Source organism: Quercus suber, unplaced genomic scaffold (genome assembly GCF_002906115.3).
Source record: "Quercus suber isolate HL8 unplaced genomic scaffold, Cork oak 2.0 scaffold_16, whole genome shotgun sequence".
NCBI classification, from domain to species: Eukaryota; Viridiplantae; Streptophyta; class Magnoliopsida; order Fagales; family Fagaceae; genus Quercus; species Quercus suber.
In genome coordinates this window covers 1,963,443-2,022,714 of record NW_027069481.1, presented here as the reverse complement: position 1 = coordinate 2,022,714, position 59,272 = coordinate 1,963,443, and the positions used below count along the sequence as shown (strand labels likewise).

General features: G+C 32.8%; 2 protein-coding genes across 2 annotated transcripts; one reads left to right on the top strand and one right to left on the bottom strand.

Annotated features, from left to right (window-relative positions):
* Positions 1-32,978: 32,978 nt before the first annotated feature.
* On the top strand, positions 32,979-35,183 carry LOC112015365 (protein RICE SALT SENSITIVE 3). Its single transcript, XM_024047765.2, has 7 exons — positions 32,979-33,208; positions 33,325-33,375; positions 33,466-33,642; positions 33,765-33,870; positions 34,006-34,047; positions 34,130-34,186; positions 34,492-35,183. The coding sequence occupies exons 1-7, from the start codon at positions 33,072-33,074 to the stop codon at positions 34,993-34,995; spliced, it is 1,074 nt and encodes a 357-aa protein (XP_023903533.1). The 5' UTR covers positions 32,979-33,071; the 3' UTR covers positions 34,996-35,183.
* A 9,687-nt stretch (positions 35,184-44,870) lies between these two features.
* On the bottom strand, positions 44,871-53,190 carry LOC136071391 (chloride channel protein CLC-d-like). The gene is made up of 9 exons (XM_065782612.1): positions 53,030-53,190; positions 51,160-51,238; positions 51,013-51,068; positions 50,452-50,538; positions 50,299-50,368; positions 46,612-46,788; positions 46,411-46,512; positions 46,281-46,327; positions 44,871-45,472 (listed from the first exon to the last, which is right to left on the bottom strand). Exons 1-9 carry the CDS (start codon positions 53,065-53,067, stop codon positions 45,376-45,378), a joined length of 753 nt encoding a protein of 250 aa, XP_065638684.1. The 5' UTR covers positions 53,068-53,190; the 3' UTR covers positions 44,871-45,375.
* Positions 53,191-59,272: the final 6,082 nt, after the last annotated feature.

Sequence of the window (59,272 nt, the reverse complement as noted above, 5' to 3'; positions counted from 1 at the left end):
TTTTTTTTTATACAAGATAGAATTTCTACTCTAGCCTAATCTAACTATATATGTGTATGAAACTCCCCCCCTGGAGACTTAAACCTCGGCCCTTGTCCCCCCACAAGCATTTATACTTGTGGAGTAACCACCACAACAAGGGTGCACGGTGGTAATTAAAAATTTAATTAAAATCAAGACACATTGTATTTTCTTTAAATAATAACCCCTTTGTCCCAAACTATTAGACATTTATTTCATTTTGAGATGTCCCAAAATTAAGTCATCTTTGAAAAGTGAATAAATAAATTTCCTAATATACTCTTCACTTTATTTAAAAAGTCAATACACATTTTTCACTAAAATTTCAATTAAGGATGGTAGTTTTGGAAATGTGTACCTATTTTTGCAATAGAACATGAAATGATATTCACTTGAAAATTGGATTTTCTAAAATGCCTAACAAATTGGGACAAATGGAGTAGAGTAAGTATAATTTTATGGGTAAATTAGGTACAATACTTAGGTATTGTTCATTAGGTTTCCTTTTTAAAATTCAGCCATATGGCTGTACTTAACTAAAAATTAATACACTTCCTTCCATGAAAAAAAAAAAAAAAAAATCACATAGCTGAATTTTAAAAGGAAAACTTAAGGAATAGCACATAAGATATTGTACTTAAGTTTTGTCAAAATTTTATATATACAAATAACCCATAATAAATACCTATTAATGATTATCATAATTATATATTTAATAATTTAGTAGAAAAGCACAATCATAACAAATATCTATTAATGATTACCATAATTATATATTTAAGAGTTCAATATTAAAAAAATCATAATTAATACCTATTAATGACTATTCTAAATATCATTTTTAATATTTCATACACAAACAAAATTATAGTAAATGTCTATTAATAATTATCATAATTATAAAAGAGAAAGCTTTTATTAAACTTTTCGATGCATTGCACGTATTGAGGTCTCAAAAATTCACGTCATTATTCTAATATATAGATGTAAGGACCAAATAATTTGTAGCCCAAGCTCACTTAGAATAGTGGGTTGTGCCTTTCAAACTTGGCCCAAATCAATAAAATTTGTAAGAGGAGGGAAAGAATAACAATAGAGGGCTCTCTCCGAAGACAGCTACAAGGAAAAATAAGGTTTGTATTCCGAAGCAAATGAGTATCAACCTTACAAAAGTGCTCCCGAGGAGACTAAGTTTCTATCAAAAGTAATACCATTCACTCTCTCCTCTCTCAATGTTCTTCCTTCTGTTCCTTTTCTCTTTTTTCGATCTCTTTTCCAATGCTCTCCCCTTTCCTTATATACCTCTACCTCGATCACATCCTCACCATCCATTTTTACCTAACCTCCCTCCTTTTTTGACACTTGTTACATTTCACATCTGAAGAAGATGGTGGAAAGAATCTGCTTAGCTGTGGCTTACACTGCTCAAATCACTTCTTCATCAATGCAACTGATAAAGCTGTTGTCTATCATTTAATGCGGATGCCACAAGCTACACCAGACCAGAAGCTTCCCTACTGTCCACTGATTTCCACGCTCTTCAAACTCCAATTCCCACTTAGAATACCACAGAGTCCCATAATTCATTTCTTCTGTTCCTTGGGCGGCTTCCTTCCTCAAGCTCGTGGCTTACAACATTCCCACGTCAATGTTGTGACCTTTTAACTTCATCCTCAATCCTCGGGCCAATGCCGCGACCCTTCAACTTCATTCTCGATCCTCGGGTACTCACAATAGATATATATTAATTAGTGAGTTATAATTAATTGAACTAGTAAAGTTTTTTTTTTTTTTTTTTTTTTTGAATAAAAGATATCTATCAAGAAATATATTTTAATTAAGTTTAAATTATATTCTATATTTAAACTCTTTATTAGATAATGAATCCGGTTAATGTATGCCCTTAGACATTTGACATCTATTTTAGGAAACTATTTATAGAAATTTGAAAAAACTGCTAAAAAGTTAGTCACTTTTCTATTTTCTCATAAAAAGTTATCTAAAATGGTTTTGTATGCCCTTAGGACACACATTTACCATCCATTTTAGGAACAGATTATGGGAATTTGAAAAGGTAGTCAAAAAATTTAGTCACTTTTTCATTTTCCCTTAAAAAATTTCCTAAAATGATTTCCTAATGTATCCATAAGGGCATACGTTAGTAAAATCCTTAGATAATTGCCATGGTTAAAATAAAAGACCATTAATAAATATCATAATTACCTATTAATAACTACATACTAAATTTCATATATAAGAAAAATAAAAGATTACCACCGCACATCTTTGGTGCGATGGTCACTCTACAAGTATAAGTGCTTGTAGAGTGTGGGGGGTAAAGGTCGAAGTTCAAGTTTCCAAGAGAAAACTTCACACACATATACACTTAGATTAGGCTAGACTAGAATTCTATCTTGTATCAAAAAATAAAATAAAATAAAATAAAAGATTGTTAATAACTATAATAATTATCATATTTCATATTTTTTTACCCAAAAAAAAAAAATCAAATGAGAGAAAAATTCATTTTAAAATTTTTCCTTATATTATACGAATTACTAACTAAGTGATATACAAGTAGTATATACAAGTTAATTATAAGTAATTAAACTTTTTTTTTATACAGTTTCAATTATATTTATGGCTTCAACTTCTAATAATTGCGCTCTTTATTATTAAACCAAAACATCAATTAGTTTTTGGAGTAGGTATGGATTGAACCTCAGATTTCTTATTTAAGCATAATAAATTTTAATAATTAAGCTAACTGGAACTTAGATAAGTAATTAAACTTAAATCAACTTGACTAGTCAGATCTAAAAATTCAAGTGCCATATTTTTAGTCATTTTAATTCAAAAAATTCTTAAATTATGTTTGGATAAAGTTTTTGAACAATATTATTTATCAATTTTAATCTTTAGTATATAATAGGATTTGAATTTATAGCATTCACTTCATAATATTTACCTTTTTTTTTCTAATATGATAGAATTTCAAGATTTTGAATCTCAAATCTCTTATTTGACTATATGAGACTTTACTAGTTGAGTTCAGTTAATTTGAACCCACAAGTAGAGGTTCATGATGTTTACTCTTTATCAAGATAGAAATTGATATTTTGTGTCCGCTTAATTCGAACCTAAGTCCCTTATTGAACATCAAAGATTTTATCAGTTAAATTAATTGGAACTGATTACTATATATACACTTTATGTGAAATTTAAAACCTACTAATTATGTTTGTTTCAACATTAATTATTTTTTAAAATGTCAATTTGTTTACTATTTAGCAAAAACAGAATTTTTTTTTTTTTTTTATAAAACAAGTATTATAAAAAAATGTTTTATAATTTTTTTATAATTTTTAATTTTTTTTAAATAAAGACCATGTGGTATCCTATGTGATATGCAATCAACATCAACATCAAAATCATTATTTTTATTTTATCATTAGCCACATGAGTTTTCTATCCACTACTTAACGACATAAATTATTTTGACACAATATCAAAAAATTAAGAACTAAACTAACACATTTAAAATATTATGAATCATTTTGACATACTGGACAAAAATTAGGGACCAGTATGGTAATTACACTACATGTTAAGTTGTACATATTTTATTTGGAAACAATATAAATGCTCCTCACAGTTATGATAAGAAATTTAACTTGCGATTATCCTTTCTTTATTTGCACTAGTGATAGGCCCGTGCATTGCATGGTTTAAAAAATAAATGTGTAACATATTATTGCTCTATCATTAAAAATATTTACAATGATTTATATATTTTTGAAACCACAATAATTTATATATTTATAATAAAATATAAAAATAATATCTATATATTATTGTTTTAAATTATTAACCAATCCCTATTTAAATTATGAAAAGATTATCCCTATATGAACATTTTCCCTATTAAAAACACTTCTATTCTCATAAAAACTAGCCTCACGCGCTTCGCGCATGCGATGAGATTTTTTTTTAGCATAAAAAAAACTGTGTTTTTATTTTATATATATAATTTTTATTTTGATAATCTAATTTATAAGTGGATAATGTAATTTGAAAATTAACAGGAGAGTGGTCCTATCTTTTAGGCAATGTTTTAGTAGAAGTTAGAGTTGTATTTTTATCGGATTGTCCTTTAGTTTTATCTCTACTTAAACATAGGGGTGTAAGGATATTTTTGAACTAAAAAAATAAGGAATCTAAATAGAGAAAGCCTCTTAAATAGTAGTATAGATAATCCCAGCACTTTTATTTTTTGTGCAACACTTATATTCCAAACTATATACTTCTAAATTTAATTTTCAAATGGATAGAAAAAAGTATTAGGTTGTGGATTATAAATGTGGAAATAAATATGCATAACACACACACACACAAACTACATGCTAACCTTTACAAAAACTCAATGACATAGTGAAATTGATATCTAACTGAAACTAAAGTGTGTGTTTGTGTCTGTATGTCTTATGCGCGTGTATTAGAAGTAGAGGTAATTTACACAAATTTTAAGAGCAACAATCATAGAGACAATAAGCAACATGACTTTATGGTAATTTAGAGTGATCATTTCCTAAACCATGTTTCTCATCCCAAACTTCCTAAGCTTATATCAATGAGGCATCATAAGAACCTTGGTAGATCCTACAAGAAATACATATAAAAAAAAATACTTGAAATATTACTACATGCCATATAAAAATAATGCATACCAAATACAAATTTTATACCTAAGACACAAAATAGTACAAATAAATTGATTCTTATAAAACTATTTTTTGCTTAGAATTGTACAAATTTAAACTGAATAACCTTACTGGATGTTATATAATAATCTCCATGAAATATTAATTTATCCAATATACACCCATCAAAATTTGATACTAACCTCAAAATAATGACAATCATTCTCAAGCTCAAAGAAACAATCAATCTTTGGCCACATACTCGTTCAACCTAAAATTCTTAATACATAAAAGAAATATGTGAGCTGAAAACATGAAAATATATCAAAGAAATATTTAAGCTGAGAAAATGAAATATATCGAAAAATAAGGTTAAAGATAAATCAAGAATTATAGAGAAGAGTCGTTGACAGTGGAGATAAAAAATGGAAAACGCTTAGGAATTGTAATTTTCCCATTACAATTCCTAAGCATCATTGAGATAATGCAAATCTTATAAATATAGAGAGTTGAGTTTACATATTTTGTTGAGGAATGGGAATAGTTGTAAAAGAGTAGGAGTTTCATACGTTTTGGTAATAATCATATTAAAAAATGAAAGGTTGGGATAAACCTATAAACGTAAAGGTTGTTTTTTTTTTTTTTCCTTTCTTTTTTGAAGGGTTAATTGAGTCTAAGAAAATTAACATCAGCTCCCCCATCATAATGGAAAATAAAAAATAATAAAAAAGCAATTGTCAACCCATATGGTAATTAAGAAGGAGAAAGAGATGTAGAGAGATTTGTTCAATTTCTACCGTTGATGGAGATGAATAGGGTAATAGGAAAATGAAGTAAGTATGAGGTGAGATAGTATAGGTATTGAGATTTAAGTAAGGGAAAAAATCATAAGGGTACGTTTGGTAGACTGTAATAGACACTGTAATGTAATAGATATTCATATGGCATAACTATTCAGTTGTCTGGTTATATTATGAATAGCTATTCTTCAAAATGAGGAATAATTATTCCTTATCATAAGTACTGAATATCTAGTCCTTCACCTTATGTAATAACTTTTTAAAAAAATTTCCTAAAAAGCCATTAGTTGTCACATCTTTAAAAGGAAAGAAAATAAAATTTTCTTTTTGTTAATTATTAGCTCTATTTTGAACACCCTAAAATAAGTATATTTTAGGAAATTTGACTTAAAAATTATTTAATAACACCTTCTTTTTATACTCTACTAAATTGTGGATATATATTCAGGATTCTATTCCTAAATGATCACCAAACTAATGAATAGTAATACTTATTACATTCCAACTTAATGTATTCCTTGTAATACTTATTCTTATTCCCATGTAATAATCATTACAGTGTATCAAACGTGCCTTAAATGTTTTTTTTTTTTTTTTTCCTTTATGAGGAATCAACATATTTAGGAAAATGATGAAGACAATGAAGATGAGAGGAAATTTGAAAGATACATAATTACAAAAAATTAACATAAATAACCACAACAAATGTGAAGTAAATTGGCTTAAAAGTCATTACTTAAAAAATTAAATTTAGAAGAGATGATATGTGTCATTATTACATGCTTTAAGAAAGGGACATGTGTCATCGTTACATGCATTCTCCAGTTTGAGAATTCAACTTTTATAATTGTAGCTACTAGTTACTAGTTATTGGCCTGTGCTTCCCACAATTTTTTTTTTCAACTTATTATAATTTATAAATATTATAAGTAAATATGTTATTAAAAAATTAAAAAGAACTATTTATTTGAGAGAAAATGTTATTATTATTATATATTGAGGCTCTTTTTTTTTTGTTATTTTACATGGTCTTCTCTAAATTTGTGTTTGAATTTGATTAGAATGTTTTGTTTATATATATATATATATATATACTAGTTAAAGGCTCGTGCGTTGCACGTTTTATCATAAATTTATAGAATATACATTTTATTTGATAAACAATAATTTCTCAAATAGTTATTATAATAAAAAAAGGAAAATTTTTTGGGTATAATAATTATCAAATATAAAATGATAACACCTAATAAAATTATTATTTTGTAAACTACCAATTGTGCTCTAATGAGAATTTTGTATTTTTGGGAGATTGTTGAATACTTCTTTGTACACTATATCCTTGTTCTTGTTTGTCATTGTTCTTTATTATAAAATTTTACAATTGATAAAAAATCATGTCAAACCATATTTAATGATTGATAAAAATAAAAACTAAATGGATAGATTGACTTCTTTTATAGATCAAAGTGTACAACTCTAATAGGTAGCCAAAGCTGTTTCAATCAGGAAAAAAAAAATTGTTATGAACAATTTACAATCAAATTTATATCAAAACATGCTTAATTGTAAGCTAAAAAGAAGATTTTTCTCTAAATCAAAATTGAGAGGATGAAAGAAACATATCACCATTAGAATCCATTTCATAAAACAAAAAATAATTTAAAAAATCGTGCCGAAGCATATTTAATGATTAATTCTCAAACCATAATCATATAAATTGTATAAATCATAAGCAAATTAGGTTAAACAAAAAACAAAAATATACACAAAACCTATTCGATTTAATGAAAAAAAATTAGAGCAAACAAATACATACCTAAAAGGTTGTAGGTAGAAGAAGAGAAGTATAAAGAAAAAAAAAACCGTATAGTACATATTCATTATAAATTATTTAGTATATATAGACTCCACATTGAAGAAATTGATATGAATAAAAAGTCTAATGTTAGTCTAATTTGTGGGAGTGTAAAGCTAAAGTCTAAATCTTAAAAAAAGTGGCAAGAGGAAATTCAAAGAATTTAGTGTTTTATTTAAATACTAAGAGTAGTTGTTGTTTTTTTTTTTTTTACATGTACTACCTTGCTGATTTTTTAAAGTGTACAGTGTACAACGTTTTTTTTATATTTTTATTTTTATTTTTTACGTATAGTAATATAATTTAAATTAAAAGATAAGTTGAAGATTTTGGATTGTAATCAAATTGATATTATTTATCAATGAAAGACCCCACCAAGTTGTATCTGAACTGGAAATTGGATATAGCTTAGGAGGCGTCGGGGAAGGTAGCCAATATCTTTTGAGGCCATCACCTCCACATTAAATGCTTTCCAGCTAACAGTCTGGCCGCATTAATGTGGAGGTGATACCTGAACAGTAACTAAGCAGCTTTATGGCCACTAAGCTGAAGGTTCTGGTAGGTACTGGATGGGACAGAAAGGAGCTCCCAGGATAAGAACTACACGTGTACGATGGAAACAGGGGAAGAACGGAGTATATAACATAGGAATGAAGAAAACAGGAGGGGGGGAGACAAAAAAGGAAAAAGAAAAGGAAAAAAAGAAAAAGAAAGAGAGAGACCAATTGAAAGAGAGCCGAGGATAATTTTCCTCAGAGAGCGAATCGAAAGTATCCCTTATTGATTGATGAGTAGAACCCTTCCTGAAAAACAGTACTAGTTCTTGGACCCATACTCTAAAAATGTATTGTTTGGGCTTTTTGGGCTGAAAACCCATCACTCAGGGTCAAGCCAAACTGGGTCCCTACAGGAACTTAAGAAAGAGCACCTAAGTACTGTATCTAAGTTTTGCCCATAAAAAATTATGTCACTTGTCATCGTTGTGTACATTCACCAGTTGTGGGATCTAACTTTTATAATATACTAGTAAGTTGTCCATGCAATGCACGGATAATTTTATGATATTTTATATAAGACGTTTTGGAGAATGTTGTACATATATATTATAATGAAAAGGTAAACTAAATTAGAATAAAGAAACATATATATTTTGAAATATTAAAAATTAGTTTAATAGTTTCACTGCTCATTTCTAGCCTTCTCAAGGTAAAATTATTATTATTATTATTATTATTATTATGAAACCAAAAATAAATACAAAAGAGTGATAGACCATGAAAATTAACTAATCTGTGGTGTGTTCATATATTGCATACTATGAAATAAAAGTACACCTAACTCTTTCACTGCCTTCCACTCAGCAATAGTGCAAGATTAAGAAATGGTGTGAGCATGTGTCTTATAAATGATTTAAAACAATAGTAGGAAAAAAAAATTACCCATAGGGGTTTCGGTGGCTTAATGGTGGTAGGTGGCCAATATGATGGAGGTAGCCCTTCATATTCTTCTCTCTCTCTTACAAATGTTTTGTAAATCTTATGTCTTTTATTTTGATAATAGTGAAATAGTGTGTTTCATTTAACAGTCCACAACATTTTCATGTCTCTCTATTTCTCCCTAGCACCTTATCTGGTCAATTATTATTTTTCAAGCATGCCTAATTCATTTTTTTCTTTTTTCTTTTAATACTAAAATAGTGGGTATGCTAAAAGACATGAAAAATAGAGAAATGTGTGGTATAACCTTAGACAATTAATGAGAGATTAATGAAATAACAGTAAAAATAAGTTAATGTAAACTTTTGGGTAACAGTAAAAAAAACTTAATGAAAAAAAGGTTTTTAAAAAAAATGTTAAATGTAAAATTAGAGCACCACATGGTAGGACCTCATGCACTCTCGCATGAGGTCTTTACTTTTATATATATATATATATATATATATTTATTGATTGATTAATTGAATATAGATACTAGTCTCAAATAAAAAAAATGTTAAATGTAAAATTAGAGCACCACATGGTAGGACCTCATGCACTCTCGCATGAGGTCTTTACTTTTATATATATATATATATATATATATTGATTGATTAATTGAATATAGATACTAGTCTCAAATCCACGCAATGCATGGGATTAAATAATTATTTTGTATTGTAATATAATATATAATTTATTCTCTAAAATTTTTTGAAGAGAATTTGTTCTGCCTAAAAATGAAACGATTTCTATTCGGTCCAATTAGATCTACTTTGGTCCAGTTTTGTCCACTCAGTCCAATTCGGTCCACTTGATCAATTTCGGTCCTTCTTTAGTCCATGTTAAATTAATTGGGCCTTAAATTGATTCTTTTTTTTTTTTCTTTTTTTTTCTTTTTTTTTCGGGTTGAAAAGCATGAAATTTTATTATTAATTACCCAAACCTAAGCCTAAATCAAATCAAACGTTTAAAGCAATATTTAAAAAAAAATACCTATAATGGTTTCAAGCAATCTGACCAGAAGATGTGAGATTTCTCTCTTTCCAACTCTTTTCACACACCTTTACCAACACTCTCTCCGAATAGCTCACATTTTGTTTTGTTTCTCTGTCTTTGCCCTCACTGGACCTAAATTATATTTGACCCAAATTTAAAGAAATAAAAAATAGAGGCCACACCGGTGGAGGTAGGGGGTCTGATGAGGGTAGAGCCTGGATATCTTACTGCTTATCGCAGTTGGAGCGTTTGAAGTATATATTAATCATATAGATTTATCACTGGAACCTATTTTTATTTTTTACTGTCCTTTTTAGGGTGTCAGACTGTCAATCATGTTCAGCCAAGTAAGCATTAATCTTTCCAATTTTTTTATTTATATATATATATATATATAACTATATAAGCACGCATTAATTTATAAACCACACAAAACACATGTATTTCTTTAGCTTTCGTACAACCAATTTTACAATATAAAATACAATCAAACATGGTCTACCACTCATCTTGTGTTTTACTGTTTTAGAGGCCTGAGAATCTGGCTTTATGAATTATGATCTTGCTTTGTTTGCAAAAGACATTTTCCTGGTTAGAAGTTTTTCTCTTGCTCCAAGCATCTTACCGATCTTGTTGTATAGTAATATATTTTTCCTAAGTAGTAATATTTTCTTCTATTTTAAAATAATAATAAAAAATGGCCTACCACCTGATTAGAGAACTTTACACAATTAACTCAATTAAGGGACAATTTTCTATTATTATTATTGTTATTATTATTTGTTCTCACTGTCAAAATGTGTGGATATTGGGTATTATTTTGAAAAATAACCACTGAGTTTGAGTGACAAACAATTGGGATGAGCAGGCCTTTGTATAATGTCACAAATAATGGTCCTATAATAGATACCATAGAGCCAATAAACTTGGCGAGACTGCTATGGTATCTCAAGTCCAGACTCATCCCACCAAGGGCTCAATCTGATTGTGATGGAAAGCCCTTGTACAAAGTCACAGCTAATAATGCACCTATAATAGATACCACAACCATACTGCCAATGCACTTCGCGGGAGACTGTTGTGGGCTCTCAAGTCCAGCTTTGAGTCAAGCCTTTAACATTCTCATCTTTTGGAACAATGGTGAATTATGTCCGCAGAGAATATAATGAGTTTTAAAGTTTTTACTAGTTCATCTTGATCCATCCTAGCATAACTTGAGGATGAAAAGAAAAATGAAAGAATAGGAAATATTGAGTTTACTATTTTTCTCTATTTGATAGCTAAAGAAGAAAACTCAACCCAGAAAAAGAGGGGTGGAGTATTTTCATCACAGGCCTATTAAATTTTTGCTTTTCGAAACGGAGAGAAAACATATGGGAGAAAATAGGAAAAGAATGCAAAGTTACATTTTTACCTCATATCTCTCTAATGTGTTTGCAGGGCCGGCCCTAGGCCTAGGCCATTTAGGCTATAGCCTAAGCCCCCTAACATAGAAAGGCCCCCAAATAAATATGGGGCAGTAAAGGGTTTTTTTTTTTTTAATTAAAAAAAGAGTGATTTACTTGCACATTTTTTTTTTATCTCATAGGTTTTATAAATTGATATGTCACCAATCACAATAAGTAATTCAATACTCATTTATTCTTTTATTGAAATGCCACATCAATTTGTAAGTTTTTTATAATAACATTTGTATTAACTTTAACATCTTTTTCACACACACAAAAAAAAAAAATTATGAATTAATAGAAATACAACACAATCACCAATTAACCATTAAGTGAATGAAAAATGTTAAAACTAATACAAATTTCAAAACAAAATTTAATAAACTGATATGGCAGGAATATGATTAATGCCACTCAAACATTATATTAAATTGAATGTTTTGAATAACTTTTTTTTATTGGTGACACGTCAATTTGTAAAACATACATAATAAGTATCACTAGCTCACTCACAGTGATTTAGTCTTATTAATTAGTAAGAATTAATAATAGATTTGAAATTAAAAAATATATATTATAAAAAATAAACTAATTATTATTTAAGTGATATTTATATATAAAAATGCTCCTTTAAAATTTTCGCCTTAGGCCTCAAACTATCTTGGGCCGGTCCTGTGTGTTTGTAAGTTATGCTTTCTTTTTTCTCCATTTTTTTTTTCAAGCCTCGCACCTAGCCTCTTTTTTCTTTTTCAAAAAAAAAAAAAACCTCTATTTTCTACCTTGAGGGTGGAACGGATTGATCCTTCTTTATTTGATTTATTTTTATTTTTATTTTTATTTTTATATGACCTCCCCTAATATATTTCTCTTTTATATGTTAAGCTTCATTTATAAATAATAATAAATAAATAAACAAAAAGAAAAAAGAAAAAAGAATTCCAATTATCAATGTTTTTTTAAAAGTTCAAAAGTTATAAGAGGAAACAAGGTTGAAGAAAAAAATCAAGCAATAATTTTAATATATATAATGTAAGGGCCGTTTTTGTAACCCAAAAAATATGGGTTCCCAAGGCCCAACGAACCCAGAACAATGAATTTGTAGAGAGTGGATCGAAAGTTTAGGCGCTCACCGGCCTTCACCAGGCATGAACTCCTTTTTTTATTGAAAGATACTAAAACCAATTTACAATTGGGGGATGCTCTTCGGCCCGTGGTCGAGGAGCTACGGCGCCAATTGTAAGGTCCATTTTTGTAACCCAAAAAATATGGGTTCCCAAGGCCCAACGAACCCAGAACAATGAATTTGTAGAGAGTGGATCGAAGGCTTAGGCGCTCGCCGGCCTTCACCAGGCATGAACTCCTTTTTTTATTGAAAGATACTAAAACCAATTTACAACTGGGGGATGCTCCTCGGCCCGTGGCCGAGGAGCTTGTTCTTCCCCCCCTTTTCCCCCCTCTCTCTTTAATTTACTCGCTCCTCTTATATAGTCTTCATCGTCCTATACGGGCCGAGGAGCTTGTTCTTCCCCCCCTTTTCCCCCCTCTCTCTTTAATTTACTCGCTTCTCTTATATAGTCTTCATCGTCCTATCTTGTTCTTTCATCTGTTGATCATCCATTTGCCTTCCTTCTGATCGTCCGTCCCATCAGAGGCCTTATCAGCACTCAAGTGATTCACCCTGATCAACGTCGCCCTGCTAAGGGGTTACATCCCCATTAATGCGGCTAGAGGAGTTAGGTGAATGCATTAAGTGTGGAGGTGACAACTTGCTCTGGGCTTGTCCCCACCTAAAATTATCCTCAGTATGCCGAGGACGAAGAAGCCCTCGGCGTGGATCCAAAAAAGAGTCTCTCCCTAAATTAGCCTCGGATGGTCATCCTTCCTCAGCGTGGGCCTTGGGCCTACTACAAGATGGGCTGAGGTTATCAGGCCCACGGGCCCCACATCATGCAATTTTCAATTTGTACACACACACACACACACACACACACACACACACATATATATATATATTTATATATATATATATATAATATAATATGATCAAATCACTACACTATTCTTAGTGTATTTTTATTTTGTCTATATATAAAATAACTAAAGATTACAATTTTTTACAATGAAATTTATTGAAATATCTTTTTTACATCTCGATAGTTAGGGTGGGGACCTAAATCTTGAATGCTTCTATTCGAAATTGAGATGTCAATTAGTTAAGTTACAAGATTTTTAGTAAAACTTATCAAAATATTAGAGAAAATTAATAATAAGTTACATCGTACATCGTGCAGGAACTCAACTAGTCTTTTTTTTTTTAGAGAGAGAGAGAGAGAAGTCAAGTAGTTAATATAATGGATAGTGTAAGGTCCGTTTTTGTAACCCAAAAAATATGGGTTCCCAAGGCCCAACGAATCCAGAACAATGAATTTGTAGAAAGTGGATCGAAAGTTTAGGTGCTCGCCGGCCTTCACCAGGCATGAACTCTTTTTTTTATTGAAAGATACTAAGACCAATTTACAACTGGGGGATGCTCCTCAGCCCATGGCCGAGGAGCTTGTTCTTCCCCCCACTTTCCCCCTCTCTCTTTACTTTACTCGCTCCTCTTATATAGTCTTCATCATCCTATCTTGTTCTTCTATCTGTTGATCATCCATTTGTCTTCCTTCTGACCGTCCGTCCCATCAGAGGCCTTATCAGCACTCAAGTGGTTCACCCTGATCAACGTCGCCCTGCTAAGGGGTTACATCCCCATTAATGCAGCCAGAGGAGTTAGGTGAATGCATTAAGTGTGGAGGTGACAACTTGCTCTGGGCTTGTCCCCACCTAAAATTATCCTCAGTATGCCGAGGACGAAGAGGTCCTCGGCGTGGATCCAAAAAAGAGTCTCTCCCTAAATTAGCCTCGGATGGTCATCCTTCCTCGGCGTGAGCCTTGGGCCTACTACAAGATGGGCTGAGGTTATCAGGCCCACGGGCCCCACATATAATCTTATCTTTGTGATAAAAAAAAATTCAAATTTCAAATTCTTAATGTAATAAATTATTCTTCTATACAACAATTTTTTTATAAGTAAAAAAATAGGCATAATTATGTATTAAACTCCAAAATTCACTATTGTTTTTAAGTTGAACTCTAAAATATCAAGTGCCTATTTGTTCACAATATAGTTTTATAAATGTTTCATTTTGATTATTTTATGAGTTTATACCAAATATCAAAATTCACGAGTTGTACTTGAAGTTTGTCTAGCTACTAAACATTATTACATGTGAATCAAAAATAAGATTTTGAAATTAAAAATGAAAATTCTCAAAACGACTTACTCATGTGTAAAATAAATAGAAGATAAACATAAATAATGAATTTGCTTTCAAATTTCTTGGATTAAAAAACAATTTGTATTCACATGAATGGTTTTTTTATCGATCTAATTGATCTTAAGTACTAACATGCGTGCATTTATGTGTCACTTATAAATTTTGCCCTTTAATTTCAAATCTACTCCACCACTATTGTTGACTAAGATATTAGTTCAAGGCCATTTATATAATATTTAAAAGCTAAAGCATACATTTATTATTTTCACACTCTTATTTAGCCATATCAGCATAGCATTTTGGTATATTCTATCCAGTTCAGTCCATTTCAATCCACTTAGGTCCATTCAGTCCATTTTGGTACATTTCGGCCTATTTGGTCAATTCAGTCCATTTTCATTCATTTGATCCATTTTCATCCACTCGATCCATTTCAGTCCAGTATGGTCCATTCCATCCATTTCGACCCCTTTACTCCATTTCGGTCCATTTCAATCCACTTCGATGTGCTTTGGTCCATTTGGTCCACTTCCGTCCATTTCTGTCCTAGTAGGTCCATGCATTCCATTTCAATTCATTCCATCTAGTTCAGTCCATTTTGGTCCACTTTAGTCCATTCAATCCACTTTGATGATGCTTTGGGAGGAGAGGTTTGTGTAAAAGAGGAGTTACTTCATTGACAATTATTTCACATCCTCAACATAATGTCAGTTGATTCTTGATAAAATTATATTTTTTTATGTTATTAAAGTCTCGTATTTTTTTCTCATATAAAAGTAATGGATTTACTTATATCTACTTCTTGTTTAGATCATTCAATTCGTATAGAGGATAAATCATTTGTAAGGAGCACGAGAAACAAATTCTAACCACACATTACATTATTTAGAAAATATTTCGCTTTATACAATAATTGAATGTAAAATGAATTATGTTTCCTTAAAAAAAATACTAAATTAAAACAATTTCAAATAACAAACATAGATAGGTTAATTTTGAAAATCTAATATATTGTATCAACTATATGTTGTTAGAAAATAATCATATAATTTTAAGGGTTTGAGATTAACACTTATAAATCTCATCTATTAATTTCATTTTTCACTTAACAAGAAAAACAAAGTTGTCAAATTTTTTAGCGCATCGTGTAGGTCTGCGCCTAGTGACTAAAATAGATAACTATGCAGGTCTGCGCCTAGGGCAATTGGTTATGTTTTTATCACTTATGTATCTTTGAATTTTAATGAGAGATGAACTTGTTGGGGCCAGGGTACCATTTTGTTTGCTCATATTTCTTTCCTAGAAACCTAACCTCTTGGACTTACTTTACCTATCCCTGGATATATTCCTTGTTTTGCACAAAACCAGTAGACAAATTTCTTTAAGATGGATCCATTTCAACGTGCAATATAAAGAGTTAGAAAATATATTATGGGACATCTTGACTAAGCAGCTGGGAAGAGTGATATGTCAAAATAGTCATGGCGTTTAGGAATTTGTTTAATCTTCTTATTATTCTGCTTTGGAATTCAGGCAGTGACAACCACATTTATCTTGAACAATCATGGATTCATAATTGTATGTTTCATATTTTAGGAAATCTAATGAGTTTGCCACAACCTAAGAAGTACTGACACTTTATTAAGGGTGATGTATTGGTGTCGTACGTATGTCGTACTGATGTCGTACTGGCCTTTTCATGTTATAATTTTTTTTAAATTGTTCATGTCACCGTGTCCATGCTTCCTAGCCACAGCTGTTCTATTCTCAGTCTTTGAGACAGCTCATCTATCCATAGATTTGGAAGATGTTTGCTCTATTATCCAAGCCTTTCTCCACCTAGCCCAAGAAAAAAAAGGCCTTTGTCCAACTGATTGTTTAAAAGTCTTAAAATCATAAACCTTTTCCACACTGTGATCTTCATCTTCTGGAAGGCACTCTTTCTGGTGAGTCCAATCATATGTTTCATGTAGGTTTGGTGACATCAAATTCTTGTAAGACTTCTAGAAATAAATCATGTAAGACTACTGGAGGGCAGGTTAATTCAGAGACCAGAACCGCATGCCCCATTTTACTTTAATGTGTAGAATTTTTTGAGCTGACATCCTTAATGTCTATTTGGGAACAGTTTATGTAGTTTTTAGCTAAGAAAGATTCGTTAAAAGTATGCTAAAGTATAATTGTACTTTGGAAATTTTAAAAAAAGTGAGAAAATGCTGAAAAAGTGAAGTTTTAAAAAATTGTACATATAAGTTAAAAGTTAAAAGCTAAACTTATAAGCTGACACACTCTTAATATGTACCTCATCAATAAGGTAGGCTGGTCCCATCAAGCATCAATTAGGTTGTTCTTAAGCAACTTGACAATAACATTGGCCTGAAATAAGAGAACCAAAATGTTTGTATTTCCTTGACTTTGTTATTATCTATCAGGAGAATGGAAATGTGAATAGACAGGATGATTAGCGATTGATGAACGAGTAGATGGCAATGAGCTGAGCCACATAGAGCACCAAGCTTTCCAAAAAATCAATTTTTTCCCTTTTATTTAGCTAAGGTTTTCAATATATATATATATATATATAGATACCTCCTCAAATAATTTATATTCTTATACAACCTTTTTACTTTTTACATTAGTTAGAATTGTATCTTTGACCCCCTCATTCTTATTCAAGGGTTAATTGCAAGTTCCTACTCCCCAAACTAAAGGGTCAATCTCAGTGTACCCCCTAAATTTCTTAAATCAAGCAATGTCCCCCATGATTGATTAGTGTTCACTTTAGGGACATTTTTGGCATGTACTTATTAATGGGCTAAAAAAACCCACCATACTACACTAAGCCAAGAACCCGAAAAAATTCCCTAAGAAAGCCAACAAGGCGCAAAGCCCATTATTCTCTTCCCTCACTAGATTACACTGCATGGACCAAAATGATCTCATGAGAGAGAATTGGTTGATGTATATCTTGTTGAGTTCAGGGAGGTTGAAAATGTGTGTGTGTGTGTGTGTGTGTGTTTTTTTTTTTTTTTTTTTTTTTTTTGTGTGATTGTGATTGATTAATTGTAGAAATAGATGTTAGGTTAATTGTATTAGGTTTTTTAGTGTTGGGTCATTACACGACATTTGCTTGTAATCAAATTAAATTCTTGATGTATTTTATTTGATGTAAAATAAGTTAAAGAATGTGAAAAAAAGTTTGAAGAATTGTTGCTGGAAGAAGTCCGCTCAAGTGGAGGTTAAAACTACTCAAGCAAGGAAAAAATGGTGTACTCAAGTGACTCATTCGCCCCACTCAAGTGAAACTTCGAGAAATAAAAGCCTATTCTATTTTAAACTTTATTTCACAGTGTTTTAACCTTGTTTTAAACAGAATTTAAGCATGATTTGAAGGGTCATAGAGGCAGAAAATTGGTGCTATTCAGAGAGAAAATCCAACCTCAATCCTTGTGCTTTCATGAAAGATCTATACTAGTTTGTTTATGATATTTGTGATCTAGGAGCTTGAAACAACGTAGCCTACAGAATCAAGTTGCCTTGAAAATATCTTCTAGGTGGTATTAATTTGAAGTTGTAAATGAGCAGTTTGTGTCAACAAAATCCAGAGTAAAAGACTCCAACGAGATTAAGAGTTGCTTGTAGTCACGTGACCAAGTATCTACCGAAGGTAGCTATAGTGATTAAGGTTAATATCTATTGTAAACACTTTAATTTTACTTAGTGAATTTTGATCCTTGGGGTTAGTGGCTAAGTCCTCAGTGTACTTTTTTTTTTTTCCCATCAGCGACTGTTGTTGGTTTTTCACATTGTAAACATATTGTTGTGTTCTTTATTTTCTTTACTCTACTTTTAGCAATATTGTTTGTGTGATGAGATCAACCCAAGTAAACCATAAATAATAATAATACTAATAATAGTAAGACTGGGCACAAAATTTGGAAAATATTAAAAAAAAAATTCCAGTTGAAAATTTTAATTCAAATTGAGAGAAATAGAGATTGAGATTGACCCCATAGTTTAAGGCTTCAAATATTGGTTGCTAAGATGACTCACATCTTTTTTATTCAATAAAGTTTACTGGAATGTAACTAACTGCACGAAAATATATACCTATGCGGCCTATGCCTGAAGTTTGTACATACTGTTCAATATCTTTGACATCCATCAATGTAAAACAAAATTAGTTAATGCAACAAAACCTTGTTTATGGTGTTGTAACTATGGTCCTAATCTAATGTCATTTATCCAAAATATTCTTCTACCACGTTACGCTGGACTGCCAATTTGCAAAATTCTTAATATTATGAAGATTTGGGAAGATATGGGAGCAATCATATTAAGTGCAATGATTGAGTGTAATAACTTGAGCATTAGCATTAATGTCATTCCAAACATAATTGGGATTAGATGATAAGAGGAGTGTGTCTAAGACTTGGTTGTCGGTCCAAATTCCAAAGTGAAGGAATCGAGGACTAAATGGACGACAATGAACACATTCTCATTTGTCATAATAAGTTACACACTCTTTTGTCGGTCGATAAACTATACCACTCTTCCTCAAAATCAATTAATAATGAAAAAAAAAAAAAAAAAACTCAAGCATTTTACGATATCCATCAACATCACATCCCGCTAGCCTCTTTTTAGAGCGATTGTGGGGAGCTGAACTGTGGTATCCCAACACTTTTCATTACTTCAATTATATGCCTAATACCTTTCTCAAAAAAAATTATATGCCTAATACAAAGATTGCAAGTTTTTTAATTTTTAATTTTATTTTTAATGCAGTGATTGCCAATCAAGCCCCAACACGTTTCATAAACACGTGGAGATCACATGCCAAGAGGCTAATGAAGAAGATGCTGTTGTCCTTCAGAGGGGTACCCTTTAACAAGTACATGGAGGTATATTACCCCTCTCTCCTTTGATGTGGGGAGCAGAGGCAAGGAGAGGGACTAGTCATTGCAACCCATTGGCTGCTAGTACCAAGTACGTCCCACTTCACTGACTTCTGCAAAATAAAGAAAGAAAAGCTTACTGGGAAAACAAGAAAAGGAGTGTCCAAAGTCAGGGCCCCCCCTCCCTCTCAATTTGACATGCTTCGTTTACTATTTCCTCTAGTGGACCCTTTGTCTTTGATAGTGCCCTTACCGCTTGGCTGGGTTCCAAATTCGTTGCATTTCTCTTACACAACTTGAAGTTCAAGATTTCTACACTTGAAATGATATCAGAATATTGAGTTCTGTGTAAATGGTTTTTTTTTTTTTTTAATGATAAGATGGAGCAATTGCATCGGTTTGAATTGAAAATAGAACAAGAAAAAAAAAAAAAAAAAAAAAAAAAAAAAAAAAAGATGCCGATCGCGCCAACTTATTTATTTGTGAAAAATACACAAAATTCCCGTATAATATGCGTAAACCTTTAATTTTGTAACAATGTTTTAGGGTTTATTTTTAGTTTAACACAAATCTATTTATGGTATAGTTTATGTGAAAATATACACACATATAGACACATATTATCACATGAATAACTCACCATTATTATCACCTATGTTTATTAGTTTATTTATAAAAATATATGACCTATGTTTATTAGTTTATTTATAAAAATATATCACACACAACTAAGTTTTATATTCAAAATTTAAGAGGACTTAATGTTTCATGGAAAAACAAAGTCCATAGAGATACTTTTTATCATAACTTTAAACAATTATTTTTACATTAACTCATTACTTTTTCTCTCATAATACCATTTTAACAAATTGTTGTATCTCTAGATTAATTATTGATCTCTAAGCATGTGTTTGGGTAACAAAGTAAAAACTTTGTTAGGTACATGCGTTTTAAGCATGGGACCCACGAAATTGTTGCAAATAAATGAAGAAAAATGTAGACTCACGGCACAGTGTAAACAGTGTTTTGTCATTTAAAAAATATTTTGTTACAGTATTTTCAATATTAAGTTTTCAATTTTTAGCAAAATAAGAAGTATCTAAACAAACATGAAAAGATCACACTAGCTTTTATATACTTCTCCCTGTTTATTTTCTGTGAGCAGCGTTTAGCCATTGATCAACCAACAACCATTTATGAAAAATTGTAGGTATATACCTTCTGATTCTCTGATTGAAATAGTATTCCTATGCTCATTGAGACACAGAAAAATTATGATGTTTTACTTTTAGTAGATATAGTACTGCCGGCAGGTAAAATGGTGGTCAATATTTTATTTTTGTTGTGAACCAGAGCCTAATAAGCTGGCTTCATAGAGTCATTCAAAACTATTTATGAATTTCTGTTAAAGTTGCCCCCACTGACTTATCTATTAATGCTTTAATTGAGTGCAGCTCTATGTACAAATTAAAAAGATTGGATTTATAATACTGGTCCATTCTTTTCACTGTATCTGTATCTGCCTGGTCTGAAATTTACTTTTTCCCCACTGTACCTTGGCACTGAAATTGGTCCCAATTCAACAGTAATCGTTTTTTATTATTATTTTTATTTATATAATAAAACTATTGTATTTTTTTAATAAATGTACTGTGTACTCCTATAGTTCTATAGAGTCTGCTAAAACGAGGTCGTATCTTTCACATCAGTACTATATAACAGATCTCTGTAGTGTGCGTATAAAAGAGATACATATAAGATATATATACATATATATAGTCCGTGACAAAACAGAAACAATTCCATAAATTGGACAAGGAAGAAGGGGAATCGAATTGATTGAGGGGATGAGTTCTTATGTGTTTTGGGCTATGCATGCCCTACAAACTTAAGGACCTACTTGGTAAATATATGCAGGTACGTACAACGTACAATCTGAAAGATCGTACTACTACAACATGTAGTCATCAGTCATGCATGTACAATGTTTATATTGTGAAGATGTCAACAAACATGTTGTCAATTGTCATACCTCATCAGCAATTCGATACCAAAAACGTGTTCGGTAATGGTTCATTGAGTATAAACTAATGAGTATTAGTAGGGTTGAAGTTTTCTTTTTTAACATGATTTCAATTATCAAGATGAGAATTCAATGAAGAAAGTAACAAGCTATCTAACAAAAAAGATAGGTTGAAGATAAAATTGCATAATGAGAGGAAAAATTTGAATATTTCATTAAGAGAATATCTTATTACAGAATATATCCATGTCACAACAACTCCTGTATTTGTAGTACCTCATCCACAACATGCACTAACTCTAATGGATCTTCAACCAAATAGGTCCCCCCAACCCAATTTGCATCGATCAATGTAGTAAGGAAAATGAGACTGGGTTGAAAAAGGATGCCATGAGTTATATATAGTGTCACAAAGATAACGTAGTATCCTTTTGGTAGCAACAAGATGAGCAACAACGGGAGAATGCATATGCTAACTTACATGGTTCATTGGAAATAAAGATAAATAAGACCTTGTAAATTAACGAAAAGCTAAGTTATGGAGTGTGAAGGTGTTAGGTACCTACCTCGCCCAATCCAATCAATCTTCTCTAAAACATGGTGGTCACCATCATGTCATGCAGTCCATTCATCCAAACATGCCATAAACAAAAACAAAAACAAAAAAAAAGTTATTCTCAAGAAAATAAGTTCCCATCTAGGGTTTTGAAAAGAATTTTTAAGCATACAAATCCTAATTCTAATCTAGTATTTTTGTTTTGTCTTAATTAATTAGCTCATTAAACAAAGAAAAAAAATGTTTTCTACTGATTTGAAAGCACTAAAACTTCAAAAAAACCAAGGGTTTGAGAAATTCTATCTGTATGTGCCAAGGCTTGATGATCGATTTAGGCTTGGATGGATGATTCTAACACTAAAGACTTATGTTTTGGAAGATTTCGAAGAGTTTCAAGATGTTTTATGGGCTTGGAGAGCAAAGATTTTAGTATGATTGATGGTTGATCACGAATTGAATAAATTAGTAGCCACCTTATAAACTTCTCAAAAGCTTTCTATAATCTCTAGTGAATTGAATGTGCTTTCTGAATGGAACCCCCTCTTCTAGTTATAGGGTGAGGAAGGCCTTGGCTGATAGTTTGAGTGAGTCTCAAACTCTTCAAGACTTAACATTTTGGAATTATCTTTCAGAAATTCATCAAATATGAGTTGAAATCATTATTAAAAAAAAATAATAATAAATAAATAAAAAGAGAGTTGGAGGCCAAATTTTTGGGTCTAGGCGTTGAAGTGCCGATTTCATCCCCCTGAGTGTCAATTGACAATTGGGGGAATGGTCAAATTGCCGAACAGAACTTTGACTCAAAGAGACCAATTTTGCCAGTAGCGATTCTTTTGTAATTTTTATTTTTTACTTGATTGATTTTTTACTATCATCCAACTTTAACACCTAAAGTTTAGTTGTTTTAGGGTTAAATAACACTAATGTATATTTTGGAAGTCTTGGATTCAATTAAAACAAATATTTCTAGGTTATTTAATAGAACACAAAATTAGACTATTTATCCATTAGTATTAAATAATCCTATGCTTGGTGATGAACCATTTTCCTAAACATAGACCAATGGGATCATGACATGTTGTCAATCATAATCAATCCTTTAGGGGAGTAATCATGATTATTTAATCACAATCATGTGTGTCTAGTTAGCATTCAACCAAGTAACCAAGGTGGTTACTAAAACAGGAAAGTTGGACTTGAAGCCTTTGAATACACAAATATTAAGTACTTAGTAGAGAATAATTCACTGTTGTAGTGAGTTCATTAGCGAGGGATTTTGTTTTACATGATATATTTGTGTGATAGAGAGATCGCCCTATTAGAGGCTTTTAAGTTGCATATGGATTTCAAATATAAAGATATAAGAAGCAAAGGCAAGTGAGGATTCAAGAATAGCTCAAGTATCTTGAGACCGTGAGACCAATGATGAGTCCAAGTGGTGAAGGATCCGAAGTCATGATGTGATTGACATATATCGTAGAAGGTGTTGTATATATAAGTATATACAAGAATAGGTCGTAATAATGATGATGTTTGAGTTTGAAAATATTGTTTTATAAAGTTGTTAAAGTGAAATTTCAAGTTCTAGAATTTTCTAAGTGAAAATTCGAAGCAAAGCATTTTCGATTGGTCGAAGTTTTGGCTCGATCAATCGAAATGGTAAAGAAAAAATCCTGAAGTTTCTGGATGGTTCGATCACTATTCAATTCATATTCAATCGATCGAAAAGAGCATTCGATCGATTGAGAGGATTGATCGAAAGAACTTCTCGATCGATTGAAACTCGAAAACTGAATTTTTTGCAGAGTTTTTCTGGTGACTGTTCGAAAAGGTTGAACAGGTTTCAAGCCTTATAAGCGGTTTTATGATTTAACTCTCTATACATGTCTTTTGATGAAATATAACCATATAGGTATAAATAGAAGTTTATATTTACTTGAAAAATAACCAACTCCACAAAATAGTAAGTTAGAGAGAAACATAAAAAATCATGTGGTTATTCTCTAGAATTGCTATCTTTAGAACCCAACATCTTGATTGTATCCTGAAGACAAATTTGCAATAACCTTTTAGCAACAATAGTGTGGGGGGCAAATATGGTCTAAGGAAAATGATATTCTGCCTCCAAGTTATCTATTTTCTATTTGTCTTTTGTGTTAACCTTGTTATTCTATTATTACTTTATATAATATCCCCAACAAAAGGTGCATGAACATGGGTTGAAGCCATCAATAAAATTGAGAAGGTTTTGACCTTTGAGATATGGAATAAGTTGAGTCTCCCGTTAAATGTAATTTTTGTAGGTAAGCTTGATAGATAAAAAGTTACAGGCGTTTAACAGTGATGGAACATAGGTAATCTGTGGTAAAGTTTCAGTTGGGTGAAGAGTGGAAGGAAGAAGATGACGGAGAAGAGGAAGAGGAATTGGAAGCCATGAGGGTTTATTAGGGTTATAAATAAACCAAGCTATTTATGAACAGCTCGAGAAAAAACTTGTTAATGTTTGTTTATTTAGTAAACAAGTTAGGCTCAAGCGTATCTTTAGGCTCGATTATCAAACGAGTCAAGCTCAATTTTATGACCATTAGGGCCTGAATTAACTATATATATATATATATATAATACTATATATTTATATGAATTCTTGCTAAAATATATTGGTATAGATTTGTAATTGGGTTATATAAGTTTATAAATTAGTTTATATGATATAAAATTATTATTTATAGGTTATTCATAACATAAACAATCCATTTATAGTAAAGATTTATAATTTTGCAAAGGAATAAGATTATTTTAGTCGTGATATTACTATATATAGGGAAAAAAAAATATGTTAATCAAATAACTCGTGAACAAGCTCGAATTTGCTCAACAAATAAATGAACCAAACTTGAATATGTAATCTTGTTTTGTGATGTGCTCAAGCTCGGTTCGTGTTTAAAATAAAGTAAAATAAACAAACCTAAACTTTTAATACTCAACTCAGCTCATCTTGTTTATAGCCCTAGGGTTGATAGGATTTGATACCAAATTGAAGCACAATGTTTGGATTAATTTGTCACACACTCAATTTGTTGAATGTTGTATGTATTATATTTAGAACATGATAATGTGTAGATAAGTGTTACAGTAATTCAAAAGTCTGAAGAATTGAATACAAGAGATAAGATTATGCCAATGTGTCATTAGAATTGTTTGTTAAAATTTAATGGAAAATTCAAATTTATGTTAGACATGCTTTTTTATTTATTTATTTTTTTCCCTTTGAATTTAACATAAACCCCAAGGGTAGGTGGTAAAGTTCTTATTAACGATAGTTTAGGCTTTGAAGTTTATAATAGGCATTATAATTGCAGAATAATTATAAAAAATAAGGTACAACTAAACCTTTTTTTTTCTTTTGGGAGTGGTGGCGGGTTGAATTACAATATCAAATTATTATTCCTAATGTTTGACAGTAAGGAATAGCATTAATTAATTATTTTGTTGGCTAAATTCGTGAAAGAAAATTTTGACAATAATTGTAAAACTTTTTAGACATATACTATGGTTGGTAGCTAGGGCGAAGATCCAAAGTGTCTTTGATTTGTTAGCACTTAGCATCTCTCTCTCTCTCTCTCAACAGAAGAAAAGAGGAGGGCCACTTTCTGCGTGATTAGATCAAATGTCTCTATCTCTTGGTACCCCACATATCTCAGTCATGTTGTCCTCAACCACATAGCTGTTAGATGCCTATTCCATCTCTCTAAGATTGTGAGTCCCTTTCAGTGTTCTGTTGGCTAAAGAAGCCAGCATCATCAAAAGCTTCACCCCCCCCCCCCCACACCCCACCCCACCCAAATGTTGCAATCATAGCTATCTCACCTGGCTAACAATATATATGTCTATATACGTGTGTGTGTGTGTATATATTTTTTATTGTCATAGCTAATCATGATTCTAATCTAATTGCCAACTTATGCCCAAATGAGAGACAAATTAAGAAGCCACATCAAGTCCTGTATATTTGAGCTTTAAAATTGGTTTTTGAAACACAGCCCCCTCATGATTAGATGTATGTGTCTGCGTAATATATATAATAATCTAATCATGAGTCTTATCTAAGTGTCAACTTATGCCCAAATGAGAGACAAATTAGTAATCCGTTTTGCATGTTTCCATCAAGGCTTGCATTTAAGCTTTAAGGTTGGATTTATTTTTGGTTTCCGAAACACAACCCACTTTCAAATTGTCTTTATGTTTGTGACAAGATTTTTTGTTACATAATTAGGGACTGATCCTCATTTATTTGAAAAAATAAAAATAAATAAAAAATAAAAACTTTGTAAAAAATTTATTGGTTTGCACACACAAATTTATTGTAGTTGTGTGTCTTTCTCCTAATATTTGTACATAGTTTAACTTTTTATTTAACATATATAATAATATCATATAGCAAGATATTAAATACACCTTATCTTTAAGGACAGTCTCTAACAAAAATCTATAAGCTATAATCCATACATTCAATAATAATAGAAGTTGCATGCATATAGTACACGCAAAAAATGTAGCTAGACAAACCTTAGGTTTAAGGATATGATTACGTACAGCAAGAAAGTGGACCAGAATAACTAATTGCATCCTCGTTTTCTAAGGTTTTATCTACTTTATTTATGATGTCGATGGATGATGATAGAGAACTGGTGTTGATGAAGATATGGAGATTTTTTTCGTTTTTCTTTTTGAGTGAGGGGAAATATTTCTAAGCCTTATAGTGGAGTTTGTGTTGAAAATCTGTGTCCACAACAAGGGTAGCCAGTGGATCCTCATCTGATCTGGATTGTTTAATAGATTGGCCCTTAATAAGCTAGTGCATCATCTTGAGAGTTCGATTAATAGCCTCTAATATTTGACAACATGGAAGCCAAACTAGGTATCCTAATTCCTTTGATTATGTAACAAAAAACAGATCTTTAGTTTCAAAATTTTGAGATGGGCCATAGATTTTCATCAGATTAATCAAGGTCGATAATATGTTCTTTTTTGTCATTATATTCTATTCAAAGTCATGTTCTCATGATAGTTGATAAGAGGAGAATTGCATCATAAACTTGGATTGTCATAGAAAAGGTATCATCAGAACACATTAGAAGTATCCAATTTCACTCACATGTGTATACTCAACATGTAGATCCATGTTCAATGAATGATTAATTATTGTGTCCATGGGACCTCCCACTGAGCCGTATCCCATTAGTACTGAATAAAAGTTTGGTAATCCTAATGATGGCCCAGTTTGAAAGAGCAGCCATCATTTTTCTTGACAGGTTGAACTTTGAAGTTATCCCATGTCGAGGTAATGTGGGGAGCCTTTTTGCTACATTGATGACGCGGAAAATTTGAGGTGATGTGGGAGTCAAGGTTTACTCATGTTTTTGTTTAATTTGAAAGAGAAAAGGAAAGAAACATAGATCTAAATTAAATGACAATCTCTTTATTTTGTTTATAATTATTGAATTAGTAAGTTGTAATTGATGTACGCCAAAGCCCATATTAGTGGTGGTCATGTAACTAATCACAATTTGATATCTAAAAAATTTGTGAAAAAAATTAAAAATTTTATTGTATTTTGTTGAAAATAAGAAAGAAGCACAGCTGAGCAAAACGGGATCATTTCTGTTGCAACTAAATGAAGCTTAAGATATGACAGTGTTTTGTGTAAATGATGAGTTGTTGAACTTAATGGATATGACGCCATTTTGCTACTCCTTCCACAATGACTTGATGCAAACGATGTCATCTCACTTAGCAGATTTCTTTTCCTATTTTAGTTTGTTAATAATGGACACGTGTTGTTAGTTTATTGGTTATTAGGGCAAAATTTGTTGAATAGTACCATTTTAGAAAAAATTTTGGTGAATAGCATGCAGCTAAAATTAATTAGTTAAGTAGATTGTTTTTAAAACTTGAGTTTGAGCTGGAACTCGAGTTTGACAAACTCAAGTTCCAAGCAATATGCACCAACACTAATTGGAACTTGAGTTTGTCAAACTCAAGTTCTAACCCAAACTCGAGTTCCAAAAATAATCTACTTAACTAATTAACTTCATTCATTTGTTACTTTCCTAAATTTTTAAAAAAATAAAAAACATGATATTTGGAATATTTGGCCAGTTATTAGTTGTATATATAGCATAAAGGTTGTATCTTGTAACTTATCACTTTCATTTCTCTGTTTTTCATTCAATAAGAGCAAGGTTTTATTTAGAAAGTGTGCTTAGATATTTTTCCAAATACTCAAATTTTTTACATATTTATATCATTAATTTAAAATAAAATAAAAATTGAAAAGTGAATTAAAAGGTCTTTCTTGCTTTCCCTTCTTTTTTTTTTTTCCCTTTTCTTTTGGGTTTTGGATGGGTACACAAGCTTTTTTTGGCCAAGATTGTGACAAGCAGCAATGCCTTCACGTGATGCATTGCAGTTTTTTATGTAACCAAATTTTTTTTGCAGTGTTTTGATTTGAGGCATTTGACCACTTCTCTCACCCACACCCCCAAAGGCTAGCTAAACCCAAAACCCTTCTTCAGGATACTTTTCTTCTCAATTTTTTAAGGCGCTCTCTCTCTCTCTCTTCCCACAATGAAATTGTAGTTTTAGTACTCTAGGGCATCCCAAATCCAATCATGGAAAACGTGCTGTAGGCCATTTTGTATTGTAAGCTCAAAATCTCTATGATTTATTTATTTTTCCATTGCATTTCTTTTCCAACCTTACCCTACACTTGTTATTGGTGACTGGTGAGAGCTAGCTAGATTCTTGGAAAGTCGTGGCATCCAGCTCTTTCTTATAGTGCCTTTTCACTTTTTATGTAACACAACCCACAACTTGTACAAACAAAAATAAGGCCAGTATATCCAAGAAGCCAAGGAATATATATATATATATATATATACACACAACTTGAGCCAAACATAAAAGCAAACGTCATCTATTTTTTTTTAAATAATACTTACACACTTCTATTCTTTGTTAGCCATGTCCAGCATGCATTAAGTGCTTACACATGCATGCATGATTCCATGACATGCATAAATATGATTTTAAGTATGCATGCATGCATGACTTAGTAAACAAAATGGAGTACATCATTTGCCATTGGGAAATGTGGATCCCAATTTATATTGATCAAAACAAATCATTTTTTTGCTAAATGGGTAAGATATATTTCATTAACTCCAAGAAACACTGAATTTTAGATCTTCGGACATCACACAGATACCTAATCACCAACCATTTCAAACAAAACCAGGTAACTGAGCTGTAGTTTGTGTTTGTGTTTCCTTAAGACAAAAATGGCAATCTAACCCTACGTCTCATTTCAATATAATACAATTTCAAACATTCCAAAATAATATTAAATTTAGACTCTCCTCCCTTTCTTTGCACTTATACCAGCATGTAACAATAAATTTATAGCCACACAATATTTTCATAACTACTTACAGGAGTTGTTGGAATTAGCCATACATAAAACAACATAATCCTCTTCATTTCCTTTGAAATTGAGAGGGTCAATTTAAGTATTTAACGGTAAAGATTTTTTTTCCTAGACATAACAGTGTACAAAGTACTACATAATTTAAAATTTTAAATGATGTATCACTAGATACACTTTTAAATTTATAATATTTGATATAAACCATGCAATAGATCTAATTCAAATATAGATGATCCTAATATAAATGAAAGTGATATCAATTAGATGAAAAATATGTCATTCTAATTACAACTTGTTAACTTAACAAGTTATGAAAAAAATTGTCCTAGAAATATCTTATGATTTGTAATAGACCCATTTCAGTTGTGGAGGATCCTAATTAATAGTAGACTCAAATTAAATAATATTGTTTCAATCACAAACTTTCCAAATTAACAAGTTATTATGAAACAAAAATTGTATCCTTAAAATTGCTCTTTGCATAAAATATTATAAATAGATTTGTGTTTATATTTTGGGGAGGGATATTTGCCTGCTTTGCACCATGCATTAGTACATAAGGTGTTTTATTGTCTGATTACACCATCTTAATTTAAAGCCACAATACATACCATAAAGACATACTTTTTTCAAGAAAATCAATTTCATTTGGTTCTTTCTTAGATTTGAAGAATTTTGAATATCAAATGGGACATTGGGAAGGATGGGAAGAGCAGAGATTCCCACTTCGTTTATTGCAAGAAAGGGATGGGGCATTGTTCAACACCTGTTATCTTGACCAAGACTCTTGTGCCATTCTTTCCTCCCATACCAACTTCTTTCCGATTCCGTCACAAATATATTATAAAAAAAAAAAGTTTTGGAAGTGTTATTAAAACAGAACAAAAATCCAACATAAAATATATATGTCTACCACTACTACCATTGCCACCATCAAGAAAATCCAAACCCCATCCAATTCTAGCTCCAACGCCCTTCTTTTAGCTTACATCACTATACTATCAGAATTTGTCGCTATTTCATTTTATTTTTACAGTTTTACTCTGCCATATACAATGTATGCTATAAGTGTTAATAATAGAGAACCCCATTTATAATTCTGAGTCTGTTTCTCTCTCACACAGTCCCACACAGACAAGGACACACAATGGGGTTGCCTTCAAAAGAAGAAGCCAAAGTGTAATAGAATAGCAAGGTCTGTCACTATCAAAAATTGAAGGTGGCAAATGCCGGTGCACATAGAAATATTAATTCATTTACTATACATATTGCTATTGAGAGGACAATATTTGTTAAGAGACGGTCAAAGATAGAGCATGCATAATGATCTGTCAAACTTTCTGGGTGTCAGGGTGGGGAAATGAAAGCACTAGAATCTCCTGTTAGTCATCGCAGACTCACTCACAGTCTCTCTCTCTCTCTCTCTCTCTCTGTCTCTCTCTCTCTCTCTCAGCCTTAAATATCATATCATACTTGATCCTTTAGTTCTCAAAATATGATCTTTGAAATATATTGTGGGTTTTATGCATATCTTCACCCACCTTTCTGCCTGCGTTTGTCTGTGCATGTATGCCAAAGGCGTAAGTTTGTCATATAAAATGCGCTAAATATTACATTTTTATAAGTAAAACCATTAACCATATATGGTAGAGGTACTTTGCACCTATATTTCTCCATCCATAGAAGAGAAGCTAGAGTTGCATCAGTCAAAAAGTCAGTTAAGAGTAGTGTAATTATTGTGCTCTAGCTCTTCTAGCTAGGGGTCCTTGTTGATTGCAATGCAAACTATATGCATGTTTGTGCTCTGTCTCTCTCTCTCTCTCTCTCTCTCACACACACACACAAACCATTCATGAAAACAATTTTATTTTAGGTTTTTTAATTTTTTTTTTTTTTAAAAGAAAAGAAAAGAAAAAAGACTTGTTGGATTGGTTTGGGGTTGCCATTTGAACAAACTGCTGAAGATTCAAATTGTAAGGTACATGCAGGCACAGCTTGTCCACATAGTCAATGATAAGGTATAAAATAAAATGCTTGGCATTTTTCATATACACAATCAATGATATGGTATTATGGTGCACCAGGTCCTGTGTGTATGTACATTGTAAGAAATTTATAAACAAAATTTTCTATAGTTGGATTCACACTTACAGAAGGCATCCAGATAAGTGACAGCAAACTCTTTTATTTTTACACTTCTCTTTTTTTCATTTTTCTTTTCCCACTATGCATGCACAAACTTTTAGACTTTTGGTTGTACAAAAGCTTCGGACGCTCTTTTTTCTTTTTAATTATTACACTACACATGAAAATTGGCCTCGTGGATAGTCTTAGTCTATACCCTATAAGCGTCAAAGCTGAAAGTGACATGTGGTATCTAAGCTAATCTCATGCAGGTTTGAGCATAAGCACTTCTTGTTTGAGTAACTAATGTGTGCGTGTCAGTGTAAATTATATCTCTTTTGATCAGTAACTATTTACTACATATTAGTTAAAGTAATTGTTTATGGACTTAATGCACACTCTGATACTTTTAGACACTTGGACCCTAAGACACTTTGCCAAGTATGGATATTAATTTCACTTAAAAAAACAAAAGTGTGGATTTCATTTATCATAGTTCAAAGTAAATAGTACAAATCTATAATTGGATTCAGTTTCACGTTATTAAAGATTTGAATAAAGTGACACGTTGTACATTATCAATTTTTTTTTTTTTTAAATTAAACATGTTATGTCCTTCCAAAAAAAGAAGCTAAAATGTGTGTGCGTGTGTGTGTGTTTTTTTTTTCCCCTTAAGTAGCTGCAGATTAATAATTAAAGATGCTCTGATAAAAACCGGTGGTTGTGCAGTTTGTTCTTTATATTGGCAAAATAAATGAAGGAGAGGGGGAAAAGAAGTTTTCATGGGACTGAAATAATGAACGGTAATGCCTGCCTTGGTGTGTCAGAAATCAAAATGGTATGGAAAAAAGAAAAGAAAAAAAAAGCATGTACATTGGGGTTGGGAAGAAATGGAGCTACTCAATACTCATGATGTATTCTGAGAATAATAAGGTTTGGTCCTCTCTCTGATAATTCATAATTGGTATGAGGGCAGGGAAGAAAAGATTGGTACTGGGAGAGTAGCTAGGCTAGAATGGAGGATTGAAAAAGAGATCGTTGGGAATCGGGAAGGGAAATAACTTGTGGGGCCTTAGTGAAATCAAAATCAATTTAGTAAAATTTATAGTGTGATATAATACACTTTCAAACGCGTGCACGCGCATACACATACACACTTTGAAATACTGTATCAATTATAGTCCGAGAGTATTTAATAATTACTTAGACTCAGTGAAGGTATAAACTTGAGACTTTTAAGTTGACACTCTCATATATAAGGAGACTAGAATGTTGTGGTTTTCCTTCTCTTGAAGATAGAGATTAATATAGGAGAGAGAGAGAGAGAGAGAGAGAGAGAGAGAGGGAGTATTAGTGTTGTAAGCCAATGGATGAACATCTCAACCCATTAGCTGTTACTCATCTCCTACAACACACCCTCAGAAGTCTTTGCCTCCATGAAAATTCTCAGTGGGTTTATGCAGTCTTCTGGAGGATCCTACCAAGAAATTACCCCCCACCCAAGTAAGGAGAATACTTTCACATATTAAAACAAATTACATACATTCATGCCATCATATCAATCTATTTCTTGCATATATTGATTAATCATATGATTTTTAAATGTCATGCTATAACAGATGGGATGGACAAGGAGCTTATGACAGGTCAAGAGGAAACAGGAGAAACTGGTATTTCCTTTACTTTAACAAGTTGCATTGTGTATAACTAGCAGTGCATATTGCATCTTTGGGATTATTATGATATATTTTGACTGTCAGGATATTGGTTTGGGAAGATGGTTTCTGCAATTTTGCTGCTTCATCAGCAGCTGATATAAATTCAGGAGATTGCCCTGGCTCATCGGTTTATGGGAACTGTGAGTTTCAACAATACCAAGGTCTGCAACCAGAGCTGTTTTTCAAGATGTCCCATGAGATCTACAACTATGGAGAAGGGTAAGTGAGTTTTTTCCCTAAATAATTGTATTCTCAATACCTTTTGTGGTATTGGCTTCAATTCAATTAGCCCTAAAAACCCTTTTAGAAAGAAATAGAGTTAATTTGGTTACACGGATCAGTTTGATAGGAAAAGTAGCTGCAGATCATAGTCACAAGTGGATACACAAAGAGCCAAGTGACCAAGAAATTAATTTCTTGTCAGCATGGCACAACTCAGCGGACTCAGTAAGCGTGTACTTCATATATTTATTATTTACCCTTAGAGCTTACATAAATTTGTGATTTCAAGCCATACTTGAACTAGATAGCTTGTTATTTCATGTTATATGTTAAGGTTGTGTTTCATTTCCATTCTTACAGCACCCTAGGACATGGGAAGCACAGTTCCAATCTGGTATAAAGGTATTACATTTAAAACTGACAGCCTCAAAGTATATTAGGTGGACCTACTTTCTTGGTTTGATTCAAATAGTATATATTGCAGACCATAGCTTTGATTGCAGTTAGAGAAGGTGTTGTCCAGTTAGGAGCCATTCACAAGGTCCTCTCTCTCTCTCTCTCTCTCTCTCTCTCTCTCTCTCTCAATTAGGTTACAATTTTCAGACAATTGTGACCAATGTTACAAGTAAAACTTTTTTTTACAATTAGTTGAAATGACATATTATGATTAGTGTAACACCATTTTCATATAGAATCACCCCTGACATCACTTATGTACTAATCACAACCTTCTATGTCAATAATTATGAAAATTTTGTGAAATTTGTTGGGTCTTTTGAACTTATTTTATTGTATATAATATGTACTTCGAAGTTCTTTTCATTGCTTTTTCTTGGTATATTCAAGGTGATTGAAGATCTGAGCTACGTTGTTCTACTAAGAAAGAAATTCGGCTACATTGAAAGCATCCCAGGTGTGCTTTTACCTCACCCATCTTCCACAGCATACCCTTTCAAAGTCGATGGATACAGCACCCCAGAAGCATGGCATTTCCAAGGCACTTCAACTACTACTGTTGCACCTTCAGGAGCCGAATTCTTTGACCAATACAACCTGCCTTTGAAAATAACACCTTCCATGAGCAGCCTTGAAGCCCTTCTTTCAAAGCTTCCCTCAGTTGTTCCACCCACTACACCTTCACAGCAGCCAGTACAGTTTATGCCATGTTTAAGGCCATTGGAGTTTATGGGAATTGAAAAAGTGGCCAAAGAGGAGATTGATGAAGAGATATATAGGCCAGAACATGATGTGGGTGAGAGCAGCAGTTCTGCATATAGGCGTCAACAACATTTCCATCAGAACCTGCAAGATGAGAATGTAACTAACAGCGGACTCAACAATGGATTTTAAGTGGTACTACTTAAAAATTTATTAGAGATTATATATATAAGATTCGGGGATTGCTTCCTAACGATTTTAGAATGCTTAGTTTCAGTTTGGTGTTTCTAGTAGGCTAGCTAGGCTTTTATCTTTCCTTGTTGTACGTGAATGCCCTCTTAGTCCTAGTATGATATATAATTTGAAGATTCTTCCAGCTCTTGTGTGTGTGTGTGTGTGTGTGTGTGTGTGTGTGTGAGAGAGTGTTCGAGCTAGTGTGTGTGTGTGTAGCTATTGTGTGTGTGTGTGTGAGAGAGAGAGAGAGAGCATAAGACTTGACTTGAATCCCGTGCACTGAACCATTCAAGATCTTGGCACGTGTCTATTTTTTGCCATGTGTTATGATCTGAGTCCAATTCAATCTTTGTCATGTGACATAAATTTTTTTTTAAGGATAGAAATTTATTAATATTTATAATGAAAAATAAGTAGCATATTGGACAAATTCAACTAGAAGGGTCTTTAATCTAATCAATAAATGGCTCATAAATAGGGATGACAAAAATGACCTACCCCACATAACCAGTACTGTCACACTCCATCCTGTGTGGATTTCTCCCTATCCCAAAGAAGTGACAAAACGAGAACACGATTTGCTCACCCAACCTATTTTACACTGCCCCATCCCAAATGTATATATACATATTTATTTAACATACATTTAACTTATTTATACATATAGTGTAATTTCTTGTCTATACATATCTAATTATAATATTTATTTTTATACATATTTTATTACTATCTTTAAAACACTTATCTTAACTTCTCTCTTAGTACTCTTGCGATCACACTTTTCCTTTATATTTTTTATCTTTATCTCATTAATGTTAAAATCATCTTAAGATTAATAAACATTTTCAACCCATCTCAAACCCGAAGTGCCCCCGCTAACATCATAAGCAAGGGTTTCTCGTCTTAAAGAGTAGAAGCGAGATGGGGATGGGGCACCAATGATCCCACTCCACCCCTACCCCCCCCCCCCCCCCCCCCACAAAAAAAAAAAAAACTATCCTTGAGCAATTTCTCTTCCATTCTTTGGCATACATTGAAATCTCAAACATCTCATTTCCTTAGTTCATTTATTGCTTAAAATGGTAGAGGTAATCATCTATTACCCATTATGCATCCCCTGCAATAATAAATTGAAAAAAAAAATGGTTTTTATCCAAATTTTACGCAATCTCAAATAGCCAGCATGAATTGCATAGCTACAAGTGTTGAAGGGTAACTAATAGACTAAAAGTAGGTTAATTAAGCTTGAAAGTGATAAAAGTTTTTAAAATCTGCAAGCAGGAAGAAGGGAAATGTAAGAGACAAGGCCAATTGTCTTTTCTTCATCTCAAAAAGGTTATGTCCATTGGTTAATGTATTAGAAATTATGGGCTAAATATCAGAAGATAGATAATCATTATTAAGCAATACTATAAATCATAAACTATATTATAAAATTGGGTCTTAAAAATCATGGTTTCATCAAATGGCTATAATCTCCTTAATTATTTATATGATTTATCTTAAATTAAATTGTAATACCAATATATCAAGTGGCTTATTGATTGTTAGGATAATTTACTCTAGGTAAAACTCTATTATCTAATTTTCAAACAAATATAAAATATTTACTTCAACTAAAATTCTAGTACAAAAATTTTCAAAAAATTTAAAATTTATCTAGATTATATAACATAGTATTGTGTTCTAATAAAGTAAAACTTGCATACTACATGTCATTCTTATATCAAATGGCTCAATATATCTACTTATTACGTGTAAAATTAACGTATATTTTTCATGTAATTCATTAATTATTAAGGCAAATAATTTACTCTAAGTGAAAATTCTATTAAAATTTCAAGTGATTAACTAATTATTAAGATAATATGGGTGATATTAGTAAAATATTTTCTTTATTTTACATAAAATTTATATTTTTATTTATATATAAATTTTAATTAATCCGTACATTTTATAGGCATAGTAACTCCTTTTAAAGCTATAATACTAACAAGTGCAACAATGTACGCAGATTTGATTAACTAGAAAATCATTTTCTCTTGCATGTCAACTAGAAAATCTTTCATGTAGATTTGATTAAAATACATTTTTGGTCCTTAAAGTTTGGTACGGTTTTTAATTTATCTTTTACGTTTTAAAATTTTCATTTTAACCCTCTATAATTAATTCCCTTTTTATATTGGTCATGCTATCCATCTTCGTTAGTAATCTAACAATTAATTAATGGCCAGATTATTAAACACCTATCTGGCACTTAAAGCTAGATTACTAACAAAGATAAATGAGATGGCCAATATGAAACGAAATCAAACATGAAGGCCCAAAATGAAAATAACTCTAGTCTTTGAGGGTCAAAAGTGTGCTTTAATACGTAGATTTTATAAAAATAAAAAATAAATAACTAAAATTCAAAACACACTTAATATTCACGACCTTACTTACCAAAAAGATAAAAAATAAATAAATAAAAAGTTTCTAAATGAAAAGATGAATATATTATATTACTTTTATTACACATCTAAGATGTATAGAAAGAGCCTCTTTATATATGCCTAATGTCCAAGGTCTAATGGTACAAAGTACAATTTCAGTGCAAAGTATAGGTGTGGTGCGCACAGTCGTACTAGAACATTGAATCTAGACACCATGAAAGACCAATTTGAGTTTCAATACAAGCGGCCAAATGTTTGAAACTTGGTAAAGATGTTAGCCACCTGATCATAAAATGAAATAGATCCAACTGCAAGGTGCCCCTAAAACAATTAGTGACGAATCAACAATGTGACAATTGACCTCCATGTGATTGGGTTCATTCATGGAAGATTTCTTCATTGTGCGACAATTTAAATTGCACTCCCATTATGGCAGTAGATAGGAATTGATGTTGAGGAGGAAATGCCTAGAGCTTACAAAATCCATCGTAAGAAAAATAAGAGTTCAAAAACAAGTTTAGTAATTTAGAGGGTAGAAGAGGATGCAGCTTGAGAACCGAATGAGACCCGATTGAGATGTGTCTCTAGTTCAGCTACTGAGAATGCAGATTTGATGGAAGAAGAAGCTTCAATGGAGGTGTTGCCTAAGGCAAAGGTTTGAATAGGCCTCAACTGCAAAGGACTAAAGGAGACAATCATAGGCGCTAGAGTTGGATCACTTAGAGCCAAATAGGAATATGTCCACTTTGTCTTGGAGGCCCGGATGAGTGAGCAGGTGGAGATAGTGTGACTATCCTATGAACAATATATGTATGTAAATTATTAACTAGTCTTCTCCCTAAACAAGCTCATTGGGTCAAAAGAGAAAGGAGAAGTAACTGTTTACGAATGAACTCAAAATTGTCACAAAGACCCTTCAAGAACTAATTAAGATGAAGTTCTCTTGATACTCGTGAAATTTCTTAGCCTCTGAAGGGCATGCCCATACTGGGGGCAAATTTTTTTTTTTTTTTTAAATCCTATAAATTTTATATCTTATATCTTAATGTTGAAATTACTAAAGATAGAGTCCTCCCATGGCCCCCTAAAGTTGAAAAAATTTTGTAAGTCTTAAACCTTTTTTTATAATGACACATGGACTCACAATCGTATTCTAAATATTAATTTTTTAATCAATTAAAATATTAAGATGAAACAAGTTAAGATTAATGTAGTTTGGTTTTCTTATAAACAAATAAGGGTTTTAGTGCTTACACTTTATGATTTTTAATTTTAATTAAGATCCTTAGCTTTTTAATTATTGTTTAATTCTATACTTTTCTAATGCCTAAATATTATTAATTAAAAACAAGTTAAGAATTCCAAATTTTTTTTTGTCAATATTTATACAATTTATCCAGTGTAATATATATATATATATATTGTATTACATATATTAGGGTTACAAAATACTTAATTTTCATTTTAAATTTTTGTGGTACTATTTATACTACTATACATAGTAGGAAGTTAACATAGTATATAGTAAATTTTTGGCTCCGTCATTGGCTCTAAGTGAGTTAATTGATCCCTTAAAAAATGAAAACGAAAGTGGAACTTGTTGATGCATTGCCCCAACTCTTGTCTAAGTTTGAACTTTGAAAAATGAAATCATAAGGTAATAATGTCTAGCACAGCACAACAGGAGGCAAGCATATATATCACACTATAATGAGTAATGACTCACGTTACAGACAGATGCGACATTGCACTAAGTAATCAGTCACTCGAGAGGATGTAAAACCTTACTCCAAATGAATAAGCTCTTTAATATTGATGGTGTCATAATGATTAATTAAAGATTACGACTGATGTTAGGAAGAGATAAAAAATTCATATGAGAATGCCCTAGATAATGTACAAGTTATGTTCTAGTTTCTTACTGTAGTGTAAAACATACCCCTGATAATTGTCAAAATCTAGACTTTTTTTTTTTTTTTAATTTCAACCTATTATATCCGCTCCATGATGATTGTTTTTTTATTATTATACTAAAAACACTCATTAGTTTTTACTGTAAGCAGAGTTCAAACCTCAAATCTCTTATTCGACAACAAAAAATTTTAGTCAAAATCTAGTTTAGGAGATTATTTATTTATTAATAAACTATTACCAAATTGAGGGGTGTTTTTATTATTAAATGCCAGATATTATAATTCATTAATTCTATAATAGGAACATACAAACGAAATATTAAAATATGTTCAATTGTTGATATCTTCCCACTTAATTTGTATAACCTCTATTCATTATCAAGAAAAAATCAACAAACTAATTCTTCAACCTCCCAATTTGTGGCACCACATGTTGAGGGATAGATCATGGTTGTGATACACCGTTAGTATTTCATTTGTTCTTTCCATTGTTTTGACTTCTTAGTATTGCCCTCCTTCAAAGTTATCACCTCCAAATATGGTTGTCATAATTTTTTCTACTTTTTCCTCAAAATTGGCTCTTCCAACCTTTAGCTCTCAAAACTGGTAACTTCACTTTTTGCAAAAGGGCTCAAGTGGTTCTTCTATTGCAATGTCATTCTCTATTCTAGTTATCACACTAGATATGTATCTACCCTTGTAAAACTCATATATGGACCTTTACTTTCCATGAGGAAGAACTTTGCATTAAATATGTTGCCCTTTCCTACCAGTAATTGGTCTTTTGTTAACTTCTCTTTCCAACTTCTTTCACTATCCTAGATACGATTATATCATCTTTCTCTTTCCGGGATACTAGGCAAAACTCCTTCCTATGGCAGAACTGAATACTTTCTCACATAAAGTCTCTGCTTTTATATATAATAAATATTGATTATTTCATATCAAATTTCTCCATACCTCTTTTTGTAGTATACCATTTTGGCATTTGATTATGTTATTATGTTACAAGGTTTTATAACCCTTTAATCATAGTTGTCAAAATGTGAATTGTATAATAAATAGATTTTTTTTTTTTTTTTTTGGTATTGGTGTTGTAAGCCACAATGGCAAACATTTAATAAAATTTATAAAAAATATTATAGATATACATATAAAATATTCGTTATAAATTTAAAATATATTTAATTAACGACTAATTTAATCATTACTAATGTCATAATATTCAACAAAGCTAACTAAATAAATTAAATTTAAATTTTGTCAAAAAAATTAATTAAATTAATTAAATTAAATTAGCATGTGTTTATAGCATACATTCAGATTTATTAAACTCAGAAGTGATAATGCATAATATATAGGCCTATTAGAAATAAAGTCTTATTAAAATGTGTAAAGTTTGGGCAGTGAAATGGTTACTTGAGATATGTAAAGTCTAGAATGTATAAAATTCATAAGAATGATATATATCCATAATTGTGCTCATTATTATAACCTACTCTACAAGCATCGTAAGGTTATATATATGTGAAATTGTTTTACTATAAATGTACAGATCTAAGAGATATCAAAAAGATGGTGAATGACCACTTAAATACAAGAGTTTATACATATATATTCCTTGTTCTCTTCTCACTTAATTTTACTTATTTCCCTTATTTCAATACAAGGCCAAAATAATAATTTTTTTTTAATCATATTCATCTCCTTGCTTAGTCAACTCTATCTCAATAATATTCTGTCATTTTGCGAAATTGTTTCTTCATCATCAACATTTACTATATTTTCTTATTCTAGCTTCTTAGACTTGCAACAATAATAACAAAAATAAAAAATTATAATGACAATTAATACATTATTCATAGCATAAAAAAGGAATTTGCAAATATGAAAATCAAGTGTTAAGTGTATAGTCCAAACTTTGTGTAGAAGAAAGAGAAGAGGGGAAAATAATTCTTGGACATGTTATTTTATTGAATTCAATTAAGTAACCCAATAATTTGTTAGACTCAAGTAATAAAATCATGGACATTCTAGCTTATTAAACAAGCCTAACAACTTGTTAGACTCCAACAATACACAAATTTTGACACCAAAAAAATAAAATAAAATAAAAACTCATTTTAAACCCCCTTGTCTAGTCTATATATTGTACGATATGTCCAGATATGTCCAATTATACCATATGATACGATACACGCCAATATATTATACAATTCATTAACAATTCTAATATGTCCTTACAATAAGAAATTTTTTGCACAATACTAACACCTTTAATGATGATTTTTACTTTTGAGGGATGATGTTAGGATTACCCAATATTTGATTTTGAAAGGAGATTATATGAACCTATAGTACGTATATAACGAAGGGATTGTTATGTTGTCGTTATATATACAAAGTACAAACAAGATTAAACTGCTATCAAAATATTCCATTACAATAGAAAAACTGAATATCACAAGAAAAGATTTAAAACATTGCCCCAGCCACATACATAAACTGGAAGCAAGACAGCAAAAATGATTTACATACCCTTCGCTTCTCTTTTCTTTTTCTTTTTTTTCCTTTGGTTTAATGGAGAGACTAAAGCCCAAAGGAACAATCTATACCAAAGTATAAATAATAGTACAGGGGCATGGTACCAATAAGAATGAGGATAAATGTAACTGTTACTAATAGTATGATAAACAAAAACCTAATGGAATGCTGCAACTTCTTCCACGAAGTGTTTCAGTAGGTTTTCGATGCTCATTACCGAGTGATCTGCCTTGTCTCTCACCCGTACGCTCACCTGGAAAAATGATACAATGTTTAATATGCTACCTGAAACCCAGCATGACTAATGATAATAAACCATCTAGCAACACAGTGGGTGTGCTCAGTATGGTAAATATAAGCCATCTCTTGATATACAATGGCAAACTCGGCCAACAGCACCACCCCCCCCCCCCCCCCCAACAAAAAAAAAAAAAAAAAAAAAGCCAAATTTAGTTATATTACAAATTGGTGAACCCCGAAAAATTTAAAGCCTCATGACCTAATGATGTTTGCAGCAAATCATGGGAATCAAAATACAATTGAATTGTATTTGTATCATAGTTTCACAGGAAAATGGGCAATGGATAATTTATCAGATTTGCAGATTTCTAATCTTGTGATTTGACACTTTTTAGCAAGTATAATTTTTTTTATTAGAAAGTCTGTAAGAGGACTGCTCTAGTTCAAATTACAGGTCATTTACCAAGGCTTACATAATAGAATCCCCACAACTTTCTTCTGATTTTCTTCTTTTATTAGTCCAGAATTAACACAAAATTCATATAAAAAGCCCAAGCATATGCACGCACCAACATGTTACACAGACTGATTTTCAAAGCAAAATCTTTTCAAATCACAACTATCAATAGGGTAAATTACAAAAAATAACATGAAAAGTGTATAGGTAGGAACCTTCCAGTGTTGGTTCCTCCTCACCAACAACCAATATATAGTTGTACTGCGCTAACTGAGCTTCTCGCACCTGCAGGAAGCCAAAACTATCAGTAAACGAATAGCATTCTCTTACTTTTACCCTCATTGTAGAGAAGCAAACAAGTAAAATAAAATAGGTTTTTTTTTTAAAGGCGGCCCCACTCAAAACCATAATAGGGAAGCTAAGAAGGGAAAACAAAGCTAGTAAAAATTTTAAGCAAACACCATTTACAGGCAAAACAGTTGTTGGATATGGAATCCAAATAAATAAATAAAACAAAGCAAGGCAGGAGATTAGTTGCACCTTTTTCTGGATCTTTCTATCAGTTGTATCAACATCAACATGATAACCAGCTTTAAATATCTCATCTTGCACCTGCAGAAACACAACAAAAGAAATTATAGATAAAAACAAAAGAGAGCCTCAAATATTTTACTCATGAGTGCATCTCCCACTCAAGCAAGTGAACAATTTACAACTCTAAATATTAAATATAACACAGCTACTTAATATAACCAAGTAGCAAGTTTTTTTCTGAAAGCCATTACCCTTAGCCGTCATTTCAAGATTTCTGACAAACATGGAAAACAAAATAGCCCAGAGATCAATATTATTTAACATCCATATAATCCTGCGGGTTTGGATCGCGGTGCAATTAGCTCCATCCCCCTCACAATTTTTTTTACCATTCTCATTTTTAACTTCAAATTTTTACTTTTTCACCTTTTTTTTTATAATGGCTGAGATTTAAAGTTGCTTTTTTCAACTTTAAATCTCAGCCATTCACAGTTTTTGCATCTGATCTCAATCATAATCCAGCAACCTACTGCTTATTTGTAGGGTACATGAACAAAACTAAAGCAACATACTACTTAACACAACTGGACCTTCTACCAAAGATTTCCAGCAACTCAAGTTTGATATGAGATTGGCCCATTAAAAGGTGCAAAATAGCAGTCTAAATTATCCCTCCATCACAAATTATTGAACCCCTATCCATTTTGGATGTTCCAAAATGTAGTCCTCTTTGAAAAGACAATAAGTGATTTCCTAACATACCATTTACTTTATTCAAAAAAAGTCAAGACCATTCTTCCACTAGAGTTCAAATTAATGAGGGTACTTTTGGAAACTTGTACTTTTTTAACTAAAAGACAACCTATTAAATGATGTTCCATAAAAAATAAAAAAATAAAAAGGGAGGGGGGTTTCTAAAAGGACGGACAATATGGGACGGATGTAGTAATGACTTGAGTCTGAGCTCATCACCACTAAGCACAACCCAGCTTGTTCGCATGGGTATTCAACCACTACACAAAATATCCAAAAAAATAATTACTACTGAAAAGAATACAGAAAAACTACCTTTAGTGCATATGGCTGAGATTTCTCTGACACAGGGCAAACAATTGCTTGGCGTGGACTAAGCCAGAAAGGCCATTTTCCTTTGTAGTGCTCCAACAATATAGCAAACATACGCTCAACAGACCCTAGAATGGCTCTGTGTATCATAACAGGTGTCTCCCTCTTGGCTTCATCCTCTGCAGAGTAATACAATTCAAAACGAGCAGGAAGCTGGAAGTCAAGCTGCAAACATAGACATTCATCTATTTAGTGATAATCTGCATTATAACATAGCTGCAGGAAAGACAATACAAATAAAAGTGAACACCATAAACCTGTAAGTTGCACACTGGAATTTCCTATTCAATGCATCAGATACACTAATATCTATCTTTGGACCATAAAATGCACCGTCTCCTTCATTTTTCTGCACAACATGACTCACAGCATAAGCATTCAGAGTTAAAGTGAAAACAGAAAAGGGGATATAGAGGATATGCTTAAAACAAAGATCAAGAGATAATAACCAACGTCAAATCTGTCACAGATCAGATGTTCTATAGTATGGTTTTTGTGAATGAAAATTAGTCATGTTATATTTGAAAACACCAAAAAAGAGCAGCTAGTTGTTTAGGTGCACTGATAGTGTAAGTAGAAAACTACCTGCCATGGCTTCCCAAACTCATCCAATGCTTCTCCAAGAGCAGTCTCGGCTTTCTCCCATGTAGCCAAGTCTCCTAAGTATTTCTCAGGCCTCTACAGGATTGATACCAATAGAAATATTGTCAATCATAGTATAAATAAAGTCATCTCCACTATACACATCTACACACACACCCAGAGGAAGAGAGTTTCAAAGGAGAAAGAGTACATGCAACAAAAATAAACTGCCACCATATCCACTAATCTATCATATGATTATTTCTCTTAGTTGTATATGATACAAAATTTAGATGGGTGTGGTCAATGACACCCCCACCTCCCCAGGCGCCCTTTTTCTACCACGACAAGCCGACAACATTCAATCAAAGGGGGAGTAATTAATTGTCAATTCTAAACCTATAAGCTTGGTACATTTATGATTACAGAATAGAAGAAAGAATTAGATTCAGGAAAGAATTGTAGTAAGAAAAAAGAATGAATCTTCAAGGAAGATAGGACAGCAACATCAGCTGGATGTATGACCTTGGACCAGAAGACCATTGAGAAGTGGACGTTCTGCATCCCCATTCCCCATAGATACTCTTCTATCATGATGCCATGCTCTGCGATCAGATGTTTATGGACAGGATTAACAAGTTGAAAATAAAAAATAAATGAAAACATATTGCTTCACATTTGATAATAATAAGTTGTCTATAAGGAAAACAGATGGCTCAGTCAAAGAACAGATTGCTAGTACATGGCCAAAGGATGACTTAAAAATTTAACTTGATCATTGAACCCGCAGGCATGAAAGAAATATAATTTTAACACGTTCAAGATCTGAAGAGAATTCCAAAAGTAAAGCTCTAATCAGAATGGAAGCTTTCACACCCATTAAAATGTAACATATATTCTACAAAATGAAAAGAGTAACATGCAATATTTTATTGAAATAGAGGGTCTTGCAGTACACCAAACAGCCAAAGTTGGTTTTCAATTTCAATTCATGTGTGCAACTAGCTGTCTCTTCATTTGAGATGGACTTCTAATCACCCTTCTCTAATAAAATAATTGATCAATAACCAAGATAGAAGAAAATAAATAAATTCAACCAATAGGGGGTGACTGTTATACACTCATCAAAACAGACAAAAACTGGCATGTACTTTCTGTTAATTTTAAAGGAACATCAAAATCAACATAGGAAGAATTTTTCCTTTGCTTGCTTTGCAGAGTAAAAAATCACATGCTGATAGACATCTCTGAATCCTATATGCTAAGCACAATTAAAGAAAGAGTTACCGCTTGAAAATTGATTCTCAAGTCGTAAGTCCACAAAAAAGTACTAGACTGGCTCTACAGATTAAAATCAGATTCTCCATCGCAGAGTATCAAAGTTGGTATATCTAAGCAAAGCATTATAGAGACCTTACACTGGTCGATTGGAGCTCCACCGTAGCTGATTCCTCATTATCCTGTGATGCAAACCATCAAATGTTGATTACTATAAAGTCTATACAATCTGAATATATAGAAAGGTTAAGGACAGTAGCAATACCTCAATCAACAAATCCGTCCGGGTTATCAGACCAATTACACGAGATGGACGAGGGACAACAAATATATATCTCAAGCCTAGTTGGCGGAAAAGATTATATACCTGTACAAGCAAGAAGATGCAATGTTTATCTGACAATATTAGAAACAGACAGGACACATGCATACAAAAATAATCCTACATGTAAAGACATATTATCACCTTTGTCAGAGACATCTTCGGGACAATGTATGGAGATGGATTCAAAAATGGGGCAAGATCTATGTACATTTCCCAGTCATCAGGACTAAGATGTATATCATCTAGGGGTGGCAAATGGGCGGGTTTGGGTGGGTTTGGGGTGGGCATAATTAGGTTGGATATATAAAACTCATTTAACTAATTCCTTATAACCCAAATCCAACCCAACCCAATTATTATGGGTAAACCCCAACCCACCCAATTACCCAATTATCAAAATTACCAAAATGCCACTAAAGTGAAAATAACCAAAGTACTCTAAAATCTTAAAAAATGACCAAAATACCCCAAAACCTGAAAATTACCAAAATACCCCAAAATCCAAAAAAATGACCAAATACCTCTAAAATCCAGAAAATGACCAAAATAGCCCAAAAACCCAAAAAATGACCAAAATACCCCTTAAAGCCAAAATTACCAAAATACCCCCTAGAACCTAAAAAATGACCAAAATATCCCAAAACATTAAAATTACCAAAATACCCTCCAAAACCTAAAAAATGACCAAAATACCCTTGAAACCCAAAAAATGACCAAAATACCCACCAAACCCATAAAATGACCAAAATACCCCCGAAACCTAAAAAATGACCAAAATACTCCTGAAACCTAAAAATTACCAAGATACCCCCAAAATCCATAAAATTACCAAAATATCCCAAAACCAAAAAATGACGAAAATACCTCCGAAACCTAAAAATTACCAAAATACCCTAGAACCCAAAATGACCAAAATACCCCTGAAACCTAAAAATGATCAAAATACTCCAAAACCCATAAAATGACCAAAATACCCCTGAAATCCAAAAAATGACCAAAATACCCCAAACCTAAAAATGACCAAAATACCCCATAAACCCAAAAAAAGTCCAAAATACCTCCAAAATCGAAAAAATTACTAAAATACTCTGAAACCAAAAAATGGTCAAAATAACCTCGAAACCTAAAAATTCACCAAAATAACCCTGAAAACTAAAAATGACCAAAATACTCCCGAAACTTCAAAAATGGCCAAAATAACCACGAAGTCTAAAAATTGACCAAAATAACCTAGAAACCTGAAAATGACCAAAATACCCCAAAACCTAAAATGACCAAAATACCCCATAAACCAAAAAAATGTCCAATACCTCCAAAACCTAAAAAATTACTAAAATACCTCTGAAACCTAAAAAATGGCCAAAATAACCTCGAAACCTAAAAATTGACCAAAATAACCCTGAAAACTGAAAATGACAAAAATACTCCCGAAACTTCAAAAATGGCCAAAATAACTACGAAGTCTAAACATTGACCAAAATAACCTAGAAACCTAAAATGACCAAAATACCCCAAAACCTGAAAATGACCAAAATACCCATAACCCAAAAATGTCCAAAATACCTCCAAACCTAAAAATTACTAAAATACCTTTGAAACCTAAAAAATGGCCAAACTAACATTGAAGCCTAAAAATTGACCAAAATAACCCTGAAAACTAAAAATGACCAAAATACTCCCAAAACTTCAAAAATGTCCAAAATAACCACGAAGTCTAAAAATTGACAAAAATAACCTAGAAACCTAAAAATGACCAAAATAGCCCTAAACCTAAAAATGACCAAAATACCCCTAAACCCAAAAAATGTCCAAAATACCTCCAAAACCTAAAAAATTACTAAAATACCTCTGAAACCTAAAAATGACCAAAATAACCTCAAAGCCTAAAAATTGACCAAAATAACCTTGAAAACTAAAAATGACCAAAATACTCCCGAAACTTCAAAAATGGCCAAATAACCACGAAGTCTAAAAATTGACCAAAATAACCTAGAAACCTAAAAATGACCAAAATAGCCCATAAACCTAAAAATGACCAAAATACCCCCTAAACCTAAAAAATAATCGATGTACCTTCGAAACCTAAAAATTAACTGAAATACCCTTGAAACCTAAAAAATGACCAAAATACCCCTGAAACCTAAATACAACCATAATAACCCCTAAACCTTAAAATGACTAAAATATCCTTGAAACCTAAAAATGACAAAATTCCTCGAAACTATAAAATGACAAAAAAAAGCCCCTTAAATCTGTAAGTCGATAAAAATACACCCTAAACCTAAAAAATTATCAAAATCCCCTGTAAAACAAAAAAAGACCAAAATACTCCCTAAACATAAAAAATGACCAAAATACCCATAAACATAAAAAATGACTAAGATAACCAAACCCCTATTTTGGTAATTTTAGAGGCTTCGAGTGTATTTTGTTCATCTTATAGGATTAGTTGTATGTTGGTCATTTTATATATTTTGAGGGGTTTTTGGTCGTTTTATAGGTTTAGAGGTATTTTGGTCGTTTTAGACGTTTCAGGGTATTTTTGGAAATTTTAGAGGTTTCACGTTGTTTGTGGCCATTTTAGCGGTATTGGGTTTATTTGGGTCATTTCAAAGTTTAGGGGTATTTTCGTCACTTTAGAGGTTTGAGGGTATTTTGGTCATTTTTTAGGTTTAAGGGATATTTTGGTCACTTTTTAGATTTAGGGGGTATTTTGGTCATTTTTAGGTTTAGGGGTATTTTTGTCAATTTTTAGACTTTGGGTTATTTTGGTAATTTTTTTGTTCCAGGGTTATTTTGATCATTTTTAGGTTTCTAGGTTATTTTGATCAATTTTTAGGCTTCGGGGTTATTTTGGCTAATTTTTAGGTTTCGAGGGTATTTTAATCATTTTTAAGGTTTCGCGGGTATTTTGGTCATTTTTTAGGTTTTAGGGTTATTTTGGTTATTTTTTAGACTTCGGGGTTATTTTGCCATTTTTTAGGTTTCGGAGGTATTTTGGTAATTTTTAGGTTTCGGAGGTATTTTGGTCATTTTTTTGGATTTCAGGGGTATTTTGGTCATTTTTAGGTTTCGGCGGTATTTTGGTAATTTTTTGGGTTTTAGGGGTATTTTGGTCATTTTTTGGGTTTTAGGGTATTTTGGTCATTTTTAGGTTTTGGGGTATTTTGGTCATTTTTTGGATTTTAGGGGTATTTTGGTCATTTTTAGGTTTTGAGGGTATTTTGGTTATTTTTGGGTTTCGGGGTATTTTGGTCATTTTTAGGTTTCGAGGGTATTTTGGTCATTTTTGGGTTTCAGGGTATTTTGGTCATTTTTTGGATTTCAAGGGTATTTTGGTCATTTTTAGGTTTCGGGGTATTTTGGTCTTTTTTTGGGTTTCAGAGGTATTTTGGTCATTTTTTGGATTTCAATGGTATTTTAGTCATTTTTAGGTTTTAGGGGTATTTGGTCATTTTTGGGTTTTAGGGGTATTTTGGTCATTTTTAGGTTTTGGGGGGTATTTTGGTCATTTTTTGGGTTTTAGGGTCTTTTGGTCATTTTTAGGTTTCGGGGGTATTTTGGTCTTTTTTTGGATTTCAGGGGTATTTTGGTCATTTTTTGGGTTTATGTGTTATTTTGGTCATTTTTTAGGTTGAGAGGGTATTTTGGTAATTTTAGTAGTTTTGGAGTTGGGTAATTGGTTACCCAATTAAAACCCAATAAACATTAGTGTTAATTGGGTTTAATTGGGTTAATACCCATTTAACCCAACTAATAATTGGGTGGGTTTGGGTTTATTTTAAGTAGGCGGGTTTGGGTGGGCAAATGGGTTTGGGTTGATTTTGCCACCCCTAAATTATCATCCAGAGTTAATCCTTTACTGGAAACAGGTTTGACAAATTCACTCGGAGTGTGCCTGGAGTTTAGAGGAACAATCAAAATCTTATAGAGAAGTGAAGATAAGGCAAGACTTAACTGTAGTATGAAACCGCCAATTACCTAATAGGCCTGGATCCAGCTCTTGTATCATTGGGCAAAGGACTGTGCTGGAAATCTACCTTAGACTGAAGAAGTACCAACATATGACTGCATCATGAACCAAATACTAAAAATGTTATTTTTTTTACACTAACGACCCATTTGTTTCAACATTAACAATTTCTAAAACAAGTAATATTTTAAAAATAATTTTTGGAAAACTATCTCATTTTCCTACGTTTGATACCGGCTTTTAAAATGAGATATAGTTGTTTTCAATAGTTTCCATATTGCCTCTTAACTTGCTTTATTTAATATGGCTAGAGATAGAATTGTTTTTAAGAAAATTTAAGCATAAAACAATCTCAAAAAATAAATTATATTTTTAATAGGATTTTCGATTGACCAAAGATAGTTTTTTCCTTTGACATTTTTTTTTAATGACACGAAAATATAGGAAAATGCAGAAAACTATCTTCAAAAAATGTTTTCCACTGAAACAAACTGAGTGCAAATACATGCTTCTGCTTCTTAGAAATGATATCACACGTATAGAAAGAAAACCAACTCAATATGCTATACCTGCGAAGCATAAGTCCAATGACAAGCGCATCCCCATTTCTTGTGTGATCAATCACCTGGGTAAGTTGAAGTATGATAAAGTACTTAAGAATTGGGCTAGAACACCATTAAAATTGGAATTAAGAGCAAAGTATGAGTTAAGCTTACAGGAAAACCATTATGTTTGTTGCTTTGCAAAATAGAAACTACATCTGCAACCTTAACAACACGAGGGAAGGAGACCACCTTCAAAGTTGGGAAAGAAAGTGCTCAGTGAATTTATGATGGCATGCACAATGCAAGTGAAAAAAAAACCAATAAAATTCACCCAAAGCCAAATAGTTGGAAAAAGAAATGTATCCACCACCATATTATATATGCATGTACATCAGAAGGTACACCTCTTGATTTGAAAAGATAATGAGCATACACTACAAAAAACGCAGCTATAGCTAACCTATAGCCGTGTTTCATAGGAACGTGGCTAAAGCCTCAAGCTATAGCTGTGTTTTTAAAAAACGCGGGTGACCTATAGCCGCGTTTTCTAAAAACGCCGCTATATGTAACATCCAAATAATAAATAAATTTTTTTTTTTTTGTTCAGCTTCCACGTGCCCCCCTTTCCCACCTACGCCACTTTCTTCTTTTCTTTTATTTCTTCTTCTTCTTTCTTTTTTCTTTCTTCATTCTTCACTCACTCCATCGTAAGTCTTCAGGTCTTCTCTCTTTCCCTTTTTTTTTAAAAAAAAAAAAAAAACCTTTTTTTTTTCTTTATCTCAAGCACACTGATTTGTCAATAGATCTACTGAAAATTTTGAATGAAGTGGATATTCTAGCAATATTTGATTTTGAATTTTTTGCATCTGTGCTTGAATTTGTGCTACTTTGTTGCTGATATTGTGATTATGTTTAAATGAGTTTGTGTTCTTATATTTTGGAGTATGTTGTGTATGATTTTGAATTTTCTGGGTGTGTTTGTATTGTGAGTATGTTGTGTTTGATTTTTAATTTTCTGGGTTTGTGTTTGATTTTGAATTTTCTAGGTGTTTTTGTATTGTGAGTATGTTGTGTTTGATTTTGAATTTTTTGAGATTGTGTTTGATTTTGAAATTTTTGGATTTGCATTTAATTTTGAATTTTTTTTATTTGAATTTCAAATTTTGAATTTTTTGGAAAATTTTTTTTTTTTGTTTTCTAGAAAAAAAAAAACCCAAAAATATTTTTTTTTGATTTTAAAAAAACCTATAGCCGCGTTTTTAAAATGTACCTATAGGTCCGAACCCTTAGTCGCGGTTATAAACGTAGCTCCAAGCTGGCGTATAGTCGTGGTTAAAAACACGGCTATAGGCCTATTGCTGCACCGTTTAGGCCGTGTTTGTAAACGCAGCTATAGGAAACGTGACTCTAAGCTATAGCCGCGTTTTTGGGGTCTATAGCCGCGTTTTTGAAATGCGGCTATAGTCCCTTTTTTTGTAGTGATAACATTTGATATTGGAGGTTCTATTTTCCCCCTATTTTTTGTTATTAGTTTCCAAATTTGTTAATAGTTACTAAATTTTCCTTCTCAGTATGGAGAGAAATCATTTGCAATCTTTTACCAAAAGCTTCTCCATTTTTTGTCTTCCCTACTCTATTGTACTAATATGATTATATTATAGCACAACAGCAAATCCATATCTTCCACAAATAAGACCATTTTATCTTTTTTTAGTTTTTTTTTTCATTAATTGTAAGCCAGCAGGGTTTTCTTCCTCTGAAAGCCTCAGTCAAATTATGTGAACCATGACCCTAGGTTCTGCATGGCCTATTTCAAGTAGGCATATTCCAATTTACTTAGGCCAAAATACCAATCAAAAAACTTAGTTGGGCCAGAATACAATAATTTTTTACACCTATACACATTACATGTGTCAACGTCCTAACGTTTACATTTATAAGGGCCGTTGTTGGGAAAACTCTTGTCTGTCTTGACACTAGACATATCTTCGTTCAGAATCAATAATTAATGGAAAAATTGAAATTATAAGTGACATTCATCCTTTGTCCACAGGCCTCTTTAGCTGCCATTTTACGCATCTGGTACTTAGGTCTAGATTACAGTAATGGAATGCCCCTCAGTTGTGCCTGTTCCTCATATAGGCCTTCATTAAAAGCATCACCAATAGCCTGCCATGGGAAATGACTAAGTACATTTCATAACGCAACTATTAGTAAAATGACAAACCCTAAAAACAATACCTTTGAAAATTGAAATTAGAAGAACAAGCATGATCAGAGGTAAAAGTTTCAAGTTATTTGTGATCTCAATGTTGTGAAATTTTAAAATATTCGCAAGTGTACGAACCGTACCGAAGTATAGTTTGACAAGAACGAGGTCGAACCCACAGAGACTTGAATGAACGTAGGAAAATTAATTAAACCTTAATCAAATTAATCCTAATCTAGTTTAATAAAAATTGGTTGTTTTGAAATTAAATCAACTAAGCAAATAGTTAAACTAAGCAAAAGATATAAAGCAATAAAAAGATGTAAATAATCAAGGGAAAGGAATTAAGGTTTTGGAATCCACCTTGTAAGTCATATCAGCATATATTTATAATCATTAATTTTTCTCAACTCACTACATGATAATCTAGAAATCAATCTTGCTATCATGGAAAATATCCTCATTAAAATCCTTATTGTAAAAATCAAAAGCACATTCTTTTTCGCTTCTTAAGTATAAAATCAAATCATCAATTGTATCCGTAGCCAAACAAATCACAAGATATATCCAATTCTAAAAATCAAATCATAACTTGTATCCATTGACAGACAAATCACAAACGATATCCAATTCTATAATCAAGAATTAATAAACCAAGCATTCAATTAATTAAGACAAATCCTAAATCATGAGAAAAACATGATTGAACTCATATCTAGAATCCCATCTTAGTCAATTGATATGAAGCAAGAACAATTTAAATCATTAAAGAACAACTATTGTGGGAAAAATCAAATAAAACCAAGCATTCAATTAATTAAGACAAATCCTAAATCATGAGAAAAACATGATTGAACTCATATCTAGAATCCCATCTTAGTCAATTGATATGAAGCAAGAACAATTTAAATCATTAAAGAACAACTATTGTGGGAAAAATCAAATCACATAAATATTATTGATAATCCTTAACAAGGTTTCATCCTCAACCCTAATTATAAATTTAGCTACTCATGGTAATTGAAATAAAACAAAAGAATAAAATACTAAACATTAAACTAGACAAATAAAATAGAGAAAGAAATAGTCACAATGCGAGAAGCCACATGCGGCACTGCCTCTTGCTCCAATTTTCTGTTTTGCATCTCAGCCCTAGCACTAGCCTCCATGAATTTTGCCCTAAAAAGCCTTTAAATAGGTCAAGGAATCCTATTACAAGTTAAATTCCCGTTTGGAGAAAATCTCAGATTTTTAGGCTTCACTTAACCGACTATTTTGGCCCATTTAACTTCAGAATTCGGGCTCCTGGTAAACTACAAAGTTGTAGCCCTTTAAGTTAACTTTCCAGCCCAACTTGAATCATCTCAATTGGATATCTGAGCCAAAAGTTATGCCAAAAATACTAACTGATGTGCAGGCTGGAATCCTAATCCGAATTGGACTTGGATTTGGTGCAAATTTCCTTTGATTCCTTACTCCAATTGGACTTAAATTTAATATTCATGCCTGGCTGGATGTAAGTTGGCTTGATTCAATCGGCCTAGCCCCACTTTGCATGTAAAGCCCTTGTTACCTGCAACACAAAGATATTACATAATTAGTCACAAAATAACATAAAAGTAAAGCTAAATATGTAGATATGTGAGTATTTTATTGTATATATTTCATGCACATCACTCAACCATAATGACACAGAGAGACTGTCATCTGCATTAAACCTCCAAGAAAAGAAGCAGCTCCCAGTAGAGCATATCTAAAAAGTCCAAGAAAAAGCACATCAGGAACAAGATTGAAGGCAGCATGTAGCAAATTGTATATGCTGGCAATCTAACGGAAAATAGTCTTAAGCAAAGCACGTGACCATGAAAATAGAAATGGCAATAGAAAAGGTTCATATGGAGGTAATAGTAGCATATGTATTGACTATAACATGGGAAAACAAAAAAGAGGGCACATAATTGTGTGTTACATAGAAATGTTTTTTCATATAGGTAAGACAAAATGTCATTATAAAGGGACTGCTACATGTAAAAAGAACATGCAGCAGTAAGAAGAGTACATCAAATAATATAGAAGAAAAGGACAAAAAAACTATATAAAAGAAATAAGGGAGTCTATAAACATCGGATGGAATCACTAGATATGAGTCCCTATGCCTGAGAACAATCAAATAAAGTCCTGTGAAAGACGCTAAGAGCTGCTCCCCCTGGCCACGTCATATCCTCAAATGTGCACCTATTCTAGTCCCTCCAAATACACCCATCAAACATCTTAAGAAGCACCTAGGCAACCCTAGGAATATTAATTTTCCCAAGACCACATGCCTTGGGTAAATTAATATTCCTGATTATTTGTTTAAGTGTTAAACAAAACTTGGGATATATCTGGTTCCTCGGATCATATGCCTTGGGGAAATTAACACTTGGAGAACTCACCAAGGCTGGGACCTCAGCATATGCATCATCTCATCAAAGCAGAGGCTCACCCTGGGTCTTGATTAAAGGATTATGAGGGTAAATTAGTAAGATACTCTTAAAATGAGAGACCTCGGACACTCTTTTCCTACTAAGTGTTTTGTCTGTCTCTAGGGACTCAGACCTCCCTGTTGACTACACAGTTTTCAGAACCAACGCAGTCATTCTTCTCATTGTTTATGTAGGTTGGATTTGTTTGAGTTAACAACCAGTCATTACTATTAGCTTTTGTTAAAGTATGGGTATTCACCCTTAGAAGTATCATTAATTAAAAGTCTTAGCAGAGGGCAAAACAAGGACTATAGCCAACGAAAGATAAATATTGTAAGGAAAAAGAAAGGTTCATAAAGTAAAAATTGAAGTCTTTTCATTAAGTAAAAGAAAGATAGATCATGAACAATGGCAAAACTGCCATAACCAAGGAAAATTACATGTAAAAAAAAAAAAGAGCAAAAGAAAAAGATCCTAAACTACGCCTTGGACTTAGGAGGAGGGTCTTCTTTGCTGCCCGGCTAGGAGACATGAGTGTCGGTGGCAGCCTCATTGGATTTGGTCTCAGCCTCCTTTGTCTTGGGAGTAGCATCTTTAGCCTTAGGAGTAGCGAGCTTAAGATCAGCCTCTAGACCCTTGGCCTCTGACAGGGGCTTGACCTCCTTGCCCTTGCCTTTATCCTTAGCCACCTCAACCCTCTAACCTTGGTTACCAGCTTGGCTAGACCCTTTGGAGACCTCGGGAGGAGGAAGAGAGGCCTGGGTGATAGGGGCTGCTCCGAGGAGGTTGGTGCAAGGGCAATGAGAGGTGGGAGTGCAACTGGAACTTCACAAATGTCCGGAAGGTAGTAGACGGTCTCTGCCTTCCTCCATTCCGAGGTAGCAAGGACTTTTGCCAAGTTGAGGGCCTTCATCCATACCTCCTGACAGTAGTCCCTGCAGACCTCGACCAGCTCGTCTACCAAACGGACCTCGGTCTCTTGCACCCCAAGGTCGTAGGACGCCTACTTCGTAGCTTCCTTGGCCAACCGAGTAGCTTCCTTTGCTTTCTCCAACCCTGCCTTCAGCTCCAGGACCTGTTGTTTCGCTGTGGCCAGCTTTATCTCAGTATGATAGAGCTTTTTATGTTGATCCTCAGCCTGGTCCTGGGCATTTTTTAGACCAACCTCAGCACTTTTCTGCGCCCTCTCCTCTGTGGTCAGCTTTGTAGTGAACTCTTGGTTCTTTTGTTTAGTAGCTCCCAAGGCCTTACTGGTCTCAGGGCAGAGGTTGCCCTCAACCTTAGCCTCATTCCTAACATCCCTGACCCACTCTTCGGCCATAAAAACCTCCTAGATAGCCTGCACAGAAACAACAGAGGAATATGTTATAAAAATAAAAAATAAAAAAGAAAGAAAACGCCCTTAGTGAGGCATGTCCAGGAACTTACCAAAGTAAGGTCCCTCTTTAGGGAAAAAAAGAGGTCTAGCTGCTGTACATGCTTCAATGAATCCATATCCCTCGGCAGCAGGAGGGGTTGCTCCAAAGCTTCAGCTAGATAGTGGGCGTGCCCTTTCTAGAACTCCCTAAGAGTTCCATGGTATGACAGCCCCATCCAACTCCACCCGAGGGTCCCAAGCGGGATTTTGAAGGTGCACCACGACCACGGTCTGGTCCTCCCTACTCTCAACCGAGGAAGCCCTACCCTTTTCCTTGGTCGTCTTTTGCTACTTTAGGGAAGAGGGGACCCGTCCTTCTGAGGGACCAATTCCCCCTTCTCAATCCCCTCATTCTCCTTCTTTCTCTTCTTCAGGGTTGGTAGGAGCAAAAACGTTGACTGGAGAAAGAGGAGGAGGGGGAAGGGTAAGAGGGGGTTGAGACCCTGAGGCGTCCTTGGGGGCTGACCCCCTAACTTTGAGGAGGTTGCACAATCCTTTCTTCTTACTATCCGGTAGCATTTCATCTTCCTCTACTGAGCTGTTGTCTACACATGCAATAATGAGCTTGGGGGAGTGGACAACGGAAGATTTGTCTAGCATGTCTTCCAAGTCCAAAACTTAGATTACAGGCTCTCCCTGTGTTCCTCAAAGCGAAACTAGTATATCTTCGCCTTAAGTGATAAGCGAGAGGATGCTGTTTCCTCTCTCGAGACCGCGGCCTCATGAGGAGCACGGTGGGAAGGCAGTTCCACGTGAACGACGTCTTCTCTGGTAAGGAACCTGGGCGCAGTGACGTCTATCTGAGCCAACCAAGGGTCACCGGCTCTGATTGCGTGGCCCACGTCTTGGAACTTGTCGAATAAGGGCTGGAAGTCAAGGATGAGATGGACGGCCCTCAACTATCTGTCCTTACTCACAAATACCTTGGACCTTAGTACTTTGTTGAGGTTTACAACGTTGACGAGGTTAAGGTTGGTCATTACGTGCCTTTTATCTACAAAAACAACCAAGAAGCAAAACCACAGTTAGAATAATGAAAACCACCATCAGAAAGAAATGAAATACTAAAGGAAAGGAAAAAGTAGCAAAAACTAAAGAACTAGTGCCTGTGTTAAAAGACCTAAACCTAGGATACCCCACCTAGCTCTTCTTCTTGGGTTGGGTAGTGAAGACCGTCGTGCTATTCACCAAAGGCGATTAGGTAGCCATCCTTCATGCCCTTGTTGGACTTGGGAATACAAGAGATAAGCCTAACCACTAAAGACCTAGACTTAAGGTAGTAGCCTGAGTCCGCCAACAGATGGCACTCGTACATCCAGACGACGTCATGCCAGGTAAAGTTCAACCCCATCTGCTCATTGAGAGCGTCTACATTACCCAGGACCCTAAATAAATTGGGCGCGCATTGGTAGGGGCACAGCCTATGGGCTATTAAATAGTCTTTAGTTACGTTACTCATACAGAGTGTCATTCCCCCTTCTATGAAGGCAATCATGGGAATGACAACCTCCCCTTCATTCCTGTGGGTAAGCCATTGACCCAGAGCATAGTACCGCAAGGAAACTCCCTAGGGAATGTGGTATTTAGCCCTAAATCCCTCCATACTAGCGGGAGAATTTACGAGGTGAGTGAATCTACCTATCTAAGCAACCTAAAGGGAAGTGAAAAAAATATTTTTGAAAAAGGAACAAGGAGTAGAAGGCCGAGGAGACTGGCCGAGGAGAAAAGAGCCTAGGAACATGAAAACTTACGAAATAAGGACAAGGGTTACTTCAAGGACTTCTTAAAAGGTTTGAAGATTTAGGAAGTCTTGAAAAGCTTGAGAGTTTAGGAAGTCTTGGGAGTTTGAAGATTAGTAAAGTGGGAAAAATAAACTCCCCAAGCGCCTTATATAAGAGGTAGAATTGGGTGGGAGTTATCTCGCCCAAAATTTGAAGGGAAATGCCAGCCGTAAGATCTCCATCTCACTGCAGGATGTGGGGAACAAAGCGTCGCCTGGAGCATTTAATGAGACATCGCAAACTCTGAAGCATCAGGAACAATTACGGTACAGGCAAAGTGACATTCTCACGTGTGGAAGTCAAAGAAACGTGCTGAATTAATTATCCAAAGTCAAAACCCCATTTTTCTCTTTGGATAGGAGGATAAAAACTGGAGTTTTAAGGGGTATTGCGGGGTACAGAAATTCCAATA

What these genes read in the sequence shown, in the direction of transcription:
- LOC112015365 (XM_024047765.2), top strand. Translation starts at nt 33,072, where the DNA reads ATGGATGAACATCTCAACCCATTAGCTGTTACTCATCTCCTACAACAC. An exon ending in AGAAATTACCCCCCACCCAA is followed by an intron (nt 33,209 to 33,324) that starts GTAAGGAGAATA and finishes ATGCTATAACAG; the next exon opens with ATGGGATGGACAAGGAGCTT. An exon ending in ATCTACAACTATGGAGAAGG is followed by an intron (nt 33,643 to 33,764) that starts GTAAGTGAGTTT and finishes TACACGGATCAG; the next exon opens with TTTGATAGGAAAAGTAGCTG.
- LOC136071391 (XM_065782612.1), bottom strand. Translation starts at nt 53,067, where the DNA reads ATGCGTAAAATGGCAGCTAAAGAGGCCTGTGGACAAAG. An exon ending in AAAGAGGCCTGTGGACAAAG is followed by an intron (nt 51,239 to 53,029) that starts GATGAATGTCAC and finishes CCCAACTTTGAA; the next exon opens with GGTGGTCTCCTTCCCTCGTG. An exon ending in GCTGGATCCAGGCCTATTAG is followed by an intron (nt 50,369 to 50,451) that starts GTAATTGGCGGT and finishes TCTAAACTCCAG; the next exon opens with GCACACTCCGAGTGAATTTG.